We start from the raw sequence: 72,089 nt of genomic DNA, 5'->3' as shown, positions 1-72,089 counted from the left end.
AGTGCTTATTATTTGAAGCCACTGAGCTTTGGCATTGTTTGTTACTCAGCAACAGCTAACTGATACATCTTGGTTCCTTACTTTCTAGTCTTATAATCTTGGGAAAATTCCCTCACCTCGTCAAGCCTCAGTTTCCCCAGTTGCAAAATAGTGAAAGTGGTGATGATAATGATAATGTCAACTCACCGAGGTTTTTGTGGCGATTAAACAAGAGAATGCACTCAAGACTAAGAGCATAGTACCTGGCATACAGTGAGTGCTCAATATATGTTGATTTCTTTCTTCCAGGAAGCCATGCCACAGCCTTGGTCCACCAAGAGATTAGAGGATATGTGGTTTGCTCCCATTTCAGAAAGACTTGTAGTTAAATAGAAGCTAGGTCTTGGAATTGCAAACCCAAGTCCTTAGGCACCCCTGGACTCCTCTGGAACCCCTGGCCTGCAGGCCAGTCAGGGCAGGGGTAAGTGCCAGGGCAGGCAGCCTTGATGCCGGCTGAGTTCAGCAGTGCAGTTTGCTCTGCTTGCCAGAGCTTGCATGTTTACATACATCCCATAATTACCATCTGCACAGCCAGCGGCATTTGTTGCAAATGGGCCGTTTCCATCTGTTGAAGCAATTTCCTCAGAGGAATTTGCATTGATCACTTTTTTATGCAAAGCTTTTGTATAGATCATTTTAACCCCCAATGGTTTTTAATAGGTCTAGATATCTGAAGGGCAGGGAGGGGCCTCAGAAGGAAGGAGGCTGAGGACTGGGGAGAGTCGCGGTGCGGGGGAGGTGGGGGGAAGATGGGGAGAGATGCGCTCTTCCACAAAACCCCACCTGTATTCCTCATCTGCAGTGACCCAACTCAACCACTGTTCAGGACCCCTGCCCAGGCAATGCCATTTCAAATATTTATTGTTTGCCTTTATACTTGAGCTGGTAGCTCGTGGTTAATGGAGAGGCCTCGGAATGAGGGAAAATGGGGCGTGGTAATTAGCCAAGCAACTGGTGACTGCAGCTCAGAGCTTCGTACCTGAGAGGACCAGATGGACAACTTTGCATATTTTTGACAGCTGTAATGAACAGGGCAGCTCCATATTGATTAAATGTCTGGGAAATTAGTGCAACCCTCTGGAGCTTCATTATTTACTATTTCTGCTCAAATTCTCAGCAAAGTTTATACAAGCAGAAGTCTGCGGTAAGAGAAGGGGAAAAAGAGGAGACAGTTGAACAAGATGATAAATGCTTTCTAGAGGCCCCAGCGCAATAGATGCAAAATGGGGGCTGACTGTGGTTTTAACATTGAGCTCCTGGAGGGTAAAAATCTAGGTTGATTCATTTCTGCATTCCCAGTGTCCAACGTGGTACCTGGCACAGAGTAGGCTCTCAGGAGATGACTGGCCCTAGACAGAACATTTAACTAGAAATAAAAATCTAGATTCTGGGCTCAGGCAGAGATTTGAGGCTCAACAGGCAGATGACAGACTGTGCCTTTAAAGTAGATGAAGTCACGTCCTTGAAAATATAACTAGATCTTTAGTAAACAAAAAAAAAATCATGTGGAGGTAAGTGATGTCCCTGCCGTTACCCCAGCCCCACATCGACTCTCCTTTTTCTCCTTTGAGCACCATGACACTCAGTGGCTATGGGACACTGGATAAATAAAACAAGACTGGTCTAAACATGCCCTGACAAGACTCAGGTGGAGTTTTTCAAGGTATGGTCTGCAAAACACCTGCATCAGAATCAGCTGGGAAGTGGATTACAAATGCAGATTCTAGGGCCCTTGTTAAGGAAAAATTTATTCAGACATGTGTCAACAATGGTGAGGAAGACTTCATTCAAGGGGGTAGGGGGTATGTCACTACTACAATGAGGATTTTGCAATAGGTGAGAGATTTTGGGCTCAACTCCAAATGAATACACGAGCCAAAGTGGGAATTTACAGCCAAGGAGCAGAACTGGGGGAGAGGGGGCATCTGTGGATGGAAAATTACTAAGAGGCAGGGTAATTCTTTGCTAGACTGATCTAATAGGATTCTTGCTGAATGCAGGCCAGAGTGATAAGATATCAAGGGTCGGGGATTAGGAATTTGACCAGATATCAAGGGTGATCAGACCAAGAATGGGGGATTTTGGCTAAACTGACTCAGCAAGATTCTTGCTAAAACTGGAGTAAGCAGGTCAGAGACAGAGTCCATGGTCCACGTCTAATCAGAAAGAGGACTCAGAGGAGCCTGACTCAAATTTGGCCAAAAGAGAGAGTCATTGTCACCCTCAAGAATCAACAGGTTAAATAAGTTCCGAAGGGATTCTAATGTGCTGATGTTGGAGGATCACCGTAGGCTCTGGAATCCTGGGTTAGAATCCTAGCCCTGCCTCTTGCCAGTCATGTGACCTGAACAGGCCAGAGCTGCCCAATTGAAAGGCCTTGGAGCTGTCCCTGGTGCTGCCCTGGGCTTCGGTGCCTCACTCTACTAGTCTGTTTTTCCCACCCTAATTCATGACCTCTCTTCATTCAGTAAGCCATGTTCTGTCCCTCCCACAGATGTCTGGTCTTCTGTGCATGACCTCATGCTAGGAAAACACATTCTGAAACTCCTGTATATGCTCTGACCCTTCTCTTCATTGTTTGTAGAGATCTCTCCTACTTCTGATTCCAGGGGACTGGCCACACTTCACCTAACACCTATTGATTCTGATCTTTGGCAAATGCAATCACTGCAACAGAATCTCAATGCCTCCATCAGGAGAGAAGAGAGAAAAATCCTGGGTGGGAGTCTAGGCATCAGACAGATATGCAGATTGGTCTAAGTGACTTATTTGCTATACTTTTTTTCATTTGTCATATTCACAGAGGTAAATCGGGTCTTGAATAGCACAGTAAGTCTTCAATAAATGTTGAAAGGATAGAGGGAAAAAGGACAGATTCAATACATGACAGATTGATGGAAATGATGATGATGATGGCGACGACAATGCGGATGTCGATCACGGGGACCGTGATGATAGTAACGGCTCCATTTTGCCACAGGCCCCGCAAAGAGTTACTCATTTATATCACTGGCTCCTGAAGACATTTGGGTTTGAGACCCTGGTTTATTAGCTGGATGAAGAAATGGATGGATGGATGGACGGAGGAGTACAGGGGTGGAGGGAGGGATGGCGTGATAGATGTATGAATGGATGGAAAGAAGGACAAAAAGAAAGGTTGGAGGAAGAAAGGTAAAGTGAGATATAAAAAAAAGAAAGAAAAGGAAGATAGTGAAGACTAGAGAAAGAAAAGAAAAATGGGGGGATGAGGGAGACCATAAATTCTATTGTGCTGTAAACACTCATCAAGCAAGACTAAGAGAAAATGAAGTAAATTCACCCAATTCATCACAGAATATTACTGTACTTCATTTACTTTCCCTCCAATTAGGTAAAAAGCCTATTCTATTAACAGCCACCCTTGCAGATCCAGACAAAATTAACTCCCAGTGCCTCATCCAGGCAGCAGGGCAATTGATTCTTCCCCCTAATCCGTTTACTTCATTAGCAATACATTTATCTGGTACATGCATTTTGCCACGCTGCAGCAATGAAATGTCCCTGCAAGGTGTGGGGTATGGGGGAGGGTTTGGAATATTAACCAAATCACTATTACCACCATGGCAGTGCTTAAAGATCATATGTAAATCAAATGTCAAGGGAGAAAATTGTAGCGAGGGCTGTCAGGAAACAATTTAGCGGTGGTTAAAGGCACAGCTCATGGCTGGGTGAATCGTGAACTTTGCAAATGGAAAACCGAGCTGGCTTCCACTGTGGAGGCTGATGAGACCCAGGGGAAAAAGAGTGGGGAGGCTGGGGAAATGCTGGATATTTGTACCCCACAAAAATGAAAACAAACAAACAAACAATGCATTAGCTTTTAAATATTCACAGCCAGCTGCTATGGTGAGTTCCCATTGAAAGTGAATTTGGCCTCTTCAAGAATTTCACCACCATTTCTGTCTTTTTCATTTAGAAGGAGGATTTAATTACATGGAAAGAGCAGCTTTAAAAAAAAAATACTGTGGGCTCTTTATTTGTCCAGACTTCAGGAGGTTGGTTTCCATGTTGCGAAACAGATGATAATGATGATGATGATTTTATTATCACATGCCCTAAGGATGTTTGATCTGTAATTCTTTTCTTGTTAAATTATCCTTTTCTTGGGGAGTTGATCGTGTGTGTGTGTGTGTGTGTGTGTGTGTGTGTGTGTGTATGTGTTTGTAAAATGATTGGTGGCTTACTCTGTCATCGTTCAGTCACTGCACAAGGTATTTCAAGCAGGAAGGGATTTAATACAGGGAGTTAGAAGCTTCCTTAATTGTTAGAAACACAGAAGGAACCCAGCTCAGGAAATCCAGAAGCACCAGAATCACAGGGAGTATCACAGAAATGTTGGTTGCCTGTCTCCTGGAAATAGACAATTCCCAAAGTTAATGTAGACGCCACCTGCAAAACCCATGCCTTCCTTTTGCCAACACCTCGCCCCTGCTTGCAGATCCCTCCAGGGTATTATGTCTTCTCCTTTCCCACCTTCAAATCTCACGCAAGGGCTCCTCCTTCTTTCAGACAACTCCCCTCTCCATAAACTGCATCTCATGTAAAGAAAATTGCTTTGGAACTCAAATCATGACTCCAGAGGCCAAACTTGAGACGTTGTGCAAGGAGATTCACCTCCGAGAGCCTTAGATCCCCCAGCTCTGATGTGGGCTTAATAGTACCTGGTCACAACAGAGATGTTGCTGGGACGAAGTGTAAAATATCTAGGTACCCAGCACATAGTAGACACCAAATCAATGCCAATTGCTTTTTTTCCTCTTCCTTTTACCTTTGTGCCTCCCTGGGAAGTTCATTTGAAGCCAATTTCCTCCACAGAGATATTGCCAGGGCAGAGGGAGAGAATTCCCAAGGTTCCAGGTCCCCTTGGGAAAAGTCCTCCTTTAAAGAAAGCCATTAAGGATTTAATTTCTTATCATCTTCGATTCCAACTAGCCAGAGTGTTATGAATAATATCCTATTAGCTGGAGACGTTCAAACAATCACCCGTTAACATGTTCTTACTGCGAAATGATGAAGCGTCCTCCGAAATCACGGTGCTTATCTGCAGCCCACTCAGCAGGCACTCCATCACGCCCACCAACGACACTTCTTGTATTGCTGTCTTGGATTCCAACTAATCATTACGGGGAGGTAGGCAGTGGGAGAGCTGGGAGCCTCCCTTGGCCTCAGGCTCCTGAGACAGGGCCCTGCTTCACTTTGGCCTGCCCCCTGGTGTATGGTAAAGTACCTGCCCCAGAGGGGATCGGAGCAGATTCTCGAGAGATAATCATTAGGCAAATCACCAACATTCAGTGATTTTGTAATAGGGAAACCAAGTCAGGGAAGCACTGATTGCAAAATGCATCGAGCCAAGAACAGACAAAAAGAGAGGAAAATTACACAAAGGAGTTATTTAAAATAAAGAAAGATACAAATGAAACAGCTAAAATAGAGACATCAAGTTTCAAGAGTAAGAAGAGCCCCCAAGATTGGCTATTCCAGTTTTTATTCCTCTCCCCCCAAACCCCAGAAAAATGTGTGTTATAGAAGCTGAGCCCAGCAAGGCATTCTCTGGCCAGGGAAATTAGGGAAGCACTGAGTAATCAGAGCCCATCTTGCTGCTTCGAAGTATACATCACGTGCTAAGGACTCCGACCTGCCCCGCAGGTAAGACAACCACTTAATTCTTTCCGTACAATGCTTACCAAACCTGTTTAACCACAGAATCCCTCTTTTTGTCCCTGCATCTGCCAGAAACATTCATTGGTAGTGACAAGGCTTTCTGTGAGACAGTGAGCCTAAGTTCTCTTTGTTTTTAGAGTCTCTCTTAATTAAAAGAGATTTTCCCCTATTTTTATACTGATCCAAGATCAAAAGGAAGTGTGATATGTATTTCATAAAATGGCTCCTTTTGAGAATTTTGGATGGCGATGGTGACCCCACTGAGCTCTGCAACAAGGAAAGAGGAAAAGGAGTTAATAGGTACTGTGTTCCTACTATGTGCTAAGCACTTCAGAAGCATTGCCCCACTAACCCCCCCCCATTAATCCTATGGAGTACATCCCATTGTTTCCCCCTTTACAGATAAGAAAACTGAGGCCAGCAAGGCTTGCTAAAGAGCCCCATTTCCCTGAGCCAGCGACAGCCCATGTGTGGATTCTGAGTCCTGGCCCAGAGCACTTTTACCCGGGACAAGACACTCCTTAGTCCTTAGGGTGCCGGGACCCACTTTAAAAATATGATGATTCTGGGTGTTCAAATGCAGAGGATTCATGGACCCAATAAGGTCCAGAATTAAGGATACTATGCTTCCACAGTGCTGCTACCAGAGGCAGAACAGTGCCCAGATGCAAGTAGGGGAAGAGTCTACCGGTCCCCACTGCCACCCTCGGCTGTGAAAAGACAAAACCCATCAAGACAGGTGAGGCTCAGTCTCCCATCTCAGCGTGCAATAGCTCCAAACATTTCACTAATCCCCCCAATCAACTTGTAAGTTCTTCCTGTTATTGTACCCACTTTACAGATGAGGAAACTCAAGGCTTGGGGAGGTTGTTTACCTTGCCAAGAAGTAAAGTCATTTAGAATTTAGGAAAGAAAAAAAAAATGGGAAGGAAGAAAGCTCCAAGAAAGGACAAATGATCATTTTTGAGTACTTTGTATATGGCCTTCCAGGCTGGAGTTCCTCATTTAGTTTTCTCAAAAATTAGAACTAAGCAGGTGCCTGGCTCCCACTTTACAGATGATGATGCTGAGGTCAGAGGTTTTAAGTGAGTCCTTCCAGACCACAACAGGGTAAGATCTGGACCCGCTCCTGCTCCCAGCCCAGACCTGTTCTCTTTCCTCTTCCCTTCCCTTAGCTCCCTGAGGAATTTCAGGGACTGTTCTTATTCCTGGGGTTGTGGATATGGAGGACAATGGATCAGTCACTTGGCGGGTGGGGGAGAGGAACAGCTAGAGGAAGGATGCGACTATTTAGGGGAACTTCTATGCTTAAACACTTCCCTGCCGGTTCTCTCTGACCTTGGGCGGCTGCCATCACCTTAAATGCACAGTAATACACGCTCAGTCACTGTTCAATGCCCAGGGGAATGGTTTAAGGCCCTCCACTGGAGTGAATATTTTTATGCAGGGTATAATTCCTTTTAAGACCTTCACAGCGTTCCTGCAGCCTCCACCATGCCCTCTCCTCCGGAGAGCGTGCGGCAGAAAGAAAAGCCACTTTCTAATGAGGGAGCAACGAGCTTCAGGCAGAGGAGCCCAGGCGGCACCGCCCCCGGGCTGAGGGAAGTGTCTGCTTTCTTATTATCTTCTATTTTGCCCCCTAAAATCCATCCTCGGTAATAATAATTACGGCCAACTGTTTGCTGTGCGTCAGGCCTATTGTAGAGACCAACACTTATAATCTCATTTAATCCTAACAACACTGAGAGACTGGTATCCCATTTTACAGATGAGTAACTGAAACACAGAGAAGGCAAGTGCTATATGACTTACCCAAGGTCACACAGCAAGAAAGGGGGAAGCCAGACTAGAAAACTAGGGAGTCTGGGTACCATATATAACACCAAAATACATTCCATCCAGCAATCAACCAGGGGGATCATCCCAAAGAACAAACCTAATCATGTCACTCCCCAGCTCCAAATCCTCCAGGCTCCCTACTGCCCTTGGGTTGGAGATCAGATCCTTCCCCACTGCATCTTCAGACCCTGCCTACCTCTCCGTCTTTGTTTTGTCCCACACTATTCCTGGCTCTCAGCATGATGCTGCACTGGTCTCTTGTGTTTCTAGAACCCTCCACACTCTTGCCTTTGCCACAAAGGGCCTTTGCATCTGCCTTTCCTCTGCTTGGAACACTCTTAGCCACACACCTTCAATCCATTCTCACCTGGTTAACTCCATCTCATCCAAACACCACTTCCTCAAGGAAGCCTGCCCTGATTGCCACTCTTGGTCAACACCTCCATTAGTTCCCTTTGCTGCGACTGCCACATATCTACTCGTACATTTGTTTAAGAGATTATTTCATCCACATCTGTTGCTAAAATTAAACGGTCCATGCCAGGAAGGCAGAAACCATGATTATCTTGTACACTGCTATTTTTCTGGCTCCTGGAATCATGGGCATCCGAAATATATGCTGAATGACTGAACAAATGAGTAGATGAATGAGTGAGTGAATAGCCATAGGGAAGGAGCAAGGCATCCGGGTTGGCAGAGCAAGTCCTGTAGGGCTGGGACTAGGGTGACACAAGTGAGGCACTCACCTCTGGCACAGAATTTAAGGGGCACCAAAAAATCCAATAATCAAGATAAACATTTTAGTGCAATATTTTAAAAATTCAAATTTAATGCAAACAAAAATCCACGATGAACAAAGTCTAAACATTTTAAATAAAGTGTCATGTGAGTCACATTGGTGCCTGAGGCAAAAGGGAAAATCAGTAATTCTAATTCTGTCTTTGTTTAAAATTTTGATATTTTGTTCATCAGAGATTGGTTTGCCTTAACTTTCACTTTTTAAAAAAATACTTCACCAAAGCAGTTTTTTTGTTTGTTTGTTTTTTACCTCAACTACTGGGATTTTTGATACCCTCCTTTCAATTTTGTGCCCAATGCTTTCCTCATTCTAGTCCTGGCTGGTTCCAGTCTTTGCTTTGCCATCAGGTAGCTCTGCAACCTCAAGCAAGCCACGTGACCACTCTGGTCTTCTCCTTCCTCATCATCAGCAACGGGAGGTGGCCCACAGTCGGGCCTTTCATCAGTGAGGTGGTGAACATGAGCACCAAGCAGGTGCCACAGGGCCTTTGCACTTGCAGTTTCCTTTGCCTGGAACATGCCAGGAACACGTAAATGGCAGCTGCCCAATTAGTAGTGTCGTTTCTATTTCATAAATGAGGAAAGTGAGGCTCAGGATATTAAATGAGTTGCTTCAAGTTGCAAATCTTGTAAAGCCATGGAGCTGAGTCTTAAACCTTCATCTTGTGTTCTCCACTGTCTCTCCAAGTCCAACCCTCCTCAGTGAGCAGAGGCAGAGCTTAAGAACAGAGCAGGGAAGAACAGGCAGCAAGCGAGGGGCAGAGACAGGACTAGAACCCAGGTCTCCTGGTCCCCAGCTAAGGCACTTTCCTCAACCCCATGGTGCTTTTGGAATTTGCAGAGACTTGTAAGGCTATGTGCAGTGCCCACCAAAGGGCCCAGGAAACTACGTAGCTCAGTCGTGGGGGCATTTGAGGCATCTTCCAGCGGCCAGCAACTGGAGGCATCCTCCGTTCGTGGTGGTCTCATATTTCATGCAGCTCAGAATTCTCTCCTCTCTGACCTGGTGCAGCGACCTCTGCCCTCCTAGAAGCATGGAACAGTGAAACGGAGGTGCTTGGAGAGGCAGCTGGTTCTCAGAAGATTCGCTTTGGGCAAACTCTTTAAAAACAATCCTTCCTCAATTCCTCGGTTCCTCTGCTATTAGCAGAAGAAAAGTATTGTGAAAACAGCACAAGCTGTGCAGTTGGACAGAGGTGGACTTGAACCCAGTTGCCTGGCCTTGGAAAGTCCCTTCACCTCTATGTCGCACCATTCATTTGTCAAAAGTGGATAAGAGATGTAAGTGCATGTGTTTTTGTGTATATGCATGTCTACACGTATATGTACCTCGTGTATGGGTGCACACCAGCCAGCACATGTGTGCATGCCTCCATGTGTCTGTGCTTTCGTGTATGCATGTGTATCTGTGTGTGTACATGTATGTATGTGTGTTTGTGTGTATACACGTCTACACGTGTATGTGGCACATGTGCATCTGAATATGTGTGTGTGCACGTCTGTGTGTACATAAGGATGTGAATGAGTGTGTGTCCTTACGTATGGGTGCACATCCGTGTGTGTGTGTGTCTGTGTTTCTGTATGTGCACGTGTCTCCTCTTTGGTAGACGAGAAGCCCAATAAATGAGGTGAAGGATAACGGATGCGAAACACTTTTGAACACTGCCCACTCCTTCACACGCGTAACGAGGGAGTGTTAACATTCACATTCAGGATGAAAAGCCGTTTTGACTGATCTCCCCCACACCTTCCCCTCTCCCTTTGCTTCCCTTAAGTTCTCTAATTGTCAGCTCTGTTCACACAAAGAGCAGTGGATCCCAGCAACATGTAACCTTCCCTGACCAAGTCGCTTGAGAAAGCCAAGCTTTCTGGTTGATGGAAGATCAGCTCTCTTTAATTTCCATTTTGAAAAGTACGTTTTGGATGGAAATCTCTCCAAATCTCATTCTGTTCTTTGATACTTTGCATGGAGGCCCTTGAACTGAATCTCATATCTATCATTATGAGCATCACTAAGTTTCCAGAGAGATGAACGGGTCTGCACAAGAAGGCATGTTTCCCACACACAGAGTGGCCCCAGAGTGCTCTGGTTTTGACATTAGTGAGGCTTCTTCCAAACAGTCCTTTCTCTCCCTAGCCCATGAAGGCATCCACAGCCACCTTTATCTGCTTTTACCTGCAGCTGTTTGCTTCCCTCTCCCTTCTATTTGTTGCATCCAACCTGCAGACCAGGCCAGCTAACTACCTTTGTTAATACTGTGTGCAAAATCAGGGTAACTAGGCTCTGAGTGAGAGTCGAGAGTTGCTGGTTAAGATGAAGATTTTACAGCATTAATATCCTTGCTGTTATTGGTTGGCGGGTGGACAGTAAGAGTCCTGTTTCACCAAACTCAAAGAGATGTGCCAGGCCAAACAAACGCTCCATCTGCTTCATTCATTCATTCATTCATTCATCACAAGTTTATAGAGCTCCAGCTACGTGACAGGGATTGTTCTCAGCACAGGGGCTCAGGGATGCCCAGAGGCTTTCTGGATATCTGAGGCTTCCAGAGAGGTGAGCTGTGGATAGCTGAGGTCTTCCTGAATAAGACATGGGACTTGCCCTTAAGATTTTGGTCTTTTGGAGGAGACAGGACACAGTGGACATACAAGGGCATATGCCAACACTCAGAGACACATACACGTACACACATGTATGTGTTGGCAAACACACACACTCACACAGCAGGCAGTGCAATAGGAGGGCTAAGTGTGGAGGGTGGTAGCCAGGCATTTGGGGCATCTAGGTGGGTTGAGGCAGGACAGGGAGGCCCCTCCCTACCTTGCCATCACCTCCCCTAATTCAGGTGAGTTTTTCGTGGCAAAGGACCAGGGAGAGAGTCAGGAGACCTGGAATCTAGTCCCTGTACCCCAAATGATCTCTGTGCGATTGTGACCTTGTTTTACATTTTTGAAATTGGTCTGTAACTGACATATAACACTGTATTAGTTTTAGGTGTACAACATAGTAATCTGATATATGTTTATGTAGCAAAATGATCACCACAGTAAGTCTAGTTAACATCCATCACCACACATAGTTTTTAATATTTTTTCTTGTGATGTGATCTTTTAAGATCTACCCTCTTAGCAACTTTCAGATATGCAAGACAGCATTGTTAACTATCGTCACCATGCTGCACACTGTGTCCCTGTGACTTACTTATCTTGTACCTGGAAGTTTGTACATTTTGACCACCTTCCTCCAATTCCCTCTCCCCCCACTCTCTCTGCCCATTTTTTAATCAGACTGTTTGATTGTGACCTGAATAATCCAACAATTCCCCAATCTGGGCCTTGGTTCCCCAGCTTAAAAATGATGAAATTGGACCAGATGGTATCTGAAGCCCATCTGAGTTCAAACACTCTCATCTTCTGATTCTAATAACAGAATCTATCATAATAATCACCTTGTACTGAGTGTTTACCATATTCTAAGGGTCATATAACCATCTTATTTAATCCTCACTTTAACCCAATGAAGCAGGTGCTACTTTCCCGTTTTACAGATGAGAAAACTGAGCCTACAGGCAATTAAGTGGCCTACCCAAGATCACACAGCTAATTAGTGTCAGAGCTGGGATTTAGATCCAGGGTGTCCAATCCCAGAGTCCATGCTCTTAACCACCGATCTGCTGGGCTTCTAACATCCTGTGATGTTATGGTTCTGGGGTCCTGTGTTCCTAACCGTCCATGCCCCTCCATGCTTCCCCATGCCTTTACTTAGGGCCTTTGTTAGCAACATCTCAGACTTCATGAGGCCGTGTGGGAGAGAGGGAAGAGGAGAGCCAGGGCCTCCGTTGCCTTGGAACTCCAGGTGGGCGGGCACCCCAAGGTCCCCGGGCCCAGTTCCCCTGCACGTTCATCTGGCACCGGCTGGCAGATGGGTACGCTGGCCAGTCCTGCCAGCTTGCCAGCTGGCCCCAAGCACCCAGTGGCTGGCACCTCGGCCACTTGGATGGGCTGCCGGCCCCCCTCACACAGGCATGCAGCTGGCAGTGAGAAGCAGACGGGCCGGCCGGTCGGGCCACTGGCTCTGCGATAAACTACCAGCTGGCTTTGCTGAGCCTGGTGCCTTGGCACCTCTGGGCTGGCATCGGGGGCAGGAGGGCTGACACTCTGGCTTCCTATGGATGGGCAGCTGGCACAGGCAGCAGAGAGGAGGGCTCCTCGGCCCCCTCCTGGCTGCCCCCTTAAATGTCCAGGGGCCTTGCCAATGGGAACTGAAGCCAGAATCCACCCTATCGTCACTCTGAAGAGTCTGCAATGGGAGCGAGCTTCCTCTCCCACGCTTTCCATGACCTGCATCAATTTTCACAAGCTCTGGCCTCCCTGGGATGTGCCCCATTCCTGCGCTCTGACTCCCAATGTTCTAGCCTCCTTTGTCTGCTAGGGAAGGGGTGGACCCTGGCAGGCACTCCCCGTCCCCGCCAGCTCCTCTCTACCTCCCTCAAAGTCTGGCCACCTGTCCCTTTACAGCTTGGCTCAGGTTCTGTGGCTGCCAGAAGACTGGGCCTATCGAGGGCTGGGATCCTGTTGAGGTGCCATGTGAAAGCCAAGGAGACGTGGGCTCCAGTCCTGGCACATCCCCACTACTGCCGTGAGAACCTGGAGCCGCGCCTTTCCCTCCCTGGGCCTCGGTTTTCCCGTCACTTTTTCCCATCTTTCTTTCACTCTAAAGTGAAGAGGTCATAATAGAATAGAGTCTCATCTTGGGGTCGCTAGATAAACCTTAGTGGGTTCATTACCCCTGATATTTTATGCACAATCTCACACGTTTGGGTGGTGCTATGGGTTGAATTGTGTCCCCCAGAAAGACGCTGAAGTCTTAGCCCCCAGGACCTGTGAATGTGATCTTATTTGGAAAGTGGGTCTTTGCAGATGACTGAGTTAAGACGAGGTCATGAGGATGGGCCCTCATCCAAGATGACCGTGTCCTTATAAAAGGGGGAATTTGGATACAGAGACAGATGGAGGTAAGATGACGCAAAGATACAGGGAGAAGGCCACCTAAGAGCCAAGGAATGCCTGAGGCCACCAGAATCCGGGAGAGCAATGGAACAGACTCTCCCTCCCCACCCCTGAAGGCACCAACCTGCTGACACACTGATTTCAGACTTCCCCCCGCCAGAACTGTGAGACAATACATTTCTGTTGTTCTAAGCCACCCTGTTTGCCGTACTTTGTTACAGCAGCCCCGGGGCACTAATACAGATGGGCCTAAACTTTTCTAAGAGACGGTCCATACATTTCACAAGGTTAGCAATGGGGGTCTTGACCCACCCCACCCCAACTCGGACCATTAAAGTCCTCCCCAATCCTGACATTCTAGAATTCTCCATAATGAAGTGGAAGAAACAGAAAAGCATGACAGCCAGCTTTGGCTCCCCAGGGGATGCTTTATTCAGGCAAAGGGAATTCATTACCCATGATTTCAGATTTGGAGGAACTTAATCAGGACTAAAGCCCAGCTCTCCTTTAATATCTAACTTTGCATGTGGTATCAGAAGGCCTTGGTTCAAACCCCTGTTCCCTAATTTCTGGCTGGGAGACTGATTAAGCCTGTAGAGCCGCCAACTGGAAGGCAAATGAAAATGTGAATGAAGCAACTTTAAAAATTAATACTCTCTCAGCCTGTAATTCCACTTCTGGGAATTAATCTGAGGATACATGTCAAATTATAGAAGAAGTTTTATTTAAAAAGGCATTTATGGGAGTGGTTGGTTTATACATTTTCTAAAAAAGCAAACAAGGAAGTAGCTGCTCTAAATGGAGTTTGGTGGTTTAGGATACTCTCAGCTGCAGGTAATAGGCAACCAATTTGGATGCCTGCAAGGCTCAGGACATCTATTATCTCACCTCGTGGGAAGCCCAGGGGGAGGGTGCACTGATGGGATGCCTCCAGCAGTCTGGATCTACTCCTCTGTGTCCTTCCCTGCATGTCCACTTTGTCCCTGGTCTGGCTCTCCTCATGGACACAAGATGGCTGCAGAAGCCCTGGCATCACTCTCTGATCAAGCCACCTGCAGAGAAAGAACAGGGGCCATGTCTCATGAATGCCTCTTTATAAAAGTCAATCAAGGACTTCCCCGGTGGTGCAGTGGTTAAGAATCCGCCTGCCAGTGCAGGGGACATGGGTTCAAGCCCTGGTCCGGGAAGATTCCACATGCCGTAGATCAACTAAGCCGGTGTGCCACAACTACTGAGCCTGTGCTCTAGAGCCTGTGAGCCACAACTACTGAGCTCACGTGCCACAGCTACTGAAGCCCGCATGTTCTAGGGCCTGGTGCTGCAACTACTGAAGCCCACATGCTGCAACTGAGCCCGTGCTCCGCAACAAGAGAAGCCATGAGAAGCCCGCACACTGCAACGAAGAATAGCCCCCGCTCACCGCAACTAGAGAAGGCCCGCGCGCAGCAACAAAGACCCAATGCAGCCAAAAGTAAATAAATAAATTTAAAAAAATAAACAACAATCAACCTTTCCCAGAGGCTCCTATATCTCATCACCTGTGATTGTGCTGTGCACCCAGGTCTTAACCAACCCTGAAAAGACAAATGGGGTGACTGTGATTGGCATGGTCAGTCAGGGCTCACCTGTGAAGCTGGAGGTAGGTTACCTGCAGGACAAGGATGGTGAATTTGGACTGTATCAGGAAGGAAAAGGTGGGAATGGGACTGAATATCTGGTAGGCAATCACCAGGGAGATGATTAGCCATGGGACAGTGTGGTAGTCACTATCTGGTAGACTAGCAGCAATTTAAAAGTTAGAATTATGTTAAAATTAAAAAGCAAAATAATAAAAGGATATAAAGTCTGAGACATACATGACAAGGGTTAATATCATCAGTGGAAAATGCATACTTGCAAATCAGTAAGACCAACACTCTGAGATAACTTGCAAATAAAAATATATAAGTAGGATATAAATATCCATTCAGTCCAGTGAGAAAAGGAAAACTGATATCACTGATAATCAATACATTTTTTCTGTAAACCTGTCCAGGTTTATAGAAACTCACCAGTGCTACTGAATTTTTGACGAAATGACCACTCAAATGCATTGTTGCTGAATGCATGAATCAGTATAGCAAGTTGGTCTTGAAACTGTGTCTGCTTTCGTTTTTTAACTGAGGCAAAATTCACATAACATAAAATAAAGCTTTTCAGAGCAGACAATTCAGTGGCATTTGGTACATTCACGATGCTGTGCGACCATGACCTTTATCTAGCTCCAAAGCATTTTCAACACCCCCAAAAGAAAATCCCATACTCATGAATCAATCACTCCCCTAAGCCCCACCTCCCAGCCCCTGGCAACCACTAATCTGCTTTCCCTCTCTACGGATTTACCTATTCTGGATTTTCATATAAATGGAAACGTGCAACATGTGGGCTTTTGTATCTGGCTTCTTTCACTTAGCATTGTTTTCTAGGTTCACCCATGTTATACTACACATCAACACTTCATTCCTTTTTACGGCTGAATAATATTCCATTATATATGCTGCTTTTGGACCCATCAATTTCACTTCTGGAAATTTATCCCAAGAAAATTATCACAAAGTGTGCAAAGAACAGCTGCCACGATCTTCTGGAGATGTTATTTGGACAGCTGCAAGATGAGATTAAAGAAGTTATTTATGATTCATCTATATGATGGGATACTATGAAGGGGACATGGGTTCGAGCCCTGGTCCGGGAAGATTCCACATGCCACAGAGCAGTTATATTACAGTACAATGTTTCATAATACAAGAAAACACTTATGACACATTGATGCTTTCTGAAAAGCAGATTATAAACTGCATGTTCTCGATAACCCAATTTTCCTTCATTCTTTACATTATATACAGTATTTGTTACTTATGGAGCATTCACTGTGTGCCAGGCACTGTTCTAGGTGCTAAATATAAAGCAGTGATATAAAAAGACAGAATTATTGACCTCAGGTAGCTTTCTACGTCATAGTGTGTGTAAGTCTGGTGGTTGTGGTGGGGGGGGAGTGGGGAATGAATAGGAAGTCGGGGGTCCCATGAAGGAAGGTAGAAGCAGGTTATACTCATGTGTGTTGAGAGTCTGGATGCATAAATAGAAAACAGCCTGGGTGGTGGCTTCCAAGCAATCGTTATTTCTTTCTTTTTATGTGCCCATAATGTCCACATCTTCTTCAATAAACATATGTGCTACTTTTAAATTCAGGAAAAAGAAAGCTGACTTGAAAGTGATGGGCTTATTAAGAACTAGCTCCATTACAACATCAAAATGAATATAATAGAAATTTAAATAAAACTGCACAATCTAAATGTTATAGAATCTATGCTTACAGAGATTTTATATATTTAAAAGCTGGTTAGAAACCCAGTTTTTGTATAGTCATTGGCACATAGTGGGTGTTCAACAAGTACCTATTGGAGGAATGGTTTATTTTCCCTTTTACATCCTATGTTTTGTATTTTCCACATATTCCTCTGGAGCATTCAGTTCCTTTCTTTGTGAAACAAAACATCATATTTTTTTTAAAAAGTTTAGGATTATAATATATTTGCAAGGTAAGTAAAGTTTAGTGTAAGGAGATAAATGAAACCAGGTTTGCACAGAGTGCTTTCTGCCTCGTAGTAGGCCTTCTAGAAATGTTTGTTTCTACTTTTCTCCCTGGAGTGCTTTTAAAAAAGATCCTATTTACAAGAGAAAATTGATTCCCATGCAACTGTTTTTCTCCTGCACATCTGTGACATAAATCATAGCCTTCTTGAAGAGCATCTTCAGAGCTCGTAAACTCTCAGAATTGGAAGAAACCTTGATGATTTCCCCATCCTATGCTTCATCGTCCCAATCCCAACTTATGAATAAGGAAACTGAGGCCCAGAGATGGGAAGCAACCTGTCCTAGGTCACACTGGTGGCCAGTGACAGAGCACGGATGGGAACTGTCTTAGTCTGATCTAGCTGCCATAACAAAATACTGCAGACTGGGCAGCTTCAACAACAGTAATTTACTTCCCCACTGTTTTGGAGGCTGGAAGTCCAAGATCAAGGTGTTGGCAGGGTTGAGTTCTGGTGCGAGCTCTCTTCCTGGCTTGCAGATGGCGACCTTCTCGCTGTGTCCTCACGTGGCCTTTCTTCTGTGTGCGCGTGGGGAGAGAGTCAGCTCTCTGATGACTCTTCCTCTTATAAGGCACCAGTCTTATTGGATCAGGGCCTCACCCTTATGACCTCATTTAGCATTTAACCATAATGACCTCCCTAAAGGCCCCATCCCCAAATACAGTCACGTTAGGGGTTGCAGGTTCAACATAGGAATTTTGAGGGCACATAACTCAGCCCATAACAGGAACCCACTCCTCACTTCTCTCAGTTCAGTTCTTTCTACTAGGTCCAGCTTCCCCTGCCAACTGGAGTATGAAGGATGCTCAGGATACTATAAAACTTTATGCTCCTTGGGAAAGAGTGGGTTGTCTGTTTGGAGCCTTTGCCTTCCTTACCCCAAAGCCACACTTCTGCTGGAGGCTGCCTTCATCCTTGCAAAGAGACAAGGTCTAGCGTCTAGGAGAAAAGCTCTAGAAGGTTCCCACTCCACCATGACCCTCCAACAGTGGACTTTACAGAAGGAGATATGCCTGCTAGTGCATTTAACATTTCCCAAGGGGCCTCCTGGGCCAGCTCCTGCATTGGGCTCCAGGGGACCGAAACAAGCACAATTCTTCCTTCCTGTATCCAGACACCAGTGGAGGAGAAAGACACACAAACAGATGACATGTCTACGTGATGGAACAAAGGTCTGAGTCCCAGGGAGGCCAGTCTCAGGGGAGGGGCTGATGCTGTTTAGGGCAAACCTGGGTAGAAGCTTCCATGAAGGCAGTGACTGTAGGCCCATGTTCTTGAACTGATGCCTGGACACTGAGATTGTATGCAGAACAGTGGGAACGTGCATTGTTCCTTGGGAGAGTATGCAATTTTACACCTGATTGTCCAGAGGCATTTTAAGTCTCTCTGCCCCTCAAAGAATTTAAGAACCATTGTGTTATTGGACAAGGAAGCATTTCTGGTTGCAGAAGATCTAGTCCTTAAGAGTGGAGCGTGGCAGGTGCGGGCAAAGTAAAAGAACAGACAGAGCTCACATCACTTACCCCTAGCTCTCTTCGGTCTGGGTAAGGGAAGAATTCCTGAAGCCCAGGGTTGCACTTCTCTTGAGTCTTGTTAACTCCAGAGATGTCCTTTTGCTTCTCATGCTCTCCTTTAAGCCACTGATGGCCCAAGCATTCCTAGTGCCCTGTGTCCAGAGACCAGCCACATTCTCTGGAAGCTGGCTGGAAATGCAGAATCTTAGACCCCACCCCAAAATTGCTGAATCTGAATCTGCCTGTTACCAAGATCCCCAGGTACATGGCCGAGTGTGACAAGCACTGGCCTGGAGAACCCCTGTCACTCAGAAAGTTCACCTTGCCGCCTTCCCCTGGACAAGGTCAGATCAGCCCACCACACCTCCAAGCAGGCAGTACTAGCATGCCAAGTTGCAGAGGAGGAAACTGAGGCTGGGAAGAGGGGATGTGGATTGCCTGGTCAGAGGGCTGGAGGATCCTGGCCACACCAACTTATCCACCACCTTGTAACCTCGAGGGAAGAGCCAGCAGCTCTGACCACCTGCCTGCTGCGCGCACCATGGGAGCCCTGCCGGGGAGACCCAAGGAGGGAGTGGTCCACACCCTCCATCCCTCCTGCCCACCCCCTGCATCCTCCCAATTCTCCAGTCATGTATAAAACATTCCCAGAAACCACTTACTCCTCATGCATTTTCCATGAAGCCAGGCCCAAGTTAAAATATATAAACATAAAAATACCAAGAAGCACTTTTAAAAAAGGAAAGAAAAAAGGACATGTTTCATAAAATACCAAGAGACCCATCTCTGCACTCGCCCCCCTCCCAGGGCCGCCGCCCAGGGTTGCTCTCAGCTCCCTCCTCTCCCATGCTTTTCTCTCCTCCCTTCGCATCACCCCTTTCCTTCTCAGCTTCTGCCGTTCCCCTCTGTTTTCCTTTTCCTTTTTCTCTTCTTTCCTCTTTCTCTCTTTCCTTCTCTCCTCTCTGTTCCTGGGTCTTTTCTCTCCCTTCATTCACCCGTCTCTCCGTCTGGGTTTCCACCGGCGTTTCTCTGCTTCTTCCTGTCTCTCTTCCTCTTTCTCTGTCCCACTGCCTTCCCAATTCCCTTTCTCAGTATCACTCTGAGTTAGCATCTCCTGTTTCCTCCCCGCTGAACGTCTGCCAAGGTCTCCTCCTGTCCCACACCCATGAAACGGCTAAAATTAAAAGGAATGACAACGCTACCAAGATTTGGTGAAAATATGGAGTGACCAGAATCTCAGGCACTGCTGGTGGGCGAGTAAAAGTGGATGCAGGCGCTTTGAAGACAGTTTGTTAGTTTCTACTAAAGCTGAAAGTACATTTACCCTATGACCAGATATTCCATGCCTGGGTCTATGCCGAGGAGAAAGGAGGGCTTATGTCCCCCACAAGGCATGTAGGCGAATGTGCATGCCAGCGTTATTCAGAATAGCCCAAACCGGAAACCATCCATATGGCCATGGACAGGAGAGTGGCTGATTGGATTCTGGTTTATTTATATGCTGGAACATGGCACAGCAATAAAAAGAATGAACTACCGTTACATAGCACAATGTGGACCAATCTCCAAAACTCTGGGTTTTGAGAAAGAAGTCTGGGCACAAAAGAGTGCATGCTGTATGGTTCCACTTAGAGGAAGTTCAAGAATGAGCAAAACTCATTGGTAGCCCCAGAAGGGAGAAAAGTGGCTGTCCTTGAAGCAGGCTGTATGACTGGAAGGCAACACATGAGAGCTTTCTGGGGGCTTTGGGAATGTTCTGCATCTGGATTTGGGTAGAGTATGAACCTGGGTAAAATATTCATCTGTACTACACTTAATACACTTATACAAAGAAAATGCTATCTATACACAATGGAATACTACTCAGATATATAAAAGAATGAAAGTTTGCCATTTGCAGCAACATGGATGGACTCGGAGGGCATTATGCTAAATGAAATAAGTCAGACAGAGAAAGACAAATACTGTATGACATATACTGTATGGTATCACTTATATGTGGGATTAAAAAAAAATACACCAAACTAGTGAATATAAGAAAACAGAAAGAGACTCTCAGATAGAGCGAACAAACTAATGGTTACCAGTGGGGTGGGGAGGGGCCGCAGAGAGGTGGGGGAGTGGGAGGTATAAACTACTGGGTATAAGACCCGCTCAAGAATGTATTGTACAACACAGGGAATAAAGCCAATATTTTGTAATAACTGTAAATGGAAAGTAACCTTTAAAATTATACTTAAAAAGTTTAATGTATATAAAGACAAAATAATGATACGTGGTATTGGTAATTATTATTATTGCCACAGTAGGCAAATGGCTTGTATCCAGGCCCAGAAACTCAGATATGTTTCCAGTCCCATCGATTAAAATGGGGATAGGCATCTGTGTCCCAGACATGGTCCTAATGGCTGAGAGTCCACCCTCCTACTAGACCAGCTCAGGTCCTGGGCCCCCACAAATATCACCATCCCTGGGAGGGCCAACCACGCCAAGACCCTTTGCAAAGACCTGCCCCGGAGAGAAAAGCTGTTTCCACTCAGTTCTCACACTCCAGGCATCTTTCTGATGCTTTGGGGTTCTTTTCCCCCCTGCTTCACCTGTAACGATGATGATTACGGTTTAACTCAACACTTACTCTGATAAACAAGTAGTTAATTAACAGCCCAAAACCTGAACCCAAGTTAATAAGAAGAGGGTGGCCTTGCTGGAAACCTCGGGGAAATCTTCCTGCCCATGGAGCTATCAGAAGGCGATTACAGCCAATGGTGGAGACCAGAGGAGCTCAAAACTCCAGCCTGGGGACTCTGAAAAGGCCTTTATTTATGTTTTTCTTCTTTATTCGAGTCTTCCCAGGAGGGGAGGAAAACACAGAACCCAGTTTTTCTGTTTCAGCTGCGTGGGTGTCAGCCCAACACACACAGCCCTTGGAGGCAAACTAAAACCCGCTTATTTTCATTGAAGGGGAGGAACGGAGACCAGAGGGACTCGAGCGCTATTAGTTAAATAATGGTGCTTAAAAATGCATTGAATTTAGCTGCCTCCCTCCCCCCTAAAAAAATCTGGAATTTTCCTATTGAGGATACTTTTTTCTCCTGGCCCATGAATATTAATGTTCCTCTCAGAGAGATCTACTTGAAAAAAACAAGAATAAATTAAATACCTACAGATTTTTCTAATTCCTCTTTTTGGTGACATGCCGTCATTACATCAAATTACTGAGATGGGCCCGCTCCCCTTTTTTTTTTTTTCTTTTTGGGTGAAAATTATGGAATATAAAGTATATGTAAATGGAGCAAAGGAGGAAAAAAAAAACCTGTGAAGGAAGAATAGGGGAAGGAGAGGCATTAGGTATTCTGCCGGCGTAGTAGTCAGCCAATTAATCAAGCAGTGGCGAGAAAAAGATGCAGAAGGGATGAGTTCGCCCTTCACGTTGATGGGGCCGGCGCAGGGCAACACCACGGCACCTGAGCTCACGGTTAGGCATGCAGAAAGGGATCATGGGAATATCTTCCTGTCTTTGTCTTTCTCGTGAAGGATGGAAAATGTCAAGCTGTTGTTTGGCTGGATTGAGGGGGGTGGGGGAGAGTCGAGTGAATTCACAGTCTGGCAAGGCAAGGTTTTAACTCTTTGAGGATATCTCTGCCTCCCCTCCCTCCCCAGCCTCCAGCTCCACCTTCTTCTCCTTCTTCCAGCCTACCCCCCTCAGCACATCTGTAGGGAACTCTGCCTGCAAACAGCAAGTGGGAGGGAGCTGATTGATGGTGACATGCAGGCTGGGGCAGTGTGTGTGTGTGTGCGTGTGTGTGTGTGTGTGTTCTGTGCACATGTGTCAGGAGAGGGGGAGCAAGAGGCATTTTTCCTCTCCCCCATAGTGTTCTTTGTTTACTCTGGAAATGAGCTTGCATGACCCCTTTTCTCTCCAGCCCTGTCCCGTCCCCTTGGAAGTGAGCGGTGTCTCCAAATCTGAGAGTAGCTGTGAAAAGGATAATAGGAGTAATAAAGATTTGAGGCTTCGGAGCTCCCTCTGTATAGCCCTCAGTGGACTGAGCCCACGCAGAAGGCTGGCCCGACGGGGTCCCCCTGGAGCCAACAGAATTCCAGTGCGAGTCTGAAGAGCGGAATATCCCTGGGGCTGGTGGTAGAGGGAGAGCCCCAGCCCAGGGCTTATCACCCGCACCACTAACACTGATGATGATAACAATAACAGTAATAACCCGCCATCTTCCATCAGCATCAACTTGCCCTGACTCCTTTAAATTCCCATCTCTTTTCATTATTTTTAAACTCTGGCAAATCCATGATTCCAAGGAAAAGTTTGTCATCAAATCACTCTCTGAGAAAATGAGTATTTGATTCTCCTCACCTGCCCTAGGAAAGGGCATTGCGTGGTCTACATGGCAGATAAGATGTTGAGGGTGGGAGATGGGAGGGATGTGGTCTAGAGTGGTAAGTGGCCACAGAAGGGGCTCAAACTCACATCTCCAGTTCTCACTCCAAAGATCACTGTAATTCTGGCCAGAGGTAGATAGTCAAAATGCCCTACATCCTGCTCTGCCAGCCTCACCAGGACCAGCCCACGACCATTGCCAGCTCATCATGCGAGCCCAGTATGAGCCCCAGATACTAGATGCAATCCGTACTCAAAGTGTGGTCCATGGACCAGCTGCATCCTTTCACCTGAGAGCTTGCTAGAAACGCAGAATCTCTGGCCCCAGCCCTCCTCAGTCAAAATTTGCATTCCAGGGCTTCCCTGGTGGCGCAGTCGTTGAGAGTCCGCCTGTTGATGCAGGGGACACGGGTTCGTGCCCCGGTCCAGGAGGATCCCACACGCCGCGGAGCGGCTGGGCCCGTGAGCCATGGCCGCTGAGCCTGCGCGTCCGGAGCCTGTGCTCCACGACGGGAGAGGCCACAACAGTGAGAGGCCCGCGTACCGCAAAAAAAAACCCCATAAAACAAATTTGCATTCCAACATCTCAGGTGATATGTGAGCACACTGAAGTTTGAAAAACACTGTTTTAAGACAAACTTTTTCCCTACATTCACAATCTGAAATCTGAATGAATCTGACAATCAAAGGCAGCTTCTACTCCATGAAATACGCCAACAGGCAGCATTTGCTTGGATGGAGTGTGGGCGCTGTGCTAGTGCTCTGCATACATTATTTCCGCCCATCCTCACCACCTATGAGATGGGCATTGTTGATACCTCATATTACAGATGAGGTCACGGAGGCACAGAGAGGACTTGCCCGAGGACACACAGCCAGTAAAGTGGCATCACCCAGAATTTGAGGCAAAGCACCAGAATCCACAGGATTAACCTCTGAGTCAGTGGTTCTCACACTTGAGCATACAACAGAATCACCCAGACGACTTGCTGAAACATAGATTTCTGGGTCCCACCCCAGTTTCTGATTCAGAGGCTTGAGGGGCAGCCCAAGAATTTGCATTTCTAACAAGCTCCCAGGCAGCAGTGCTGGTGCTGCAAATCGAGGGAACACTCCTTGAGAACCGCTGCTCATGGCAGGGTCATCCCTTCTGTTAGGAAATCAACCGGCCCCAGAGAAAACCATAATTCAAAAAGATACATGCACCCCAGTGTTCACTGCAGCACTATTTACAATAGGCAGGACATGGAAGCAAACGTCCATCAACAGAAGAATGGATAAAGAAGGTGTGATACACACACACACACACACACACACACACACACAAAATATTACTCAGCCATAAAAAGGAACGAAATTGTGCAATGTGCAGAGACGTGGATGGACCTAGAGACTGTCATACAGAGTGAAGTAAGTCAGAAAGAGAAAGACAAATATCGTATAATATTGCTCATATGTGGAATCTAGAAAAATGATACAGATGAACTTATTTGCAAAGCAGAAATAGAGACACAGATGTAGAGAATGGACATATGGATACCGGGGGGGGGGGATTAACTGGGAGACTGGGATTGACATATATACACTACTATATAAAATTAAATAGATAACTAATGAGAACCTACTGTACAGCACAAGGAACTCTACTCAATGCTCTGTGGTGACCTAAATGGGAAGGAAATCCAAAAAAGAGGGGATATATGTATACATATAGCTGTTTCACTTTGCTATACAGCAGAAACTAATACAACATTGTAAAGCAACTATACTCCAGTAAAAATTAATTTAAAAAAGATATCAACTGGTTTAATTATGAACTTCAACCAAATACAATCGAGAGGTTAGTCAGTGCCCCTTCCCTAAAAACAATTTTTAAAAAGGGCAGGGGTGAGCAGGAAATCTCAAACAACTAAAATACAAACAAAGTGAACGGCGCTCCCGAGAAGGTTCAATTGTGTCTCGATGATCCCTTAGTTGGTGGCAGGCACTCCTCATGGCCGTGCCTAATTGAGGGTACATTGCAGCATCATTGCTATAATAATCCTTTCCCTTATTTAACCTGGACGATACATGGTGTTATAATGAGTTTCCTTCCTCTGTTCATTAAACAGACATTTACAAGGCGCATTCTGTCCTGGCGGGCTCTGTGCAGGTCACTGGAGACCGAGACAGATGGGACATGGGCCCTGTCCTCTGACAGCTCCCCGTGGCTGGCCTCGCCCCTCCACCTCAGGGGAAGGTGTGCACATTCTGAGGAAAGGGGTCCTGAAAGGGAGTCACCACGGAATGTTGCTTTGTGATAGTCATATGCTCTTTGGAAAAATTACATTTATTAATGGACTAAAACAATAATAATTTTAAGATTCAAGATTGAAAATAAAATCCCAAAGTCCCTCTCCCCAAGGATAATCACTCAAAAAAAATTTTGGCAAACAATCCTTTTAGTTATGTCTTTCTGTCTCTGTATCTCTCTGTCTCTCTCTCTCCCTCCTTCCTTCTCTCTTTCCCTCTCTCTCCTCTCTCTCTCTCTCCCCCTCTCCCTCTCCCCCTCCCCTCCACAGTACAGATTTATAACTAGACACAGATCTCCACATTTGAAAGCAGTGGTGGGAAAAGGCTTAGAAGTTCATCAGCCAGTTCTGGGCTAAAGTGTGTCAGGGCAGAGGGGAAGATACATGCGAGACCCAGAAGTATAAAATGACAGAGGGAGCATCAGTGCTGAAGCAGTGATCTGGAGTTGGAGGTGGAAGGAGTTAACAGCAGGTGAGGCTGGGCTCAGGAGCTCTGGAAGCCCAGTTGTTTTTTTTTAAAAACATCTTTATTGGAGTATAATTGCTTTACAGTGTTGTATTCCAGTTTCTGCTGGAAGCCCAGTCTTGACACTTTTTGCCTTTACTTCTCGGATCTCTGATTCAAGTGCTAGACTCTTGAGAACCAACTTGGTAACCGAGACAACTGCCTACTTAGGGTGTGTTACCCATCCCAGGGGCATTCGTGTTCCCCGCTTCAATGTCCCCTATTAAAACAATAATTAATGCCCGCATCAGAGGATAACAGCCCCCACCTTGAAGGAGTGGCTGGAGCCCTCGGGTGTATGTGGAGGGGAGCAGATCCTGAACAGGAGGGGCTGTATCTTAGGGGGCAGCCAACACTGAGTGAGGATGTGCTCCCTCTGTTCCCACCCAAAACCACACCTGTCCTCATCTTTCTTTTCAAGAACAGAAATACCTGGCCCTGGAACAGCTGAGCCCTGGAAAAATTCCTCCCACCTCTTCTTGGTATTTTGTGAGTGATTTTATAGAAGATGTATGGATGTGACACGATGCTCACAATCAATTCTCAAGTGAAAAAAAAATATTAAGTGAAGAAAGCAAGTTACAGGGTAATACATATGGGTCTGGCACTGTATTTTAAAGATACATACTATTTAAATGTATATTTATATGTATAAGTATAAATTTTATGGGGAAACGATCCTGGAGGCACATACAGCAAAATGTTAATGGTCGCTTTCTCTGAGAAATAGAAAAAGAAGAATAATTTTTCTTCCCCCAGTTCCATGATATGTAAGTCACTGTACCAAGGATGACATGATGGTTTACTTGCCTCCATATGTTCAGCACCTGGCATAATACTGACACATAGTAGGGGCACAATAAATATTTGCTGAATGGATGGAGAAGAATTTTGCTGTACATTTATTTTCTATAATGTACAATGACTTATTCTTATAAAGAGAAAGAGTTAATAAGTGCCTCACTGTTAAGTAAGTACTTTTCAAATGGGTAGGTAACTGGTCTAAATGGAGTGCTATTATGGAGGTCTGTACAGAAGAAGTAGGAGGGATACTCGGGGCAAAAGGATGGAGACAGGGGAGAGTGGGATGATGCTATGTGGGGTGGCGGGCATGTGATGGTCAGAGGAGGCGTCTCAGGGGCCAAGCTGGGAGAGCTGACAAGCCAGCAAGAGGTAATCAGAGAGAGACTTAGGAAGAAAGGAGCATGTGCAAAGGCCCTGAGGCACTTATGAGAATTACCAATAGTTTGGCAGAGCCCACCGATTCTCAACTGGGGTCAGTTTGGGCCCCCAGGAGACATTTAGTGATGGCTGGGGATATTTCTGCTTATCACAGGTGTGTGGGGAGATGCTACTGGTATCTAACGGTAGAGGCCAAGGATGCCACCAAACATCCTACAATGCACAAGACAGCCCCCACTATGCTGAGCCCAAATATCAAGAGTGCTGAGGTTGAGAAACTGGTGCAACACCAGCATCAGCAGCGGCATGACCTGGGAGCTTATTAGAAAAGCAGAATTCTCTGGCCCCGCCAAGCCCTGCTGAATCAGAAACTGGGAAGTGGGATATTAAAAAGCCCCCCAGGGTTCTGAGTCCCCCAGTGTGAGAACCACTTGTACAGCATTGGTTCTCAGCCCTGGCTTTGTATTGCAATCACCCGGGAGCTCTTCACAGCACGTGGCGGCCAGCCTCTACCCACAGAGCACCTGATTAATGAGTCCTGGGGCCCAGGCATAGGTGTTTGTTGAAAGTCTCCAGTTGATTCTAATGGGCAGCCAGGGGTGAGACCACTGAGCTAAAACAAAGAGTTCAAACACAGGGAGAAGAGAGACATTTGCAAGGACCAGAGCAGCAGGGCCCTTAAATTACATGCTAAGGGTTATAGACCTTATTGGGAGGGCACTGGGGAGCCATGGATGGGTGAAAAGCAAGAAAGTGGCTCTTCCAGATGGTTTAGAAAGGTCTCTGACTCCAGGGAGAAAACTGGAGGAGACAGGCAGAGGCTGATGCAGAAAGACCAAGGAGGAGGCTGGGAGATAATGGTGGTCTGATTTGAATTATTCCCCCTAAAAGAGATGTTGAAGTCTTAATCCGTGGTCCCTGTAAATGTGACCTTATTTGGAAATTGGGTCTTTGCAGATGTCCTCAAGTTAAGAAATCATACTGTATTAAGGTGGGCCCTAATTCAGTGACTGGTGACCTTATAAGGAGAACCAGATATGGAGACATACAAAGTCACACACACACACACATACAGAAGGAAGACAGCAATGTGAAGACAGAGGCAGATTGGAGGGACGCAGCTACAAGCCAGGGAATACCAAGGATTGCCGTCGACCACCAGAAGCTGGGAAGAGGCATTAAAGGATTCTTCCTTAGAGCAATTGGAGGGAGCATGGCCCTGTCAACAGAAGTGGTCCAAATCCCAGACCAATGATCTAGGAGGATCAGACCACCTGCTGGCCCCTGAGGGCAGCTGTGGGCCAGGTGCTGATGGGGGAAAGCCCAGGTACCCACAGTCTGCTGACTCTGGCTGGGATTGGCAGGGCAGGTGGAGGGCAGGGAGGACAGCCAGGGTGGGATGGACAGACCTGGAGTCCGGTAGGAGAAAGCTGTCTGTGTCCTACAGGACTAAGGAGCTTCAGGAAACCATGTCGCCCATCCTTAAACTGGGCATGCCTCCACAGCCAAACTGAGTGTTGCCTGCTGAGTGCCTTGACCAAAAAAAGACTTCTGATTCCTGTCCCCTAAGAGGGGTGACCTGGGGTAGATGTGTCAAGTGTCACCCAGCCTCATGGCCCCTCACCAGGGTCACTGCAGTGACCTCCTAACGAATCTCTCTTCCTCTGCCCTTGATCTCCTCTGATGCATCCTCCATGCAGCAGCCAGAGTGACATTTTAAAAATGTTAAGTCCGGTCTTTTCACTCCTCTACTCAAGAGCCCACGGTGGCTCCCATCACACTTAGAGTAAAAGCCAGCGTCCTTATTATGACCCCCAGGTGCTGCGTGATCTGGACCCATGTTAGCTCACTGACCTCATCTTCCCCTCCCATTCACTCTGCCCCAGAAGCACTGACTTTCTCGCTGTTGCCTGAACAAGCACATGCCTACCTCAGAGCTTTTGCATACGCTGTTCCCTCTTCCTGAAATTGGGAAATATCACACCCTCGCCTTCTTCAAGTCTTTGTTCAAATGGCATCTTCCTCACTGAGTGCTCACCTGACCACCCTACCGGAGAGTGTAACCCTCTGCTCTATCACTTCCAATCCCCTTACCTTGCTCTTTTTACAATAGGTACCTTTACCTGCTGACCTTCTGTATTATTGGTTTGTTATGTTTCATGTTTCTTGCCCTTCCCTGGAATGACAGCTCCTGCGGGCAAGGTTATGGTCACTGATTGTCTCCAGTTCCTAGGACCTGCACTCACGTAATCCTTCCAGCCCCCCTTTGAGGTGGGCACTATTATTATCCCTAATGAACAGATGAGGAAATTGAGGCACAGAGAGGGACAGAAGCTTGACCAAGGCCACACAGCTGGTAAGTGGGAGGGGAGCCAGGAATCCCACCCAGGCCGTCCAGCTGCAGGAACCCTTTCACCCACTCAGCCCATGCCTTTCCCTGAGGCATGCATGTGGGGGAAAAAAGAGCATGGTCCAACCCACTGCGAAGTTATTTGCAGTGATAAATAACACATGTAACAGAAGTTTATACAAATCGTTACAGGATTTACGTGGCGAAGGCTGGGGGCAATGGCCTGTGACCAGCACCTGTAGCTGTTAGCACTCCACAAAATGACAGCATCGCTGCCCGCTGAAGCCAGCAGCTCTCCTCGTGGGCGCTGGCAGCCCGGCGCAGCTGGAGGTCAACTCACTCTGGGGCTCCAGACACTATGGTCCCCTGAAGGGCTGTCACGCACCCAGCCAAGTGGTAGGAGGAGTGGGTAAGTCCCCTCAGGGCAATACAACCAAATGTGGAGGTGGTGAATACAGAAAAAAGAGCTCCTTACTTCCTTCCTTCCTTCCTTCCTTCCTTCCTTCTTCCTTCCTTCTTCCTTCCTTCCTTCCTTCCTTCCTTCCTTCCTTCCTCCCTCCCTCCCTCCCTCCCTCCCTCCCTCCCTCCGTCTGTCCCTCCCTCCCTCCCTCCCTCTCTTCCCTGATCAAAAATTTATTGAGTACCTACTATGTGTTAGACACTAAGCTAAGGGATGGGATCTAATATGAGCAAAGCAACCTAAGTTGTTGCCCTCAGAAGGCTTACACTCCAGTGAGGAGACTAGATTAAAATCTAACCATGCAAATAAAAGAAGAACATTGTTGCATGAGTGTATAATGAATAGACCTGACCCAGACTAGGGGAGGTGTGGAGGGGGATGGGAGAGACTTGCAGGAAGAAGGGATGCTTGATCTGAGATTTGAGAGGGCAGAAGGTGAAAAGCACCTGAAGTAGGCAAAGTGAACAGCATATGCAAAGGCCCTGTGGCAGGATCAAGTTGCCAAGAGACGAACTGTACACCTGAAGCTCAGAGACTGATGGAGGAAAGGATAAAGAGATAGGTTTGGAGAAGTAGGCAGGGGGAAGTCTCATGAGGTGTTGCAGGTCATTTCCACTACTTTAGCCCCCAGTAGGTGGGGTGACCACAATGGACTCAAGGAAACCAATAAGGAGACCCCTGTGGTTATCACATGAGGGGCAGTGGTGCTTTGGATAACTCCTTGGAGGATGTGCTTCAAAGTCCAGCTTTGACACAAGCTCAGGGGTCTTGGGCGATCATCTTTCTTTCCCTGAGGCTCAGCGTCATCATCTATAAAATGGGGATAACACTACTCACCAGGCAAGACTACTAAGAAGATATTATAAGATGTTAAAGCTCATATCCCAGCAGAGGAAAGGAAATCAGGAGAAGCTACCTCGAATCTCAGTTAAGCTCTGCCCCTCTACTCTCTGATTTGATCTTGAAATACTCTAAGTTCCACCATCTTCTCCCCTTTTTAAGGGATCTGCAGGGAACACCATCCCCTCAGAAGAATATCTGGCCTTGCTAGACACATCCATTGGAGGACTAGAGGCTCTTTAACAGTCACTCGGTTGAGGTTTGACCACTCAGCTTGACGTTCAAGACTTTCCAAAATCCAGCCCCAGCTTGCAACCCCCTGGGCAAAAATAAGAAGGTGTCAGGACAGGACGGATGCCCCTATAGAGCATGGTGGAAACCTTGTTTTGGTTTTCATTGTTCCCTAAGTGCAATGAAAATCAACTGAAGTGTTCTAAGTAGGAGAGTGCAAGAATGAAATTTCTGAATTTGTAATTTAACATGATTACTCTATCCACAGGTTAGAGAACAGATTGAAGAGAAGCAAGACTGGAAAGAGCAGATGGGGATGGAGAGAAGTGGACAAATTCAAGATGAAATGGACAAATTCAAGAATGGATGGCATGAGGAATGGGTGGGGAGTGGTGGAATGATGGCATGAGGTAAGGAGAGATACACAGTTGACTTCCAGGATGGGGCCTGAACAACTCGAACTCCTTGAGTTAGAGGACTGTCACATTCATCACTGTATCCATGACACCTGGCACATACAAGGTGCTCAATGTCTGTTCTTGGAATAAAATGACAATGAAATCCAGAGCTTCGTGGACAAGTGTTTCTTAACAGAGGCAGTGCCATCTCCGAGGAGGATTTGGGGAATTCAGGGCGATGGGGTATTATCCTGGTCCACTGTTTCTCCACGGGGTGTTATTTTGCACCCCAGGGGAAACTTGGCAGCATCTGGAGGTATTTTTGGATGTCACCACTTGGAGGGGAGGAGGGTACTACTGGCAGCCAGTGGACGGAGGTCAGAGATGTTGCTCATCAGCCTACAATGCACAGGACAGCACCCCCAACACAAATAACTATCCAACCCCAAATGTCAATTGTTCCTAGGTTGAGAAACCCTGTCTAGAGACTGGAAGGATTAAATCAGCCACACTGGACGTGCAACGCCCAGGGCAGTCCCACATCAAGAAGAATGGTCCCGGGCTTCCCTGGTGGCGCAGTGGTTGAGAATCTGCCTTCCAATGCAGGGGACACGGGTTCGAGCCCTGGTCTGGGAAGGTCCCACATGCCGCGGAGCAACTAGGCCTGTGAGCCACACTACTGAGCCTGCGCGTCTGGAGCTTGTGCTCCGCAACAAGAGAGGCCGCGACAGTGAGAGCCTCGCGCACCGCGATGAAGAGTGGCCCCCACTCACCGCAACTAGAGAAAGCCCTCGCATAGAAACGAAGACCCAACACAGCCATAAATAAATAAATAAATAAATAAATAAATAAATAAATAAATAAAAATACAATTAAAAAAAAAAAGAATGGTCCCAAGTCTTTGGGGAATTTCAAATGCCCTTCTGGACATTCATGTAGGTAAATTTTTTACTTAATAATTACCTGAGTCTAGCATCTAAAACCATCTTAAATACAGCAAAATCTTCTTTGCACAGTTTTACTTTGCATGGGATTTTCCCGGGATGAAGCTGCAATATAAACTGGGGGAAGGCAGTGCTTGGTTTTCTCCAAAATTCTATCAAGTTGTTTTCCATTTTGGAAAATCCAGGCATTGGCCTCAAAGCTGCTCATGGAATGTGAGTTGCTACAACACACCTGCATCAGTCGACATCTGCAGCAGCCCCAGTCACGGTGATGCCACCCATACATATGAATATACTAATTTAGCTCTTATTTCAAAATGTCAAATACAGAGAAAAATGTCGACAATATTCAACTGAATATTTGTCTGAAATCTCAACTTATTCATTATAAGTAGGTACAAGCATCAGGCTGCTTCATTATGTCTCCTGGCAGATAGTGGTTTCCCAATAATTTACATATTGAAATAGATATTATTTTATTATAAATTGCTTTCATTTTATTCCTTCTTTATATTATAGTTAGGTCATTATATTGATTTTTTTTTTTTAAATTATGTGTAGGGCTTCCCTCGTGGCGCAGTGGTTGAGAGTCCACCTGCCGATGCAGGAGACATGGGTTCGTGCCCTGGTCTGGGAGGATCCCACATGCCGAGGAGCGGCTGGGCCCGTGAGCCATGGCCACTGAGCCTGCGCATGCGGAGCCTGTGCTCCACAGCAGGAGAGGCTGCAGCGGTGAGGGTCCGCATACCGCAAAAATAAATAAATAAATTACGTGTATATGAAGATGAAATGCATGAATTTCATTTCAGGATAGCAAAGTGGGTGTTATGAAATAGATGTAATGAAAAGAGAGTGTTGGGTCTGCTGGAGTAGAGACCCACAGTCCTAGACTAGTTCCCATACTGATGGGGAAACATTGGCATTTAAGGTACAGAAGGCAAAGCCTCTAGATATACTATAATTCACAAAACAAGTCCTCAAAAAACAACTCTGTGAAGAATTGCCCTGAGTCCCACATGAATTTTAAATTTTCTGCAGAGTATTCATGAAAGCAAACCTCTGTTTATAATCATCTGAGTCTAGCTACTTAATGAGTCAGTTTTTGCTGTGTAACAAACAATCCCCAAACTCTCAGTGGCTAACAACAATCATTTGTTTCCCTTACTCACAGATCTGTGGGTTGGCTCAACTTGACTCTAGGCTGCTCCACATGTCTCTCTACCTCCATTGACCAGAGTCTACATAGGGCATGCCATTCTTAAGCAAGCAGCAGGAGTGCAAGAGGCCAAGACTCTCCTTGCATCACTTGCTCACAGGCCATTGATTGAAGTAAGTCACATGGCCAGGTCCACTAACAACTGGATGATGAAATAAGCCCCACCTCCAAGGGGAGGGATTGCAAAGTCACATGTCAAAAAGTATGGGTATATGAAAGTTGGAAGCAACATATCCAATCTGTGTTTTACATCTAAACACAAACTACTATCACAGTTTTCTTTTCCATGCTTAATAAAAAGCTTGTTGGATAAATGCTTTCACTACAGAGTATAAAAATGGCACAAAACTTTGAAAGAAGAAAGAAAATGGTGGGTAAACCCACTTGTCCCAACTCTCATAATTCCTATATTGAAAACCTACTATGTGCCAGACAGTATGCATGAGATATTCTTGTCCTCACAGTAACCTATGATTGTCTTCATTTTACAGATGATAAAACGGAGGTTCAGAGACGTTAACAAATTGATTTGGTGTCACACCGCTCACTAATGTTGGAGCCAGCATTCAAACTTACACACACCTGACTCCAAAGCCTGCATGCTTTCTGTCTCATTGGGGCATCACTCTATGGATTTGAAGAACCAACCTTGACCCAATCCCTCCCAAGAACCCTCGGCTATTAGACCTGGGTTCTAACGTTGGCTTAAGTCATTTCTAGTTGCTGCAAGGCAAGTTGAGTAACAGGCACATGTGACATTTATTCAGTTACATATCTCTGGTGGGAGGTTTTGGGGGCCATTAATGTAGTGTGTCTGCATGGCTAGTTTACATGCTACTTCTTGTTATTGCTGTCTCTATTCCATGGCCCTCACACTCAATTTCAATTCAAAGTTTGGCAGTCAAGGTGTCAGAGCTAAAAAATGGAATGGCCTCCCTCCGAAATGAAATAATTTTGTTGTTCAGTTCCAAGCGATTTTGTAATTTCATGCTTGTGTATGATAATTTTATGCTGTCCTGCCTCACGTAACTCAGTTCTGGCAGATCCTGACAGGTGATAAATACAATCTTTTCCGCCCCGCATGCGACAGGCCGGTGCGAGCGGGGAGGAAAAAACGGCAATTTCACATCTGAGGCCGGTGCACAACTGGAGGCAGCGACAGCCCCATTCTTTCATAATTTCACGCCTGGATTCCAGCCGGCGCCACCTCTGTTGTGGCTGAAGGACCCACGGGTCAAGGGAGCCTTCCTGGAAATGGAATGGCACTGGGCAGGGGCCAGGGCACTGGTGGTTGGGGAGGGGCCAAAGAAAAGTTATGACGTTGGGCCCGCCCTGGGCTGGCACATCATGGGCTGGCGCATCGTGGGCTGGCAAGGCTCAGTTTAGGGTGTTGCTCCCTGCTTGTGTACTGGCCTCCGCCTACTCCTATAGGATGAATTCCTCTTGGGGAAATTATCTTCACAAATCTGTTAAACATTTGAAAGAGATATTTCCAATAAAGAGAGAGAGGTGGGTGATACCTTTAGAGACAGAGAAAGAGCGAAAGATAGAGAAAGAGAAAGAGGGAGAGGGAGAGGGAAGGGGAAATTGAGAGAGACTAGGACATGAACACTGATGCCTACTGAGGCTCTTCCATGGCCCATTCTGAAGCTCCATCAACTGATCTGAGAGGTAGGTGACATGATCCCCATTTAGCACATGAGAAAGCGCAGGCTCAGTGCTGTGAAGACCCTTTCCTTACATGTCATAAGACAGCAAAAAACAACCTTGACACAGGTTTATCTAACTCCAAAGCCTTGGCTCTCTTCTCCCCCCTTACCCACACTGAGGTCATTTTCTTGAGCTCAGAGCTTCCCAGGTAAATAGAGGTCACAGGCTCACTATGCTCTCAGAAAGTCGACCTGGACCTCCCCCTCTTCTCATGCACCACTCCAATTTATGAAGACATTTCCACATCTATGACTCCATCTGGACCCTGGGAACATTATCTCACTTCATAAAGATGACAATGATCATTGTTCCAATGCTACCAATGAAAAATGAAGGCTTGGAGACTGGAGTTAGGGAGATAGCACTGGTCAGAATTGACCTGGTCCCTGCCTTCATGGAGCTTATAGTCTAGAGGACTCTAAGACAAAGAATAAGCAAAAAAACAGTTCTAAAATATGATAAATTCTATAAAAGATTCATGAAGTGGATGCTGCTATAGGGAATATACTTGAGGGGGTATTTTCAGGAAGCTTCTCCAGGGAGTGATGATTAAGTTGAGACTTGAAAGATGAGGTTGGAGTGGGGGGACACCCCTTCCCAAAGCAAATAGCATTTGAGAAGTTCCTGGGGTGGGAAAGGACTTGATCTATTCAAGGAAATAAAAGAAGGCTTATGTAGTAGAGCAAAGTGAGCAAGGGGAAGATGAAGATGATGTTTGGGGGATCAGTGACAGACAGACCTGGCCTTCAGGTCAAGGGCAGGAGCTGGAACTCCATCCATGGGAAGCCACTGAAGCATTTCAACAGGGGAAGGCAGAATTTGACTTCGTTTTTTTAGAAGAGTGTTCCACTGTGCTGGTGGAGAAAAAATTGCGGGGGACAGGGAAGCAGGGGTGGAATAAGCATGGAGACCAGATGGGACCTGACTGCTGTCCAGGGGTGAAATGATGGTGACGTGGACCTGGGTGGAGTGCCAAAGGTAGCCAGACATGGTCAGACTCGCAAGAGATGCATAGATGTATCTGGAGCCAGAACTGATGGGACCTACTGATGGATTTATTAGATGTCTGAAGGAGAGGGAATAACTCAGATGAAAGCCCTCTCTTTATACTCCTGGGTTCCTTAGAAAACTTTATTTTTTCAAGCTACTGGAACTTCCATAAGAGAGTTCTTGCTCCAAGACACCTCACTCATGTGTAAAAGAGTTTTGTAAGTGGTACACAGCAATCACAGGGAGGTCTCTGTTAGGCCATGGCCAAGTGCTATGCGGACCCTAAAACCCTGACAGAGAAGGGTTCCCTCTCGGTCAGAAGGGCAGCCACAAACTGCCTGGAGACGCTGGCAGGATCCGTCTCGGGGATGGATTATTTGGAAGCCTCTCTTGCAAATGAGCTTTCAGAAGTCTGGGCACGGTGCCTACAAAATGGCTTTATCTTTCCTTTTGGGACAATCACAGATAAATTCCTCCTTGTGAGCTATCTTCTCGGACAGTCAGCTCCTACAGGATGAAAGGTTCCTGTGGGAAGCGCCCCCCCAGATCAATTCCGTGATCGTTAAGTAGACTTGCCTCTCTGGCAGAGCTCTGGAAATTAGTGGGCACATAAGCCGCAGGATCCCATGCCATGCCACTCAGGCAATCTTGAGGGTCTGACTTGAGAGGTCATTGAGAATACGAGGAAACTGAGGTCCAAAGTGGCCCAATGATTTGCCCAAAGTTACAAAATAATCATAGGCTCTGACATGGAAAGACAAGGAGACATCTGCCTTGGAAACCGTCAAGAAGACAGGTGTTCTTCACTGAGCTTATCAGTGTATAAACAAAAATAGTATCTTGACTTAGTCATCACTGCATCCCCAGATCACAATATAGAGACTGCATGGAGAAGATTCCACCAGTATTTGTTGAAGGAAACGCTAGATTTACTGAGGATTTACTCATTGGTGTTGGGTCTCCATCCCACTTTCCAGCTAAGCAAAGCTAAGCATAAACAGAAGAGGAGGTGGAGCTGGGATCTGAACCCCATTCACTTGGTCCCAGAGTCTGTGTTCACACTGCCACCACCTCACCTGAAAGCAGAACTCACTTACCAATCCACAAAGTATTCAACGGTTATCTCAACTAATTTGAGAAGTGCAAGCAGTACTTTCTGTGGGTTATACAGAGCCGCATTCCAATGACCATGATGGTGCATGGCAGGGCCATGTAGCCAACCAGCTCTGCAGTCAAGATATGACTTCTTGGCCACGTGACTTTCCTGGGACCTCAGTTTCTATATCTGGAAATATGAGGGGGAAATGGTTGCCTTGCTACATAAATACGCTGTGAATATGGAAGAATAGCTCAGAGGAGAAAAGTGTTTTACCAACTGGAGAGTGCTCTGTCCATGGGTAGAATTTGATTATTTTAAAGGCTCTTTTGCAACTCAAAGCTCTTGCCCCTGTTGTTCCCTGGGCCATGCCCCACCCCAACCCCTTCACCTAGCAAACTCTGACCCCTCCTTCAGGACTCCAATGAAGTACCTCTTCCTCCAGGAAGCCTTCCTGAAATTTTCAGGCTGAGTCAAATTCTCTCTTGTGGCACACTGTGTGTCCCCTCTCAACTGACATCACATTTCTAATCACTCAGTCATGGTCTAACTCCCCATGACACCATATGCTTGTGAGGCCAAGATCACATCAGCCTCAATCCACCCCACATATTCATTTATCCATTGATTCAGGAATCGTGTACTGAGCAGACACTCTTCTAGAATGAGAGATGCAGTGGTACAGAACAAAATGAGCTAACGTGTGAAGAGACAGACTATAAACAATAAACATTACAGTGTACTGGAAGGTCGTGATAAATGCTATGAAGAGAAAATAAAGCAAGATAACATAAATCTTTATTGACCAGGAAGTGATCAAAATGATTTGCTTATTCATCCAATGAATCTACTTTTCTGTGATCTCCTTCAAGGCAGGGACTGTGTCTGATTTGTTCATTTCTGTGACCCTGGTGCCTAGAACAGTGCCTGGTACCTAGGAGGTATTCAAAAAATATTTGATGAATGAATGAATGAAATAAATGAATAAATGAAAAGGAGGGATGGATGGATGGATGGATGGATGGTTGGATGGATGGGTAAACAAGTGAATGGGGGGTGAATATATGGATGGATGGGTGGATTGATGGATGGATAATGGATATATGAGTCCAGGGATGACTGGGTGGTTGGATGAATACCTGTGGTACATTCAGATGGATGGATGAAGTGTAGAGTAGAAGCATAAACCTGATACTGGGTCACCAGAATCCTGGAGCTTAGAAGTTGGCATTGGAATAAACAAGAGGGGAATTCTTCCCACAAGAGAAAAACCAGAGCAAGGTGATCAAGGCAAATTCACAAACACACGATGATAAAGGTTCACGTTAAGTCATGGATGGTGGCTTCACAGCAGTGTGAAAGCAACCGTGTGTTCTCACAATCGAAGGCTTGTATGTCACAGATGACTATCCATGCACAGCTGTCATCAATGTTCCTTTCTTCCTCGGAGCCACCTTCCTGACATCAACCTGAAGAGTGTGATGTGGTTTAAAAAAAAAAAAGAGGCCAGTGTGGTTTGGTGTCAGATGGTCAGGTGACTCCCAGCTCTGCCATCTGCCAGCTGTGCAGGTTGGGTGATTTGTTTTTTTTCTCTAAGCTCGGTTCCCCTGGGGCCAAACTACAAGAACTAATTGCAACCTAGCAGGGGGATTGGGGGATTGGGGGACTGAAAGTAATGCACGGTGTCAAGTGCTCCTCCTAGGCTGGGCATACAATAAGGGCTCAATCAGCCACAGGTATTCTACTGCCGCATCACGGTTTATTTAACCAACCCCCTACTGTTTCCATTTGGGTCACTCCCAGTTTTCCCTCTACCCTAAACACCACAACAGAGATGCTTGTAGTTACTGTTTTGCATACACACATGATTAATCCGCTAAGGTAACAGCTCCAGAAGTGAAAGCTGCTGAGCCAAAGGAAATGAACACTTTTATGGCTTTTGATACATAGAGCCCAAGAGAAGATGGGACCCCTTGTAAATATTCTACTAGCATTAGTGAATGTTGGAGTTGCCAGGTTTAGGAATCCTCCCCTTAAACCCAAGACACAGTCCAATCCCTTATTGTACAGATGGGAAAACTGAGGCCCAGAGAGGGGTAAGAACTTATCCAAGGTGAGACAGGTAGAATAACGGTAGTGATGAAAACTGACGTTTATTAAGACTGGGGATGCTGTGATAAACACCTTCCACACACTGGACCATGCTCTGCTCACAGCACTTCTCCAGGTGAAGTGTCATCATCCCCTCTACACATATGGGGAAATGCGGCCCCCAGAGAAGTTAAGCAGCTAGCGCAAGTTCACAGAACTCATAAGTGGTGAGGCTGGGATTGGAACCCAGGGAGTCTGGCTCTGGAGCCTATGCTCTAACCATTATGCTACAGTTGTTCCCTGGAATCACTGACTCAGAAATTAAGAGCTTAAATGGACATGAGACTTGGAGGGCAGAGTTTGGGCAGTTTAGCAGGGCATGGGTGAAAGCGTTCGAGGAGACAGAGCTTGTTTCTGTGTGATTGCTCTGAATCCCTCCACCCTGCAGGAGCTTAACAAGCAACATCCCAAGCCCAGTGCAATATATAAATTAATGCCTATCTAGACCATAAAGTGGGTGGCACTGCCAGCTTGCAGGTCCTGGTCCCCTGCCCCCAAGTGGATTTCCAGAGCCACCAGTGTAAATTTCAGCTCCTGCACACCTCAACTGACTTAAACTCTCTGGGCATCCCCTTTCCTGTCTGCAACAGCAACACCCCCCCTGGCTCTACACCACTTCCTTAAAATGTTCCAGACTCACGAGCATCACTATGACATAGTTACCACCAAATCCAGCCTTTGCCAGAATTAATACACCCTTTGCCACTACTGCAGACCACAGTCCTCCCGCACCATCTCCATCTCCACACATCTGGAAATGAACTTCCCATTTGCCATCACTCCGTGAGTAACCATAAATCACCATCGGTTTGGGTTGCATATTTTTATATATCCCCCTTTTACTGTCTCTCAGAAAATATAAATAAAGCATACATAACCATTAGAACACTCCGAATCCCGAAAAGTACATAAGAATTTATTCGTCTCTGTGTGGATCACACACATTGTATTAAAACCACATAAAGAAGTTTAATAAAATGCCAAAAAGAAAGGCAGGAGTGCAGCATCTCAGGCGGCGGGGAGAGGTGGAAGTGATCTTTCTTTGATGCCTGTTAAATGTTCCAGCAGATGAACCCTGTATTCTGCCAGGAAATGAGTTTGCCACCGGCCTATTGGGTCTGTCGTAAGACGTTGGCCTCACCACGGTCATCCCTCTTCCGTGCGTGGCAATACATTACGCCACCTCAATTTTTCATTCCTTGCTGCCCAAAATGCAAATTTCTTCTCTGTTGTTTATATTAGGTTTTCAAATATATGGAAATCCAGAGATCTGGAGGGAAATGCCAGGGCCACAGAGGCACTCAATCTATCTTTTTCTTCTGACTGACTTCTTTCCATCACTTACATGAGTGATGGGGGCTGAGTGTGAGGTACAGGGTACCAGGACAGAAAAGGGCTCCCGGGGTGAAGAATGGCAGAGGGCAGCTTTTGAATCGCGGACTGCACTTTGAGCCACGAAGGTCTGGAGCGGCCTCATTAACTCCGTCACTGAGGGCCCAGGGGACCAGCAACTCCTCCAGACTCTGTGGGCAAAGAGATGAGGCCCCCAGACTCTGCCTAAGCCTAGAAAACGGGAAATTCCTGCATTTGGCCACAGGAATATATGGAGCACCTACCGCATACCAGAGACCACGACACATCAACACCTGCGGCCTAAAGCTTCACTGAGCTCTTCCTGCAAGCAGACACGGGAGAGCATTTCACGCGAGCATCTCATTGTCCCAATCATCCTATGGCGTAAGTTTATCACTTCAATGTGGCAAATCAGGAACAGTGATTTCACATAACGCACACCAGTCACGCAGCAAGGAAGGGCAAAGGTTGAGTTTTAAACTCTGGTCTTATAAGTACCAATGCCCATGTTGTTCTATGCCGGAGATCTGCAAACTCTTTCTCTAGAGGGATAGATAATAAATATTTTAGGTTTTGTAGAGCATATGGTCACTGTAGCAATGACTCAACTCTGCTATTATATTGCAAAAGCAGCCCTAGCTAATGTGTGAACAAATGAATGTGACTCAATAAAACTTTATTTACAGAAGTAGACAGTGGGCTGGGTTTGGCTCATGGGCTGTGCTCGGCTGATGCTGCTCTGCCAAGGCTACCCCTGACACGATCAGCGAACTTGATGTTCTGTGGCGACTCACCAAGATCACACCTTGCAGATGCCGATCTTCTGGGGACCGACTGGGTCTCCCAGGAAATTTCATCATTGTCATCGTGACATACATAGTCTTTTTCCAACCTCACAGCAACGTGATGAGGTAGGGATTTTAATCTTCCCTGTTTATAAGGGAGGAAACGAGTGCACTCATGCTCAAGTTCGCAGCTAAGGCACTGGGCTACAATCTTTGCCTGGTCAAGGGGTTTCAGAGATAGTGTGACAGAGCAGACGCTGCTACTGGTGGAAGCCTGGACCAGTCAGAAGCAAGACCAAGGCAGACATCAGAGAGGGATGGGCCTCAGCTGCCAGTCTGTGTGGCCACTGCGAGACTGATAGCCCCCTCCCACTCAGCTCTCTCACAATGACCACACTCAGGAAGAACACCACGTGGGTGAAGATGGAGGTGATGCAGAGATAGGGGTGATGCTTCCACATTCCAACAAAGGCCAAAGAGTGCCAGCATCCCATCAGAAGCTGGGGGAGAGGCAGGGAACAGACCCTCCCTCACAGCCTCAGAAGGAACCCACCCTGCCAACACCTTGATCTCAGACTCCTAACTTCCAGAACTGAGAGAATAAATTTTAGTTCTTTAAGCCACCCAGTTTGTGACACTTCATTATGGCAACCCTAGGAAACTAATACAGCTTTGTGTGTGGCCAACATCCCAAGCACCAGCTCTGAAAAATCCCCGAGTTGTCCAACCAGGATCCCACCTCTGAGAGGCTGATTTTTCCTTCCTCTGAAACATGAACTGGTCCATCCGTAGATTGAACTTGTGACCTTGACAAGGAAACTGGGGCCCAGAGAGGGGAAGCCACTTGCCCGAAATCACACAGCGAGAAAGTTGAGAGGTTCAGGCATGATTAGGCCAAGACCTATTGGACTCCAAAGATCCTAGGCCCTTCTTTCTGCATCACATGGAAAAGAGATATACAAATGGCCAATGAGCACATGGAAAGAGGCTCAACATTACTAATCATTAAGGAAATGCAAATCAAAACTATTTATTCATACCCATTAGAATGGCTACTATCTAATATTGTATGTTAATCATAACTCAATTTTTAAAAAAAGACGGGTTCTGGTGGGGGGGAAGGATGGTTATTATCAAAAAAAAAAACAAAAACAAAAACCTCCAGAAAATTATGAATGTTGGATAGGAGTGAAGGAATTGGAACCCTTATGCATTGCTGGTGGGGAATAAAATGGTGCAACCACCAAGGAAAATATTATGGTGGTTCTCTAAAGTATTAAGAATAGAATTACCATATGATCTGGGAATTCTACTTCTGGGTATATACCCAAAAGAATGGAAAACAGGGTCTTGAAGGGACAGTTATATATCCATGTTCATAGCATCAACAGCTCAAACATGGAAACAATCCAAATGTCCACTGACCAATGAACGGATAAACAAAATATGGTATAAACACACAATGGAATATTATTCATCCTTAAAAAGGGAGGAAATTCTGACACATGCTACAACATGGATAAACTTTGAGGACATTATGCTAAGTGAAATAAGCCAGCCACAAAAGTACAAATACTGTATGATTCCACTAATATGAGGGTCCTAAAGTAGTCAAAATTTTTTTTAACATCTTTACTGGAGTGTAATTGCTTTACAATGTTGTGTTAGTTTCTGCTGTATAACAAAGTGAATCAGCTATACATATACATATATCCCCATACCCCCTCCCTCTTGCGTCTCCCTCCCACCCTCCCTATCCCACCCCTCTAGGGGGTCACAAAGCACCGAGTTGATCTCCCTGTGCTATGTGGCTGCTTCCCACTAGCTATTTTACTTTTGGTAGTGTATATATGTCAATGCTACTCTCTCACTTTGTCACAGCTTACCTTTCCCCTCCCCATGTCCTCAAGTCCATTCTCTACGTCTGCGTCTTTATTCCTGTCCTGCCCCTAGGTTCTTCAGAGCCTTTTTTTTTTTTTAGGTTCCATATATATGTGTTAGCATACGGTATTTGTTTTTCTCTTTCTGACTTACTTCACTCTGTATGACAGACTCTAGGTCCATCCACCTCATTACAAATAACTCAATTTCGTTTCTTTTTATGCCTGAGTAATATTCCATTGTATATATGTGCCACATCTTCTTTATCCATTCATCTGTCGATGGACACTTAGGTTGCTTCCATGTCCTGGCTATTGTGAGTGGTCAAATTTATAGAGCCAGAAAGTAGAATGGTGATCACCAGGTGTTGAGGGGAGGGCAAAATCAGGAGTTAATGTTTAATGGAGACAGAGTTTCAGTTTGGGAACACAAAAAATACAGGAGCTGGATGGTGGTGGATGGTGGTGATGGCTGCACAGCAGTGTGAATGTACTTAATGCCACTGAACTGAACACTTTAAAATGGTTAAGAGGTAAATGTTATACGTGTATTTTGCCACAATTTAAAAAAAGAGAGAGATGGGACACTCCCTGCAAAGCCTGCAGATTCAGAAGGGGTGAGGCAGTGCCGGGGGCCATGGGCAAGGAATTGGCCAGGAATCCCTTGGCTGGAGTCTCAGGGTTGATACTTCCCAGCTCTGGGCCCTGAGATGGTGCATCTGCTCTCCAAGCAGCAGTTAGCACCTCCGACAAATGGGAACATCAATCGTCTCTTCCTCGTCTCAGTGCTGGATCTGAAAATGCTCTATAAACTCTAAAGTGCTGTGCTCTGCAGTACTGCCATTTTCCGTGCACCTCCTGGTCATCAGAGGTCCACATTTCCTTGACCTTGTGGCTGGAACCAAATGCCCTCCCTTCCTGCCAAAGTCCCCCATGACCCTCCAAGAGTCTTGTCATTGGAATTCCATTTCTGTCCTTCATGCTCTTGGCAACTGTGGTGTGAGGGCATGACAGAGCCCTGTGAGTTCCTCTCTGCACCCAGACATCGCTCAGCACAGATGTGAAGACGCCCAGGGTCCTGCAGCCGCCCTCCCACCCCCACCCCAGAGCTGAACGTTAGAGCAGCATCTCCCTCAAGTAGTGTCCTCTCCTCTTAGGAGGGAAATGAGGGGCTGCATCTTTGGTGGGTAAGACACTGGAGCCAGGGGAGTGAAGGAGATGACCTCAGACTGGAGTTAGCGACATAAAGGTCCTCCCTTTATGTCAGTCCCCAAACTTCACCAGAGCCAAAGGCAGGAGCAGGGGAGGGGGATTCTGTGCCCATCCACGTCCCAGCCCCTTGCACCGCTGTCCACGCTGCAGCTTGGGGGATCTTCTTTCCATTCTGCTTCCCTCCAAAGTGTCCCTGGAGTCTTTTACTTATTCACTCGCCATCTGACAGATATGTACCGAGTTCCCAGCATGTCAGGATGCTGGGAAAGAGCAGCACCTGCTGCCATCCTGAAGCTCTCTGTAAAGTGCTCACCGGAGCCTGGCATGTGGTGAGCCCGTGACACCTCCACGGGTTTCCCCCCGGGGAAGTGGCATCATCAGAATTTCCCGGGAGCTGACCCACCCTCTGAGATTGCAGGCCAGGGCAGCAAACATCTCTTTTCCCTTCCTTCCACCTGGGCTCTCTAGACAGATGCTCCAGTCCCTGGGTCTTTGGCTCCTGATCTCTGTGTGGATCTATCCATCATTAGCCAAGGTCAAGTAGCAGGTGCCTCCTATCATTTCTCAATTACGGGTGGCCCCTGGGCCAGCACCATAAAGTGGGCTCTGCTTGGCTCATATTAATTAAATATCACAGGCTCCAGGGAAGGAGCCAGGGAGGGAGGCTGGGCAGCTGGCCTCTCTGCAGCAGCAGCTTCTTCTCAAGGTAAAAGCGTGTTCATTCACTCATATGACAGGTATTTATTAAGCCCCCACTTGTGTGTGGGCCAGGTACTGTGCTAGTTTCTGGATATCCGGCAGCAAAAAAGACCAACTCCAATTACGCCCCTTGGTGCGTACACATCAGTGGCAAGGTCCCCAAGACAAGACACCATGTCTACGAACTGGTGTGTTAACCAGGGTAGGAGAACCTCCAGGGTAAGTAGGCAAGAGAACATTTGGGGTGAGAGCTGCCTCTTGTTTTATGAATTCGATAAGCATAAATCCTGGAGTCCCAAGTCAGCGTGGCTCAGGGCAGGCGACATGGCACCAGGAGTGAAGAGACCTGATTTCTGAGGCCTTCTTCAGCCCTATCACTCTGATTCTGTGACTTTCAAGTTCTTTTTGGCACTTTCCTTACCACTGTCCAGAAAAAAAAATTAACTAACTCAGGTGAAGCATTCACTAGATGTCATCTCATGGAATCATCACCACCACCCTGCAGGGATCCCTCTCACCCTGCGTGATGCTAAAAAAATTTTGAGGGTTCAGAGAGGTGAAGTTATTTGCCCCAAACCTCACAGTGAGAGCATGAACATTTCAGGGCTACTGCTTATAAAGAAGAGGAAAGAGTCTGTTTTGCATCTTTGGGTTCCCATAGTTGAAACCTACCTGCTCCTCTGCTCTCTTTCTTTCTTCCTTTCTTCACTCAGTCAGTGAGATATGGCACACCATGTCCCGCCCAGCACATGGGAGACACCTGAAAAGTTACCCCAGAGAGGGCATCCATGCCCCTGCCGAGGGGTTGTGACCGCAGAGGCTGGGGTGCCAGCGTGGGTCAAATGCCAGACACACACTCGCTCATTTGATCCTCCCAACCTGCAGTAAGCTGGGTGCACCTGGCCCCACCTACAGATGACCCTCAGACTCAGAAACAGGAAGCTGCTTTCCCAAGGTCTCTTGGTTCACAAGGGACAGAGTGGCAGTCTCAGCCCAGGCCTCCCTGACTCCAAAGCCCTGGTTCTTTCCACCACACTGTTCAGAGGAAAGATCTGGGGTGAGACCAGAATAGTGAAGGGGAAATGATAGTGCAGGTTGCTGGCAGATATGCTTTGGAGAAAGGCCTCCCCAAATTGTGAGCTCATGATGGGAAGAGAAGATGTTTCAGCTTTAATCCTGGGCATTCGAAGGTTTAGGATTTCAGCAAGGCCCTGGCTATCCTAATAGATAGTCAGAGATACAGATCAAGCTCCACCCATTCATACATCCCTCACCAAATCATGTATAGTTGACAACCATGAAGCAATAATTAACATTTACTGGGTGCCAGGCACTGTTCTATGTACTTATACTGATTTTACCCTCATAATAACCCCATAAGTTATTACCCTTGTTTACAAATGAGGAAACGGAGGCACAGAGAAATTACATCACTTGTCCGTAACTGTATGGTCACACTGCTGAGGTGGTGGCACAGCAGAATCTGAACCCTGCTGCTTGGGGATGGAACCCAAAGCCTTAACTACAGGAAATACCAGTTTCCCAAATGCATGCCAGCAGGAAATTAGTGAGTAAATTAGGGAACATCTACCCAGTGGAGTACTGCACAGCCATCAAAAATGCGTACAGTTGTTAACATGCAGAAAAATGCAGAATAAAAAATGATGTAAAATTACATGTTGTATCATTTCAACAGTATCTAAAAATGCAAAGGAAAGACTGGAGAATATTCCAAATAAGTTCAGCTCCCCATCCGTCCATCCACCCACCCATCCACTAATCCATCCACTCATTCAACAAGTACTTATTGACGCCTCTTTGTATCAACTGCCCCTGACGTGACCACTGGGACCAAAGGTTAATGAACCACATAGGGGTGTTCCCTGTGCACCTGGAACAATCTGCCTCGTCAGGGAGACGGCAATCAAACAATTAGTGTTACATGTAGATGGCTAATGGTGATTATGACATGTGTGTGTAAGACATGGGCAAGAGCATCAAAAGGCAGAGGTACAGCCCTAAGTGGCGGAAGAAAGAGAGGGCTTCCAGGAGGAAGTGGTGTTTAGGCAGTACCCTGGAGGGAGAGTAGGAGTCACCCAAGGGCAGAGAAGATAGGTAAACGCTGTGGGCAGAAGGAACAGCAATGTTCAAAGGCCCCAAGATGGGGGAAGCTCAGCCCATTCCAGTGACAAAAGCAAAGCCAGAATCGCAGGACAGGGGGTGAGCAAGAAGTGGGGAGAGGATCACTGTGCCTGGGGTCTGAGATGAATGGTAATTGTTTTCTTCCTGTCTTTGTAATGAGCATGCATTTCTTCGATAATGAGAAAAAGGTTTAAAGAGAGTTAAAATAAAAAGAGTGAAGCTTCCTGAGGAAGACATAGAAAATCCAGGAAAGGGTTGTCATTACAGAAAAGAGACTGGGGCCAGAAACAGACCCGGGGCTGGTGAGGGAGGCAAAGACCTAGCTCCTCTCGACCCCCACTCCAGGCTTCCTTCCTTGCTGGACCTCCTCTGGGGGCTTTGAGCAGAGAAAACAGGGAGGGGGAAGAGTTGGAAGAATCTGGCATGTGGAATAGATATTAATGTCGCAGAATGGGGAGCTGGGGGGAGGGCAGACTATTAAAATTCTGTAGTCCTGAAAAATACATAAGTCTAAAATAAGACTAATGAGACATTTACTGGTGTGGTTGCCTTGCATTAATGACCCCGCTGAGGATAAGATCGCAGAAGGCTTTCAATGTAATTACCAGGCTAATGATTAGCTGTGACATCACTGGAGACTAGAACGCAGACCTTGTTTTGGATTGCTTTCAAAGTCAGGACGCTGCTGACCGCCTCTCCGCCTGAGCAATCTCGGGGTGCCTGCACCCCACCCCCTGCACCCTCCTCCCACTGCTGTGGCTTGTGGCTTCCAGCCAACACCTCCCCAATCTCCCTCCTCACCCCCCATGCCTGCATTCTTGGACATTTTAAGAAGGCCTCTGGGACCATGAACTTCAAGCAGCAATTTGTCAGCACCGGTGGGGCTGGGGGTCAAATGCCTGGAAAAGTAGGAGCTACGAGGATGTCCAGAAAGAATCTTTAATGAACGAGTGATGCATTAACTGATGAATGCTTTCAAAACCCTTCTGCCCTGTGAGACCCGAGCGAGACATAGCAGGAAGTATATAATGCTTCATCTCAGAGAATGATTGGCTCTGAGCCCATCCAGCACACCCATTTGAACAGATGGGGAATGCTGAGGCTAAGAGAGGAGAACCGGCTTCCTGAACATCACCCAGCAAGCCTTCTATTCTCCATGTGGATTATAGGAAAATAAAAGTGGAGAGTGACAATCGTATCCTGCCTTCCCCCTTCTGGAACCCCACAGCTCTCTAAACTTCTAATTGCATCCCTGTCATCAAAACTCAGATGGAGTTCTTTCTAGCTGTTGACCTTTGATTAGGACTTTGATTAGGACTCATCCTTCCAATGCAGGATTAGGCAGAACTGTCTGGACAGTGACACTGAGGTGGGAAAAGTTCAGTGAGACTTGCTGTAGTGTGTCTGCAAGACTCAGGTCTTTATTATATAGATGCTGGGGAGGCAGGGAAGGAGCAGAATATAGGGAGACAGCTCCTGGCCTTAAGACTAGCTGACAACACTAGGGACACACAGATCTTCATAAAGGGCAACATGTCGTCTTTATCAAGAATCTATGGAAAATTGGGTTGCAGGAACCATCCACCAGGATGAAGCAGGAATCCTGGAGGAAGACGACGGTCCAGGGCAGTATAAGGAATAGGTTAGGGTAAGTGATTCGGACCCAAAATTCTAAAGAATAGGGTAATAGAGCTCTTCTCTTGCATGAGTTTCACACAAGAACAAGGATGGTGCCTTACAAGAGCCATTTAGACCTAGACAGTAAGCTTCCAATGGAGCAGTTCCAGGAGTGCAGGGGACGAGAGCTTTGCAGGGTGGTGGTAGTCGGACTGGGTACAGAGAGATTCATTCAGCAACACTGAAGTATCCCCAAACAGTGGGGGGTGCATGATAAACATCTGCTTCATTTCTGAGGTCCCAGAAGCTCATATTCTAGAATCAGTCCCTCCTAGGCTTGTATACATCATTGGTGCATATCACTTGCACATATGGAAGAGCATAGCTGTGGGAGGTAGGGCCACCTAGGAGGTTGGACAGAGGGGACAGGATCGGACAGAGCCCTCCTCTCACCAAGTGACAGAGGAAGAAACTGTAGTCCGGGCTGGGACATGACTGGCCTAAGTTCACACACACCCAGCCTCTCCAAGCCATACTTCAATTCCTTCCTTCTTGCATTTTAATTTTAGGAATTTCAAGATGGTGGGCACAACCAGTGCTTCAGCTCAGAAGCTAAACTAGAAAAGGAGGGGATGTCTTCAGCAACCATAACAATAGCACAATTAACTGCTCTGTTTGGGGGAACACGCAACAATAAGACTGAGAGGAAGGAAAAGTAGAGCTGGTTTTCCTGGAGCACCAAATGTGTCAGAACTCAACAGAGGCAGCTGTGAGGTCATGCGTGGGTGCCAGACAGAGAATAAACCCCAACCCAACACACAGCCTCACGCACTCGGGCTTACAGATATGGAGGGCGGTCCCCATTCCTCTGGAGCCGGGGTCAGATCCAGGTTTGACCTTCTTGGGTAATGCCAGCCCATCATTCACCACCTGTCAATCTCCCAGGTCCCACTCAGCCTTTGAGACTATCTCAGCGTGTCAAAGCCAGAGATACTTTCAGCGTTCAAGTCCTGGTTTTATTCCCTCACTAGTGAGGGGGCTTCGGAAGAGCAAGTTAAGTCTTCAAGATGGCTTAGATCTGGATGTTTGATATCCTGGGTCCCATTTGTCTCATCCTTAAAATGGTCATAGCAACTACTTTTAGATGCTGGGAGGCAGAGGCTGCACCAGATGGAACCGGAGGTCTCTCCCAGGATCTGGGATTTCTTTTTTATTTTGCTGTACGCGGGCCTCTCACTGCTGTGGCCTCTCCCGTTGCGGAGCACAGGCTCCGGACGCACAGGCTCAGCGGCCATGGCTCACGGGCCCAGCTGCTCCACGGCATGTGGGATCTTCCCGGACCAGGGCACGAACCCGTGTCCCCTGCATCGGCAGGTGGACTCTCAACCACTGCGCCACCATGGAAGCCCAGGATCTGGGATTTCTTTTCTCAATTTATCTCACCTTTGAGTCTCTGCTCCCCAGATAACTGGGCATATTGTCCCAAAGGCAATAAGATCATAGGAAAAGACTACATAAACTTACTTCAAACAGTCTGAGCTCTATCACTTAACAAAATCTGGGATCTTAGATACATTTCGTAGTCTGTCCAACTTGATATCTATTACTATGGATTAGGTACAATAAAGATACCGTCTTGAAATATGTTCCCTGGAAGGAGAAACTAAGACTGGGACTGGGGCCAGGATGAGAATGAGGCAATCCAGGTACCCAGGGTGGAAAATGTAAGGAAACCCTCTTTCTCATACAAGTACAAGGTCAGACCCTGAGAATGAGTGCCTCCTTGAATTTTGTGCCCTGAGTGCCATGCTTGCCTCACCCTAGTCCCATTCCTGAGATCCAGATAAGGACTCTTCTGCAAGAGATTAATTGCATGAGAGCTCTAGAGAAAAACTTGTAAGGATAAGGGGAGCTGGCCAGCAAAGGAGAAGAAGAAGCAAAGCAAAGATGTGGTTTCAGTTGAGGTCCAGTCTCTGCCTGATCCCATGGGGAGCTCTTGAGCATGAAGGGCACCAAAATGTTTGCCCACAGAAAGCCAGCGGAGCTCCTGTAAGAGTCAGTCATCATCTAAAGACCGCCCCCGGGTGTGCATAACTCCCCAGGCATTTCTGAGCAAGGTGGCTCTAGGGCACATCTCCAGAAGTGGGGAAGATGTGAGCTATCAGCAGCCAATACTCATAGACGCTGGAGGCTTGGCACACTGGTCAGGTAAATGGGACCAGCAATGTCTGCTACAAGTACCAACCTCACAGAATGGCTGTGAGGTTTAGAGAAGGGGATGTGTACATGGCTTATCTTGTTTCAATCGTGCAATAGTAGGTTCTCAACAAAGCATAACTAATACCACCCTGGACCAGACTATAAGCTCCAGCAGGGCTGCCTCCATTTCCACCTTCTTCTCTGTTCTAACCCCAGTGCCTAGTTCAGGGTGAGGCTCACAGTAGTGCTCATTCATTGGCCAAATGACTGCACTGCTACTGCTGGTCTCCATTATTACTATAACCTTTGCCAAATCTGAGCCTGCAAAGATATGGCAGACGAATTAGATTACTCTTTCCAAACTTGAGCTGACAATATGCTTCCAGGGGAGAGGATCTCCCATTTTATTTTAGGTTTTGTTAGTTTCCTTTTGAATTTCCAGTGGATGGATGCTAGAGGCAGCTTCTCAGCCTCCCAAGCTGGAGTGAGCAGCCCATGGTGGCCCCTTCTCTGCCCTGTCTGGTTGAGGTAACTGGCTCTCTGCAGACCCTTGGCACCCTCAGATGGTCCCCTTTAGCCACCCCCAAGCCAAAGTCCTGTGCAGGTCATGGTGACACTGGGTTCTTTCTCCAGGCTATCCATAGCTCCCAAATTCTGATCTGAACCTCCCAAAATCTGTCAGATCCCCACCAAAGATACATCTAGGGATTTGAGTTTTCCTTTCATATTCTGGAATCCAAACCTTCTTTTTTAGCTACAAGTCCATAATGTTGGGCTAGAGAATCTGCACTCAATTGCTTATTGTCTTTGGGATACAACAGGACCAGTGTGCCACTCCTTTGCTGTGTGACTTTGGGCAAATTGCTTCACCTGTCTGAGCTGCAGTTTCCTCACTCAAATAATAAGGTATCGTTATATTTACCTCTCTAGGTTGCAGTGAGGATTTGATGAGATACCTTGAGAAAGGAGAATCTGATCAGTAACTCTCCTGCTTTAGAATCTTCAGTGGTTCCCCATTGCTCTGTGATGAAGTCCAATCCTTTCAACTCCCACAAGGCCACAGCTGGCCTGGCTTCGTCTAAATCTCAGATATGTCTGAGCCCTGTCTCTCCATGCATCAGCCAACCTGGCCTACTTTTTGTTGCTCACAAGTTCCAAAAACCCTACTGCCTTAGGGCCTCCATATGATTCTTCTCTGTCTCCTACTCTCTGCTATATAAATGCACACTCCACCAAGTTAACCCTAATTCATCTTTCAGCTCTCATTTCAAATGTCACCTCTTCCAGGCAGTCCTCCATGACCTCTACTTAAGTCTTCTAAGCCTTCACCACTCTGTTTTTCTCCTTGATGCACTTTTTATGCAATAGGCATGATGGTCTACTTAGTTCTGTCTGCCCCACCAGACTAGGAGCTATATGAGGGCAGCGATATGCCTGGATGGTCAGCCTATACCCCCAGTGCCTGGCACTGAATAGGTGCTCAATAAACACGTGAGGAGTGAATGATTGGTACCACTGCAAGTGGGTAAGTGCCCTAGGCGTCAGTCTGGGAACTTCGTTCAGTGGGTTCTGGTCATCATAATTGAAAAGAGATGCTACCCCTCCCCCACCATCCCCCTTTGCCCCACCTTCAGATGCCTGCCTGCTTGGATGCTATATATTTTCAAGACATTACCTTATGTGATGTATATTCACAACACCCCCGGCAGCTCAATCTTCCCCTCCCTGGCGTCCATTGGCATAATCAACCGGGGGGGGGGGCCTGCCCAGAACCTGCCAAGCTTGTATTAATGTTGGCTCATGAAGAGATTTATTCCTTTCCAGCACAGCTGACACTGGTCTGGGCTCAGCTAGGACTCTCCCCACCCTTACCCCACACACACACACATGCACATGAGCTCAGTGTTGAGTTAGTTCCGATTAGCTTTTTGGAGGGGAAGCTCCTTGGCCTTTGCCCAATACAGCCAGTTAACCCCAGAGGGTTTCAGAATGTCTGCATCATTGGGACAGAAAACCTGTTTCCTGCCTTGCTGAGGGCCACAAACACATTGGGAATGTGGTCTTACTTGGAGGTTTAAATGCCAACCATGGGGTCGCACAGCTGTGTGATTTGAGTGGATAATTTACCTCTCCGACGGTCAGTTTGTTCATTTATAAAATGGGGATAATATTAGTGGGATTATTTTATAAAGTTGCACATGCATTAAACGTATAATTTGAAAAGGAAGAACTAAACAATCTCTGCCCATGGAGGTGGGAGCAAATTAAGAGAGAGTGTCTACTCCCACCTCAGTCCAAGATGGAATTAATCTGCAGGCTCTGAACCCTCTTGGCTCTAATAACATACACCCCCCAGGCAGAGAGACAAGGATTTGTCCTAGATTCAGGCTTCAGCCCTGCTCACCTGATTCTGTCCTTGCCACATAACCCTGAGCTCCATTCATGCCAAACTTTTCACCGATCCCAGGACACATCGCCTTTGCACATGTTGTTCCATCTGCCTGGATTTCCCTTCCACCTATTCTCTGCCTAGAAAACTTATATTCATCCTTCAAAGTCCAGATCTAAAGCCCCCACTTGTTTGTAATTTTCCCTGAGCCCTCCCCTTCCCCTTCAGACCCAAGCAGAGATCATTTCCTGGTCTCCTGCAGTATCTCATTAAAAGTTCTATTTTAGCACTTTTTGCACTGCACCACCGTAACCTGGCTCTTCCACCAAACGGTGAACCCCCTGAGGATAAGAGCTCTGTTCATCTTTAATCCCCAAATGTCTAATCGAGTACCTAATACATGGTAGAAAGTTAATCCATGTCTGAATGAATTATTCTTTATATCCCCAAAGCTTAACACAAAGACTGGAGCATACTAGTTACCTAATGAATGTTTGTGGAAAAAAATCAATTGATTATTATTCATTTATCATGTAGCCCTATAACCTCAGAGCTGAGCACTTGAATAAATGAACTGCGTTTCACATTCCTGGCACTCAGTATGCTGCCTGGACCACCGTAAATGGCAAGGAAAGGCTCTCATGAATGTTTATGCCCCCAATACCTGTTATAGTGTCTAGATAACCACAGTAACCAATGAACCCCATATTTCTGCAGCTCAAGAAGCACAGGTATATTTTGCTCACCTGATAATACAATACAGGTTCAGGTCAGTAGAGGCTTGGGATGGGGGAGGGGCTATGTGCCACATGTTCATTCAGGGACCCAATATACTTATGGCTCTGCCAGTTTCAACAGGTGGGTGTTGACACCCAGCAGGCAGGTTGCAAAAAGAGCGTGGAAGATCACAGGTAGGAGGATTTTATGGGCCAGGCCAGGGAGTGAACTGCATCACTTCTGTTCACATTCTATTGCCTAGAATTCAGTCATATGTCCACACCTAACTTCAAGGAAGCCTGGGAAACATAACCTAACTGTATGTTCAGGAAGAAGATAAAATGGGTTTGATGAGAAGTTTAGCAATCCTACGAACTAGTCAATCATCAATAAGTATTTGAATGAATAATAAGTTTTTCTCTATCTGGATTCCATCACAATGTTTGCACACAGCATGTGCTCATTAAACAGTTGAAATAATTCATCTTTGTATCCTCAAAGCTTTACATGGTGTCTGACATGAAGATGATACTCAGGAAATGGAGGGAAGGAAGGAAGAATCTCTATAATTCCAGATCCTACTATAATTATTAGCATATATTGAGAACTTAGGAAATTGTTACCTCCATAAGCTTGACCAATCAGCAACTCCTGCAGACTCCCTCCTGTCTTCTGGCCTTTAGATAGTGACCATCAAGACCGATGGGATCTGTCCTTGGTCCTGATCCTTTGGTCCACTCCAGCCCGATCACTCGTAACACCCTACACAGAGACCTGGCCAACTTCCAGCTTCTGAGAAGGAGCGAAGTTACCCCCATGTTTCCCAAGCTTTGTGTATTCTACAGTCCCGAACAGGAGAACTAGAAGGAAGGGGGTGGGGAGAGAGAGCAGGGTTTTCGATTCAAGGTCTCTCCCTGCTTGAGTGACCAACATCATTTCCATACTATAATTACATTGCCCAATCCTCTCCTGATTTTACTGCTATCTTGTAAGCTGTCCCGGTTGTGAGTAATTTAAAGCTATATGAGATGTCAGACTCCGTGAAACAATCACCCCTCAAAGAAATATGGCCCTAGATCATAATTGATAAGTCCCATTAGGCAATGGGGACTCTTATTTCCTATTTGGTCTCTTCTGAGATGGCCTTGCTGATTCGCCTAATGTAGACTATGTCCCCAGCATTGCTGAGGGAGAAAGATTCATCCAGCTTTTGGGGACAAGAGCTCCCTTCCCAGCCAGGGAGTAGGAGAAGGATGAGGCTGGGACTTAGGAGGGGGAGGGGGCTCCTGGCTAGACCAGATACACCCTGGCTGGCTTTTCTCCATGATCTGCCTGATTTTTCTGGTGCAGAGAACTCCTACAGGGAGAGTTTACCACTACTGGGATTCAGATCAGGGGCCACAGGATCTGTTCTCATGAAGCTTGATTAGGATGAAAGGAAGAGGGGGATCATCGGCTCTGATGCCAAATGTGCTCCCCAAGGGATGTCCCAGCATCCTGCAAGTGGTCCAGAGGAGACATCCATATTTTCAAAGGCATTGTGACCCTCCAATCCTGCTGTCTCCTTTCCTCGGTCTCTCTCCCCTAGGCCTGGCACTCCAACTCAGCTAGGATGTGTTGAAATAATTGCAGCTATATTGTGCTATTGCAAAATTTAGGATTGATTTGCTCAAACATCCACCCTCATATTCCATCTCTTTACCTGCCTTTCGTAGGTCTGGAGCTCAGAGAGAAGAAGCCTCTTCTGTCAAACAGGAAAGCAAGATGGAGTGGAAGGAAAGTCACTGAACTGAGAGTCAGGCACTGAGGTTCCAGCACTTACCCTGTCATCAACTTGCTGACCTGCTTTGAGCAAGTCCCCTCCCTTCTCTGGGCCTCAATATCTCCATCTTAAAATAAGGGGCTAGTCAAGAATATCTTTGAATTAGCTGTCAGCATTTAAAACACAAGAGAGTCCATCCAAAAGGTTTATAGTTCCTCTAAAAAATTCTGATTGGAAAATTCTTCTCACATTCCCGCATGGTCTCAAACTCAGTTTGAAATGAGAGATGACTGACCTATTTAAATGGGACATATGCCATCTGGTTAGCCACAATCCCCACCACTCCCTATTGTATTACAACTTCTCTGCCTTGTTTATGTTATCAACTGGTCCTTGTAGGCTTATGTGTTTATGATTTCTGAATATCTGTCCCCCAACTCCAGCTTCATCAAACCACAATAAACTCACTCTAACACAGGAGTGAATGATTGATAACCGTCTCCTGTGACTTCTCTCCAACACAAATTAACACTGAGTAGTACAATTCAGCACCATGGACAGATCACCGCTCTGCGTGAGGTATTGGAGGCAAGTGACCTGTCTTGTGGGCAACCAACCACCCATTTGCCCCTGACTGAGATACACTGGCACTCCATCTTCTCACTACCACCCAAGCCCTGAGTCTCTGCTGCTTCTGTTCTCCGCCTGATTGATTTGTTTGTAATTCTGTCATTCCTTGTAATTGGGCCAGGATGGTGGGGGGACAGGGGTGGGGTGGGTGATTCTTCTCTGGCAAGACATGTCAAAACTGCCTGTCTATCTTTTGGGTGCAACTGCTGCTTCCCAAACGCCATCGTCCATGTTGCTGTAAAGAGTGATGGATCTGATATCATATATTACTGTTTGTGCACTTTCGTTTTTGATATCTATTTTTCCTTCCAAAAAGTGCTGAGTGATTGAGAGGCCACGGTTGCTTTTTTGAGATACATCATAAGGCCTCCTTCATGAACAACTTGGCCAGTCAACATGGATCATCAGAAATAAGGGAAAATTGTCAAGTGCCTCCAAGCTGTTTCTCCCAGGCATCTCTTTGCAAGTCCCCCACACAGCGACTCTCTGGGGGTCCACAGCTGTCGACAGGAGATTGGTTGGTGAAGCTGGTTTAAACTCCTTATAATTACTTGGCACGGTACTCAAAACCCACCACAGTTTGGACCCCACTGAGTGCCCTCACTGTGCCAAACACCGTGCTAGTAACTAAGACACGGAAGTGGAAAAGTAATGTCTCTAGTCTCAGGAGCTCATATTCCAGTGGGTGAGACAGACAAAAGAAATATATAAAGTATCAAGTAGTGGTAACTGTCCGGAAGAAAAATTAATCTGAGTAAAGAAGGATGATGGCGGTGGATGTTTTAAATTGGAATAGACAGGCAAGCCCCCCCCCCCCCGCCCCAGATGTGGCATTTAAGCAGAGATCCAGACCAAATGGCAGTACAGGGCATTCATGTACCTACGGGAGGAGCTTTCCAGTGGGAGGAAACAGCAAATGCCAAGGTCTGGCAGCTAGATCATGCCTGGTACATTTGAGGACTAGAAAGGTCTTTGTGGTCGGAGCAGCAAAGTGAAGAATGAAAGAGCATCTCCTGTTGCTCCCACTGATCTTGGCCCTAAGTTCTCACTTGGGACTCTGTATCCATCAGGGGTCCCCAGAGAAACAGGACAAGTAGGATACACAGATAATGACCTAGACTTAGATCTATTAAGAGATCTATTCCAAGGCCTTGGCTCATGCAGTTGTGGGGCTGGCAAGTCTATAATCTGTAGGGCAATTCCACATCGTGAAAGTGTGCAAGCAGGAGCTGATGCTGCAGTCTTCGGGCAGAATCGCCAGTCTGGCTCTTAAGGCCTTTCAACGGATTGGATGGGACCCACCCTCACTCTCAAAGATAACTTCCTTTATCTAAAATCAACTGATAGATGTAGAGAAAGGACTTGAGAACACAGGGAGAGGGAAGGGTAAGCTGGGACGAAGGGAGAGAGTGGCATGGACATATATATGCTACCAAATGTACAACAGATAGCCAGTGGGAAGCAGCTGCATAGCACAGGCAGATCTGCTTGGTGCTTTGTGACCACCTAGAGGGGTGGGATAGTGAGGGTGGGAGGGAGGGAGATGCAAGAGGGAGGGGATATGGGGATATATGTATATGTACAGCTGATTCACTTTGTTATACAGCAGAAACTGACACAACATTGTAAAACAATTAGACTCCAATAAAGATGTTAAAAAAATAAATAAATAAAATAAAATCAACTGATAGTAGATGTTATCCACATCTGCAAAGTACCTTCACAGAAACAGAACGGGGTTTGATTGAATCACTGCATGCCAGAGACAAGCCAAGCTGACACATACCACTTGCCGTCACAGGCTCTGTGAGTCCATGCTATTTCCCACCCTGTGCCTCTGCTCATGTCACCCCCTCTGCCCACATCTTCAAGTGCATCTCCTACAGAGTGGCCAGTATGGTGTTCTGCCCCAAGGATGTACTAAAAAGATGCTGTTGTTATTATTTTGTCAGCCACCTTAGAGGGGCTGAAGAATGCATTACCAATGAAAATAGATAATTTCAATGTCCATATCTGGGATTTAAGATGTTTGGAATCAGGAAAGGGGAGGCTGGCATTGGTAGCCAAGTCCTAGTAACTTAGGAAGCAAGGAAGTGCAGGTAACAAACTTCCTTTGATTCGGGGTGAGATCCAGCAATGTTGGCTCTTTAGGCCACCTCTGGCATAGCTGTTAGCAAGCTAAATGCAAAGTTCTCTGAGGCCCTGGTTCCTGGGAACGGGGGACTCAGTAATCCTTTACATTTGTGAAGTATTAGTCACAAAGCATTTCATGCCTGGAGCTCATCTGAGTCTGGCAACCCTCTCTGTGGATAAGGAAAATGAGGTCCAGAGAGGGGAAGGGACCTCAAGGACACACAGCAGTGAGCTGAGGTAGAGCCAGGCCTGTAATCCAGGCCTCCCGCTCGAACCCCCCAATTCTTCTCAGGCCTCTGCCATGTCTTTCACCTCAGAGAAACAGGGTTCTTCCTAGACACGGAACAGACAGCCTTGCCCCTTCACTTCTGAGGCTCTCAGACAGTTGACAGATTGAGAGTTGGTCTGTGACCCTCTGAGTCATCTCCTTGTTTTCTAAGCTTTTACTGAAGAGCAGAACAGTGCCAGACTGTCAGGGCCTGAGAGGGCTGTGATGTTATCCTTAAGGACGTCATCCATGAATGTATCCCCATGCCCCAGCTACAGTCTACACCCATCTGTGGAGAAGCAATGCCAAGTCCTATCTATGCAGCTGCCGCAGGCCTGTCCAGCCTGGGCCCTTCTTCCCCCAACAGCCCTGCCTCCCCCAGCTTCACCTCACCCCTTCACCTGCATCCTAATACTCAGTGTTGGACTGATGTTCTTAACACCGGCTCTGGTTTTGGCAGCCCTTGCTCAAAACTTCAGCCCTCTGTGGACTGAGGAAGGAAGCCCAAACTCCACATCCTGGAATTACAAAGCCCCCGTGATCAGCCCGCAACACCTCCTCCAGCCTCACCCCATGCCCAGACTCCTACACCCCCTGAATGTCAGGTCACAGCCAATGTTCTTGTTTCCTCCAACGCTCTGACCTTCCCACCTCCCCACCTCTGCGCGAACCCCTCCCCCCACTGGAAAAGGCTGCTTTCTGCATTCAAATACACTTGAGAAAATGCTATCCTACTGTAAGAAAAATAAATATCAATAAAATGCACTACATTAAAAGTAAAAACACCTGCCCGTCAAATGTCACAATTAAGACAGTGAGAAGGCAACCCACCCCACAGAGTGGGAGAGATGTCCATAGTATATTCTATCAAGGACTCATATCCAGAATATGTAAAGAACACCTTCTAACCAATAAGAAAAAGGTAGATAACTGAATAGGAAAACAATAGGCAAAAGTCTTGAACAAGCACTTTACCGAAAGAGGATGAGCAAATGACCAACAAACATATAAAAACATGCCCAACAACATTAGTCATCAAGATGATGAAAATTAAAACCAAAATGCAATACCTTCTCACCCCCACCAAGAATGAAAATAAAAAGAAATGAAGTAAAATGAAAACGACAAAAAATACTGAGTGTGAATGAAGATAAATTACTCAGACGCTTACATGCTTCTGGTGGGAGTGTTAATTGGTACAACCATTTTGGAAACCAGCTTGGCAGCATTAGCAAAGCTCAGCCTATACACACCCCTTGACCCACCAAGTTTACTCCTAGATCATACCCAACAGAAATGCGTACATATGTTCACCAAAAGACACGTACAAGAATGTCATAGCAGCAACACCCAGGATGGCCAAAAATGCAAACAACTCAAATCTCCAGCAATAGCAGAGTGAGCAAAAACAAAAAACAAAAAAAAACCTCACGGCGTATTCACACATTGGGATTCTGCATAGTAATGAGAATAAATGAGCTACAATTACACACAACATGGATGAATCTCACAAACATAGCCAAGCAAGAGAAGCCAGGCACAAAAGAGGACTCACTGTATGTAAAAACAGGCAACATTAACCTATGCTGCTAGAAGTCAGCCTACGGGTTACCTGGGAGTGGCTGGAAGGGGTTTTAAGGGACTTCTGGGGAGCTGGTCATTCTGTTTCTTGATTAAGCTGCTGGTTACAGAAGGGCATTCATCTTGTGAAAATTTATCAAGCTGTGCACTGTCTGATGTATTTATACTATTAAAACAAGGAGTTTAAAGAAATTCCAGTTGCCCTTGATGTCCAGGGCAAGTCCTTCCCTGACTAGACAAGCCCTTCCCCTTCCTATTTTATGTCACCCTTTCTATATCTGCCTGGGGCCATCAGGTTGCGTCCACCATGAGTCTGTCTCCCCTGCCAATCTGTGAATCCCCTGAGGGCAGAAGTTGGGTCTGGCAGACTCCATGATCTCACCTGCCCTCTGACCCATGCCACCACATGTTAGGTGCTCCGGAAAGCATGTCCTGAGTTGGATAGCGTAGTTGGAAAAGAGAGTGTTAAAGACAGGCAGACCTGAGTTTTATCCCACCTCAGGGCCTGTGCACCTGCTATTTCCATTGCCTGAAGTATCTTCCCTGATGTCCAGGTGGCTTGTTCCTGCCTCACTTCATCCAGGTCTCTGTTCAAAGTCACTTAATCAAAGAATCCTCACCTGGACCATCCTCTGTAAAATAACACTATCCCCTTCATTCTCCAACCACTCCCTCTGTTTTTAATCGCTGTTGTTCTTCTTTTTAGAACTTGATGCCATCTGATTCATTATGTATTTATCTGTTTATTTATTTCTCTTTCCTCTCTAACTACTAGGGACCAAACACCAGGAGAGTAAAAATGTGATTAATTTTTGTCTCTGCTATAATCCACATGCTGGAATGGCACCAGGCACTTAGTAGGTTTGGGGCTGAATGCTGAACAAATGAGAGAATTCATGAATTCACAACTCTGGCCATTTTCTTGCTGTGTGACTTTAGGCTAGAGATGAGCATCTCTGAACCTTACTTTTCCTCATCTGCAAAGTGGGCTGTTAGCAGCACCTACCTCCTTGTTGTGAGGACTGGCTGTAATAACCCATGAAAAGCACTTCCCACAGCCCCCAGCACAGCACAGGCACTCAAGAAATGGTAGCTGCTCCTCTCACCGTAGCTCATCCTTCTAAGCTGCTAGTCTGGCATGTTTTAACATCTCTGAAATCAGGTGCCTCTGACAATTGATGTGCCATCGTTTACTCAGCAGGCCATGTGTGTTTTGTTTTCCATCTTATGCCCTGTGCCTAGTGGAGGGCCTGGCATGTGGATGGTCAGGAAGAAGGAATGGACCAAGCACTGGAAGAGGAGCCAGGGATCCTGTGTGACTTTGAAAGGACCTGCTGCCCCTTCTAAGCCTCAGTCTCTGTAATCCTAAAATGGGGAGATGGGCAGGGTGATGCCCAAAGTCTTTTCTAGCTCAAATTTTGGTGCTAGCATCAAATTACCAAGAGATGGGGTCTATCCTATTCATAACAATGTATCCTATTCATACACAGTGTGTCACTGCCCCAAACCCTCTCCTGGCGGCTGTTTCCCAGACTCATTAGAACCTACAGAAACCTCAAACATCATACAGCAAAACCAAACCCAGCATCTTCTCCCAACCTGCCCCACTGCCCCCTGCATTTACCATTGCTAGCTTGGGAGTCATTTCTGATTCTTCCCTCATGTCTTCATCCAGTCAGACCAGATTTGCCTACTTGAGTTCCCCAATGTCTCTGGGTTCTACTCACTTCTCTCCTCCTCATCACTCCTACCTAGTTCAGACCACCACCATCTTCCAGATGCCTCAATGCAATTAACTATTACTTAGTCTTTCTATTAGATAGGGTACGAGCTGAGCTGCCGCCATAACAAAAAGAACCTGAAGTCAGTGTCTAAAACCAGAGAGAAATTAATTTTTCTCTCATCTCTCACTCTTGATATAAATGGGCTGCCAAGGCGGGCAGGTGTCTCTGCTCCATGAAACCACCCAGGAACCCAGGTTCCTTCCATATTGTTTCTCTGCCATCCTCTAGAGCAGGGTTGCGCAAATTTCTGAAAGGGGTCAGAAAGTAAATATTTTTGGCTTGAAAGCCATACCAATCTCAGTCACAACCACTCCACTCTGTCACTGTAGCAAGAAAACAGCCACAGACAATAGGTAAATGAATATGCGTGGTTGTGTCCCAATCAAACTTTATGTACAAAAACAAATGGCCAGCCAGTATTGGTTCACAGGCAGAGTTTGCCAATCTCTACCCTCATCACTATGGTTGAAGCTATAGCCCCATCATCATGACTACATTCAAGACAGATAAAAGAGAGGAAAATGAGGTAAACAGCTTCCTTTTAAGGAGGTAATGTGAAAGTTGCACCCATGGCATCCACTCACATCTCATTGGTTAGAACCTAGTCACATGGCCACACCTAGTTGCAAGGGAGGCTGGGAAATGTAGTCTCTAGCTAAGCAGCCCTGTGCCCCATTCAGCTTCAAAGGATTCCATTACCAAAAGGAAGAAGGGGAAATTGGAGAGTGGGGGACCATTCACGGCCTTGACTAGTCTCCAAGCCTACAGTTCCAGCTAGCTCCTCTCCTCTTCCTCCACGCCACTGCTCACCCATCATCCACCCAGAAGGACCTTCCTAGAGAGCAAATATGATCTCATTGCTCCTGCACTCGAGATTCTTCCATGTCTCTCCCGTGACTTCTGGAATCAAAAAATCAGTCCACAAATATCTGCTGGGTTCTGTTTTGTGACGAACAAAGTGCTAGGAAGTGAGGCCTCACTGGTGAGAGAATAAAAAAGACATAGCCCCTGCCCTCAAGGAACTTTCAATCTAGTAGGAGCTAAGTACCTGAGCCCTGCCTAATGGCGTGATCCCTGCCTCACTCTCACCACACCTCCACCCACCCAGTCTATACCCCTTGCAAAAACACACTGTACCCCATGGTACCTCAGAGCCTTTGCAAATGTTGCTCGTTCCTACATGGAATGTCATTCCCCACTCCACCTCTTGTCTATCACTTGATTAATACCTATGCCTTCTTTAAGAACCAACTCAAGCTTCACTTTCTCTTAGAAGCTTCCCTGATCATTCCCTGGCTGGATCCATTGGCACCTCTTCGTCCCCCCAGCTCCCTCTGCTTCCACCATCACATCATTGATCACTCTGGGTTGTAATTTCCTTTTCTCCAAATAGCCTGCAGGTCCTTCATCAATATAGGACTCTGGTTTATTTATCTGGCTTCATATGCCTAGGACTTTACAATGTGACTTGTGAAGAGTAGGGACTTAAATAAAATTTTGGAAGAGAAAAAGAGAAGAATGGGAGGGAGAGATGGAGGAAGGAGGGAGGGAAAAAAGGAAGGAAAGGAGGGAGGGAGAGAGAGAGGGAGGGAGGAAGGAAGGAATTAGGATACCCTCTGAGTCCCAAAGCCTTTCTCTTCCCATCTGCCATAGTCCCTGAATCTTGACCATTAGAGAGAAGAAATTAGTGAAGTTTCCATTGACATTCTTAAGTCTGAGAAATGACAAGTTACCAGCAAGGTTTTTTCTCATTGTCTCCACTTTTTTTTCATGTTTCCTCTTCCAATGCTTTATTTATCTCTATTTAATGATGATACAACTCACATCCTCCTTTTTTTCCCTTTAAACTTCTGAATTTTTTTTTTTTTTTTTTCCGGTACGCGGGCCCCTCACTGTTGTGGCCTTTCCCATTGCGGAGCACGGGCTCCGGACACACAGCCTCAGAGGCCATGGCTCACGGGCCCAGCCGCGGACGCTCCGCGGCATGTGGGATCCTCCCGGACCGGGGCACGAAGCCGTGTCCCCTGCATCAGCAGGCGGACTCTGAACCACTGAGCCACCAGGGAAGCCCTAAACGTCTGAATTTTTAATCAAGCAACGTAAACTTAATTTTTTGTGTCTACCAGATATGAAAGGTCTTAGACCCTGACAGGAAACTGAGTGATGAATTATGCAGGCAGCAAGCGCCAATCTGACTTCTGTGATGTTTTGGGTTATAACTGCACAAACTATTGCATCCCCAGATCCGGGAAATGTGCTTTTACACTTTTTCAGACACACTTACAACAGTCTACCGGTAGATTTCACAAGTGGAGAGAAACAAGAAAACTGGACAGTTTTTCCAGAAACAGCACGGACCGGGATGCCCATCTTCTCCTGGTCCTTCAGAGTGCGGACTCAGCTGCCTCGCCCGTGTTTGGCAGGAGGCCCTGGTGTCAGCTCCAGCCGAGAAATAAGATCTCGTGCCTTCCCACAAAGATGGCCATGTATCAGCCATGACGCTCGGTGACTCAGGGGACTGGAAATGGGATGTGGCATCTCCTCTCTGAGATTGAGTCAGAGTCCATCCATAACACGAGGACCCCCAAGTAACATGGGATAGAATTCATTTATTCAATGCTTCATTCCACTGATATTTATTAAACGCCTATTTTCTGCCAGTCACTTATTCAGGCATTGGGGATACCCCAATGACCAAGACAGACACAGCCCAGCTTTCATGGGGCATATGTTTTCATACTGGAGACAGAGAATAGAATAAACTGACTGGGTAATTCCAGCTGTTTTGGTGAATGCTGGAGAAACAGCAGAACAGTGTAGAGTGGTTATGGGGGACGGGGTGGGCAGGAAGACTTATCTGTGAAGGTGACATCTGAGCTGACACTCCACTGAGTGGAGGAGAAAGCAAGTTCAAGGCAGAGGAAACATCCAGTACATCCCTGAGAAGGGACTGAAAATGGAATATTTGCTGGACAGAAAGTCTAGCCAGGTGACTGGAGCATAATAGGAAGGGGCTTTTTCTTATAAATCTAACCAACATTGAGATTCACCATTTAGGCATTTCTTTTTTCAGTTTTCAAAGAAAGCATTTGTTGTTGTTACTTGGGAGCCATTGGATGTGAGAGCGAGGGCTTTAGAGGTAGGTGATTCATTTAAGCAGTGAAACTGACCACATAGAGATTTCACTGGACCATCAAAAGCGTAGAGCTATAAAGGCACTGGAATTGACAGTATCCAACAGCACAGAGATCTACGGTTTATGAATCACTTCCATACCTATGATGTCAGTAAACCCTCATCCAGTCCCCATGACGGAGACCTCTTTGCTTCCATTTTACCTATAAGAAAACCAAGTTTCAGTGAGATACAGAGGCACAGCCAAGTTCATGTGGCTAGAAAGAGGTGATGCTGGAATTAGGATCTGAGAATCCTACCTCTATGCTCCCTTCTATTTCAGGATGCCTAAATCTCTAAGCCTTGTCCTATAATGGAAAGTTTCATGTTGGAAATAAGAACAGTAGGATTTTGGTCCCAGCTATGTCCCTCTTGGGCTGTGTGACCTTGGCCAGGTCCTTTCCCTCTCTGAAGCTCTTTCAACACCTATATTGATAATAATGACTGCCTTATTACATCAAAGAGTTTAGTTGAGACCATGGCCAGAAAAAAGCATTAGAATTTCATGGATGAGAGCAAAGTTATACAGACTTGTGTTCAAGTCACAACTCTGCCCCTTACCTGCTGGATGACTTAGGTGATACTTTAAATCTCATTCCTTCATATGCAAAATGGAAATAATAATGTAGAGTTATATATATGGATATAATAAATGTAGAGTTATTGCAAGAATCATGTGAAATAATGCATGTAATCTATACTTGGAATGTAATAAAAGTTCAAGAAATGGTATCACCATTATCATCATCATCGCTGTCATCAACCATCACCATTATCTCCATCCCAATCATCATATTCATCATCAACATCATCATCCTCTTCATCATCATCACCATCATCTCATCCTCATCCTTTTCACCATGAGCACTCGTCAGTATTAAGTACTGCCTAAGTTGTGAAGCACAGTCCAGATGCAAAGAATCATTATGACTGAGTTTCCTTGCTAACTGCCAACCCCTCTCTCACACTTAGTTTAATACCTGAGAGAAACTTGGCCATGAACCCCTGTATCCACTCATTCCTTTATTCAACCAATGTTTATTGAAAATCGTCTATGTGTCAACTGCCGGGGCAGGCAACAGAGACCCAGCAGTGAATAAAAATGGACATAGTCCTTGCCCTCATGAAGCTCACAGGCTGGAAAGAGAACCCACGAGTAAACAATTAAACCAACAAATCAATACCCTAATTACAGGTTGCTGTGTTATTTAATTACAGAGGGTGATTAATGGCTGGACTGGGAGGAACTTTTCAGAATGTGTAGTACCTTGGAGGTGACAGGCACACCAAGTTCTTAAATCAACAAAATATTGGCATGTAGCCAAATGACCTCTCTTGGGGGTAAGGAAAGGCCTGTATTAAAAGCTAGTGAATGTGGCTTTGGCTTTGGAGCCAAATATCCCACACTTACAAGACACAAGTTAAAAGAACCCCATTTGCCTCACTCCAGTGCTGCAGGGGAAAGAAAGAAGGGACAGAATTAAGTGTATCCTTGGTACTGTTTGTGCTGCCTCATTTAATGTTCATTAAGAAGTATTAACCCCATTTAACATAGAAGAGAACTGAAGTGCCAGGTGGGGAAGACCCCACACCAGGCTCACATAGCCAGGACAGCCAGAGGAGGGATCACACCCATGTCTGTTAACTCAGGGGTCCCAGATTGTAACCACCAAGCAATTCAGCCTCCCTTTCCTGGAGGTCTGGGGTATTTAGGTCCTGGATGGATTAGTAAGGGAAACGTGCATGAAATACTCAAGTGTTCCCTTCTCCTGAGCTAGAGAGTGGCTTGCAGATCTGGAGTGGATGATTCCCCAGAGAAATCGTGGAGCCAGTGGAAGTCAAGTCAGTCCTATCTAAAGGCACATCCTAAATTATTGTCTGACCAGAATGGGCATGGAAAAAGCAAATACCAGTGTTCCTGGGGCACTGAGGGTTGTGGGTCTGTTGATCGGATGTTATCACCACCCCCTCCCCTGCCACACACACACACCATCTGGGGCCATCACCAGCCACCTCCTGCTGGAAGAAGGGGAAGCCCTTGGCCCTCCATACTGGGTGACAGTGAGCATGGTGGACCAGAGGTCCTTGCATGGTCAGCTGAGGCTTCAGTAGCAATTGCACAGTGGATCAATGTCTCATCTCCACCAGTCTTTCCTTCCTTCCTTCCTTCATTCATACCTTCATTCCTTCTTTCCTCCCTTCCAGGTGTATCTCCTGAGAGCATTCTTCAATAAACCTTCCACATGCAACTTTCCATCTCAGAATCTGTTTCCTGGGAGCCCAATCCAAGATAACCCCCTGACCTTCATTTCACTCATATAAAAATGGGGGCGATGGGTGCGTGGCCTAACCATGATTGGTGTTCAGGCGATGTATCTTGAATGACAACATTTTTAAATGTCCCTCCTGCAACGTGGTTCATTCTCTTGGGTTGAATGAGGTTGATATGGACATTTCCATTTAGCCCACAAATATCAAGTTCCAACTCTATGCCATGCTCCAGGCTGGGGCCTGGGATACACAATAGTCCCAGTTCTCAGTCTAAAACCCGAGGCCCTCCTGCTGCAGAAATATGGCCTTGGCTCACTGAGATCTTGCCCAATGAGCATTTACTGAGCCCCTACTGTAGATCCTGTCCTGTGCTAGAGATTGGAGATATGAAGATGAAGAAACAACTCCTTAAGCAGCATATGGTGCAGTAGAGGAGATGGACACTGACAGCACCCTGTGATACACGCGGGACAAGGAAGATTGTATCAGATCGGAAGCCCAGATGTTCCGCTCTAAGGTGCCTGGGTTCAAATCCCACATTTAATACATTCTAGCTTCCTGGCTTTAGGGCAGTTTACAAATATTTATTGAGCACCCACAATGGGTGAAGACCTGTGCCAGCACTGAAGAGATAACAGTGAGCAAAAAAGTGTGAAAAAATGGCTCTTCCCCGCCTGGAGCATATAGTCTAATGCTTAATGCTACCTTTTATAACTTGCCCAAGGTGCAGCTCTTGACTGCATAGCACCCAGGAGGTGTGGGTTTCCTCTTTGCCCACAGACAACAATGGGTCAGTAGACTCTTCCTCCAAGGCCCAGCTGTGGGTCTCCATCCCTAGGCCAGATCCCTAAACTCAGAGAGTGAGAACAGTGGATTCCCCTGAATGCCTAGTAGATTCCCCTTCTCACCACCGCTATGCACCGCACAGCTCATGATCAGTCCTCATGTCAGTAGCGGGGCTCCCATTCTGGAACATTCATTAATGTCTAATTAGACCCTGTTCACCAACTGCTCTATTTTAACAGAAGCAAATGTGGACAGTCTTAGTTTGTCAAAATATGTCTTGATGAGGAGCTACCAAAGAGAAACTCCGAATCCTAGGTGCTCATGGAAACCATGATGGGATCCAATGTAACCGTTTACCTGGAGAGCCCAGACTGCTGACAGAGGGGGCCAGTTCATGAGCATTGGTTTTTGGGTTTTCTTTTTTAACATCTTTATTGGAGTGTAATTGCTTTACAATGTTGTGTTAGTTTCTGCTGTATAACAAAGTGAATCAGCTCTATGTATACATATATCCCCATATCCCCTCCCTCTTGCGCCTCCCTCCCACCCTCCCTATCCCACCCCTCTAGGTGGTCACAAAGCACCAAGCTGATCTCCCTGATGAGCATTGGTTTTTTAAATCAAATGTGACTAATCCCAGCCCCATCAGCACACTGGCCAGGAAGAGCTGCAGAAATGCTAGCTCCATTACATTTAGTGTATAACTCATAGGAGCATAAAACTAAGCCTAATTCAACACGTCCCTCCTGGTTTTACAGAGACAAACGCTGAAGCCCTTCTGCCTCTATCACCCCTAGGCCTGACACATGAATGAAAATTTAACAAAAAAGGCTTCTGATATTCCTAAGAAGAGTTTCCTTTGGATATGGTGACCTCATGGAAAAATACAGAGACATCTAGAACTGTGCGATGTTGGGGCAGGAAGTAACCAGGAAATCATCTTGATCAACCCCCATTTTACAGATGAGAAGACTGAGGCCCAGAGAGGGGAAGGGAGAATCCCAAGGTCACACAGAGTCCAGGACTCCTGACTTCAGTCCAGAGTTCTACCCAGCAAACACCATCATCTCACAGTAACTTTTCATTCTAACTCTAGCGTGCTTTCTACAAATGAACTGGAATTAAGCTTCACCATTTTCTCAAAGGAGAGAAGGGAGTGCCTTCGATAATTCTAATAGAGAATGTACTGGGTGATGAATGGATAAACAAAATATGGCATAGCCATACAACGGAATATGATTCAGCCACAAAAAGGAGCAAAGCACTGAACATGCTACCATATGCATGAACCTCAAAATGATGAACATGATGCTGAGTGAGAGAAGCCAGACACAAAAGGTCACAGGTTGTATGATTCCATTCATATGAAATATTCAAAGTAGGTTAATCCATAGAGACAGAAAGTAGAGTAGTGGCTGCCGGGGGCTGGGGGGAAGGGGAATGGGAGTGGCTGCTTAATGGGTATGAGATTTCCCTTTGGGGTGATGAAAATGTTCTGGAACTGGATAAAATGCCAGATGCATGTGGTTGCACAACAGTGTGAATGTATTAAATGCCATTGAACTGTACACTTTAAAATGGTTAATTTTATGTTGTGTGAAATTTACCTCAATTCACACACACACATACACACACACACACACACACACACACACACACACACACACACACACACACACACACACACACACACACACACACACACACCAGAAAGTACTGAGCCCCCATCAGAAGTCCCACATTTCATTGATGTTATCTTGTTATCTCAGTGAATTCTTGTATGATCTGGTGGGACCTGTGAGGTAGGTGTCATGATTCTATTTCACAGGTGAGCAAACTGAGCCACGACAGTTTTAGCAATGGGCTCAGGAAGGCTCAGCCTCCAAGTGGCGGAGCTGGGATTCGAACGCCTGTGTCTGACTGCCAAGCAGCCTACTTCCTCTTAGTGCCTGCCCTTGAGGACTATGAAACCAGAGGCAGACTGTGAGGGGTTGACTGTGATAATTCTCAACAGCGTCTCAAATTTATCTCTTCTGGGTACACATGAGGGGTAATTAGTTCCTCCTTGGGATCTTGGTGCATCTGAGAAGATGGAATATAGAAAGGATCTTTAAAAATAGAGGAAAAAAAAAAAAAAGCACGTAGTGTTTTGATTGTCAGAGAAGAAGGAGTGGGAAGAGAGCCCTGTTAGATGAGGCTAATACTTCCCAAAGGAGTTAGTTCCTTGCAGCACTTGGCTAAGTGGATATCTTCAGAAATCTTTGGATGAAACAAAATTCAACAGGTTTTATTACTGCAGGCCTTCTCAGAGCCTTTACTTTCCCAGTGTGTTCTGTGATTCTCCAAGAGCCCCCTACATCATGTGCACCATTTCCCAACTTACTAGACCCCAGGTCCCTCTCTTCCCATTCCCTGACCAAGAATCCCTGGGGCTTGCATTGTCACACGTCTGGGGCAACTGTGGGTTAATGGCTGCTACGGTTCCAATGAAAGAAAATAAGGACTTGCAGGCAGGCAACGGTGGGAACAGTCAGAGTGCACGTAGATCCCAGCGGCTCCTCTGAGTTGTAATGGCATATTCCCCTTTCCCGCCAGAATCTCACGTTTAAGCTAGTCTGAACTCTCTTTCTAGGGAAGGAGGAGAGGCTGAGTGACAGAGATAAAAGGAGGCAGGAAGGGAGAGAGAGACAGAGGCAGAGAGAAAGGGAGGGAGAGGGGAGGGGAGCAGAGGGGAAGGGAAGGGCCAAGGAAAGCTGGAGACTTACAGATAAACAGGAGGGTGAGAGAGAGAAGAGCCCCCCAGAGAGCCCCAAGTCGACTGGGTCTCCTCCAGGCCCAGCAGCATCAATCAGCTGCAGAAAAAGACCCCAACGGCTACGGCTGCTCTAGAAGAGGCAGGCAGCCACTAAATTAATGAGGTATTACCCAAGATGAAGGAAACAATTAGGACATTTAGCACCAGAGATAAAGCAAACACTTTTTCCACCAAAAAAAAAAAAATATTAAAGCTAATTCAATTGGAAAAGAGGCAATGGAGAGAGGGCCTGGAAAGCCCAGGGAAGGGGGATACAGGGCTTGCTGATGAGCGTGAAGAAGAGAGAGATTTATCCAAACTCAAATATGTGTGCAAGGAGGATGGGGAAGGGGGTTCAGGGGCCGCCCCAGCTGGGCTTGAATAAACAAGTCGATGTCTGCTTTTCCTTTCGATAAGTGAGAGGGTGATGGGCAAACCGTACTTCCCCCAGTTGGCAGACTTGAAATGAATGATCGATAGGGCAAGATCACCGAGCTAATTAAATCAGAGCTTCACGGGACTGATTTCTTTATAGCCCAGGACCAGTGAGAGACTGATGTTCAGGGCAGGATGGTGCTTGAAGGTCTGGTCCAATATCCTGCCCCCAGTTCTGCAGCTGAAGCTCTT

This window comes from Grampus griseus (assembly GCF_964374135.1).
Source record: "Grampus griseus genome assembly, chromosome: 12".
Lineage (NCBI taxonomy): Eukaryota > Metazoa > Chordata > Mammalia > Artiodactyla > Delphinidae > Grampus > Grampus griseus.
The sequence above is the reverse complement of the archived record's forward strand: the minus strand, read 5'-3'. Positions refer to the sequence as shown.